The sequence below is a fragment of the Euprymna scolopes genome, chromosome 21 (assembly GCF_053919585.1).
Source record: "Euprymna scolopes isolate OS-2025 chromosome 21, ASM5391958v1, whole genome shotgun sequence".
NCBI classification, from domain to species: domain Eukaryota; kingdom Metazoa; phylum Mollusca; class Cephalopoda; order Sepiida; family Sepiolidae; genus Euprymna; species Euprymna scolopes.
The window spans coordinates 70,725,932-70,798,020 of NC_136502.1; the positions used below are offsets into that span (position 1 = coordinate 70,725,932).

General features: G+C 35.3%; 3 protein-coding genes across 3 annotated transcripts in view; 2 read left to right on the forward strand and 1 right to left on the reverse strand.

Annotated features, from left to right (window-relative positions):
* Nucleotides 1-3,365: 3,365 nt before the first annotated feature.
* LOC145242843 (uncharacterized) lies at nt 3,366-3,773 on the reverse strand. Its single transcript, XM_080105961.1, has one exon. The coding sequence runs from the start codon at nt 3,771-3,773 to the stop codon at nt 3,366-3,368; it is 408 nt and encodes a 135-aa protein (XP_079962087.1).
* Nucleotides 3,774-37,608: 33,835 nt separating this feature from the next.
* LOC145242461 (large ribosomal subunit protein eL22-like) lies at nt 37,609-59,146 on the forward strand. Its single transcript, XM_080105519.1, has 4 exons — nt 37,609-37,739; nt 45,697-45,837; nt 50,908-51,029; nt 58,927-59,146. The coding sequence occupies exons 1-4, from the start codon at nt 37,722-37,724 to the stop codon at nt 59,069-59,071; spliced, it is 426 nt and encodes a 141-aa protein (XP_079961645.1). The 5' UTR covers nt 37,609-37,721; the 3' UTR covers nt 59,072-59,146.
* A 12,570-nt stretch (nt 59,147-71,716) lies between these two features.
* Nucleotides 71,717-72,089, forward strand: part of LOC145242460 (uncharacterized) — an 11,641-nt gene continuing 11,268 nt past the window's right edge. Inside the window, exon 1 of the mRNA XM_080105518.1 lies at nt 71,717-71,902. The gene's annotated coding sequence lies outside the window, so the exon portion shown is untranslated. The remainder of the gene's footprint in view (nt 71,903-72,089) is intronic.

The following is a 72,089-nucleotide window of genomic DNA, read 5'->3' on the forward strand; positions in this document are numbered from 1 at the left end:
TCCCCCAAAATATGATATGAATGAAAGAATGGAAGAGTTAATGATTGTTCAGCATCAGAAACATCATTTTACATATAATTTGTTTTTTTTATTGGTTTTTTTTTGTTTTTTTTTTGTTTTCTTTTGCATTTTCCTGGCATATAACGCATGAAAAATGGCCAACGACTCTTTATCTGAGAGTACATCTTTCAAACTCCTTGGCCTAATGTTCACAGGAAACATGAGTTGGAACAATTACATTGAAGGCATTGCCAGGGCCGCTGCAAGAAAGGTGGGCTCTCTCTACCGTGCTAGATAACTACTAACACCCGAAAGTATCCTGTACCTCTATAAGGCCACCATTCGCCCATGTATGGAGTATTGCTGTCACATCTGGGTTGGTGCATCTGCTACTAGTCTCTCGCTCCTTGACAAGTTTCAAAAGAGAGTCGCAAACCTGATAGGCCCTGAACTGGCATCTAAGCTTCAGCCTCTGTCCCATCGACAAAATGTTGCATCCCTCTTCCTTTTCTACAAGTATTTTAGTGGTGAATGCTCTGACGAACTGCAATCACTTGTGCCCCCACGACGTGAGCACCCTCGACAAACCCGACAGGCTGCTAAATCCCACCCCCACACTGTAGAGATCCCTAGATGTAAAAGATCTTTTTACTCCAATAGTTTCTTCCCCAGAACCGCTAGACTCTGGAATTCCATTCCAGGTCCCTGCTTCCCCAACAGTACTGACATGCAGAAGTTCAAGTGTAACGTGAACTGATATCTTGCTGCTCAAATCCCTACATAGTACCCCAGTAGTTGTTGCCCCTGATAGTAGCCCCCTACACCAAAGTGGCAATTTGCCCTGTTTGGCGTGAAAATGTAATAAAAAAAAAAAAATGCCCTTTTTCAGGAAGTTTTAAAATTTTTCCTGGGTGATAAATAATGTGTGGTCTAAATTTGGATAAAAATAAAAAAATTGTCTCCTACATATTTTCAACATCATTAAAAAACTTTTCCATGAAACAGATTTTTTATTTGGACCTTTTTAGAGGCTGTAAATTAGTTTTTCAGAAAAAATATTTTTGGGTTCAGAAGCCAAGTTTCTTTACAAAATGAGGTGTATCTTTACATGTATGGATCAGATTTTGTTGAATGTGGCATTTTCAGATCAGTTAATGGTATACTGTATTGGAATAATTGAGTTTCCACATTTCATTATTACATTGGCGACTCTATGGACCTCTAAGTTAAAAATTCTCAAATTTTTGTAAAAATGAAAAAAAGATTGTCACAGACATAAATCTGCAATTTAGCTAAAAAAAAAAAAGAAATGTAAAAGCGTTTTGGCCATTGTTTTTTGCAGACGTCTATCTACACATGGTACTTCCTTGCCTGGATCCCTCATTTTTTGTAATGGATAATATTTGAAATATGGCCTTTCTTTTGAGTGCCTTGAAATTTTTGCCACGATTTTAAGGCCATTTTAAGCTAATTTTTCCTGTAAATGCTGCCGTAGCTCCAAAATGATAGGCTTGAACTTGATAAACCCTTTATGATTTTGAAAGTTTAACTTATTGGCTATAGATATGACCACATGCCGAAGTCTGAACTTGTGAGGGCTGGCTGAAAATAATTTTGGCGTCACGTGGGAAAAAACTCTTCATGGAGGCTTGAATAGTGTCCTCACAATCTATATATATATAAAAATGTATTTCTTGGTTTGTTAGTTTTTGAAAAACTAAAAAACCACTGAACCGATTGCTTCAACATTTTGATATAGTTTGTAAGTGTACTTATGTGTCTTTTTATATATTTCTTTTTAATTATAACATTATACTTAATTTTTATTTAATAAAGTAGTTAGTTTTATTTTAACGATCTGGCCATTTTTTTATTTGAGGAAGTATCAGCATCACCTCCCGCCGTCACGTGACATCACTAAAAGAAACTTTTCGTCTTGCTTCATAATGTGTTTACAGTATGGGTAAATTTTAAATGGAGAACATTTAATCATGTGATTATTGAAAATGTAATCATGTGATTGAAATTTAATTTAAATTAACCACATGTGGTCGCTTTCCTGTCAAATATTTATAAAAAATGTTGACGTTTCCAACATGAACGGTGAGTTGGATTTATGTAAAAAAAAAAAAAAAAATACCAGAAAGGTATACCAAATTGACTTTTCCGTTTAAAATTAAATTATTTCATTTTTATTAATACAATTTTATTTTTAGAAATAAAGATAAATAAAGTACGATTGTTGAATGTTATTTTTTAATCACATTCGTTTTGTAAGGGTACAATAAAAAAAAAAGATCAAAACGGAACGAAATTTAAATTTCCATTCCATTTTTACAACAACCCTAAAACATTTATTGAGATTGTTGGACTGACTTCCTCATCTTGGTTGTTATAGTCACAACGTTTCGCCCGTTTTGTCCTCTGGCCTTCATCAGGTGTTTTTTTGTATCAAACTGATGAACTGTTTGTTAGAAGTCTCGAACCCAACCCTTTATTATTATTACGGGGGTACCCTGTTTGGACTCCAGCTAGGCTCTGGGACATAGTTGCTGATTCTGTTTTGAATGTTACTTTTCACTACCTTCGTTCAGGATTGGACTCAGCGCCTTTGGGTAACTGTAAACTTTAATACAACGTCTAGGACCACTCGGCCATATGTCCGAGTGACCTGTTTAGCATCTAAACAGTCAAAGTTTCCCCCCCCACACTTCCAAGCGACCTGCTTTATATTACATCCATCCACATGAATCTCGTGAGATTACACGAGAACGTTTCTGTTAAATATCACAGACGCCATCTTGCTTTTTCTTTTCCCTGTCCAACGTGCATGATAAGCAGACACGTGGGCGCTTAACAGGTAGGTCATGTGTATGTCCGTTTCTATTTTTCCCACATCCCCCCCTGATCTCATGATCACAGAGATGGCAGGGAGGTGGCGCTCTCTTCCGTCTGGTGCTTCTTCAAAGGGGGACTGTGCATGCCTCTTGTTCACTTGCACTTTCATCTGCAGTTTGAGGGGTGAAGAACACTGCCTCCCCTGAGAGGCTACTAATATCGGATTCGCTGCTTGATGAGGATGGTGCAAACCAGAGTGATGGCCCACTGGCCTCAGACCCAGAGTCGCTCCTGTCATCCAGTGGTGGTTGCAACTGTGTCGCCGGCCTCAAGTCCCTAATATGACAGGGTACACCGTCAACCATGACTGACTGCTGACTCACCACATCAGTCACTCGGCCGCGTGTATAGCTGTCAGTGCACCAGCTTCCCGGCAGCTTCACCCAAACAGGATCCCCTGGTGCATACAACCCCTGTACTTCCTTATTGGCAACTTCTCTGTTGGGGCAGTTTCTCTTTTCTCGGACTCAGTATTGGTATATTGCGTTTGCAGGCGCTGTTCCTGGAGAGACGGCATCTTTCGGTGTGATGTTGTACCAATATATGGCTTCTGAGACGGTGCATTGCTTCGTGGTCGCGATTCTTTTGATACTGCGATGGCTCCTCTCAGCAATACTGTTGCCAGATGCCATATAAGCACACCGCAGTCGCAGCCACACTCCACACTCCTTCAGGAACTGCCTGCAGAAGGCTGGGTCATTGTCTGTCAGCACCTCTTCGGGCGCGCTTCTTTCAAAGAACACAGATGACAGCTGGCAAATAATGGAGGAGGAGTCCTGGCACCCAAGTGGTCTCCAGACTGCAAAGCGCGTAGGTCCACAATCAATGATGGTGAGGAAGTGATTGCCACCGTAATGTGTGATATCCATGCCCATTTTCTGCCATGTGCTACTCACTCCCAATTGTCCTTTTTTCTACTGTATCAGAGCCGGGTTGATTGATTGACGTGCTTCGCAACTTTCCACTGCTCTCTTGACATCTGCTCTTCTTACTTCTGGGTCAACCATTTTGGCAAAATATAGTGTCTGCTTAACCCCTGAGTGTCCGCATTGCTGATGAATCTCACTGATATGATCCGCATGCATATTACTCGTGACGGCTGCATACGGCTGTTGCAGTGTCTCAGAACCTTCCCGGGTATCAATTTAAATAAAAATAATTTTGTAGATAATTAAATGCATGGAAATTTTAAAAAATTTTGTAGATAATTAAATGCATGGAAATTTAACAAATAATTTTGTAGATAATTAAATGTATGGAAATTTAACAAATAATTTTGTAGATAATTAAATGCATGGAAATTTAACAAATAATTTTGTAGATAATTAAATGCATGGAAATTAAAAAAAAAAATAATTTTGTAGATAATTAAATGCATGGAAATTAAAAAATAATAATTTTATAGATAACTAGCTGTACCCGGCCACGCGTTGCTGTGGTTCAGTTTGTTAAAATGGAATACATGTGAAAGTAGAGAAAAGTTTGATTCTGAATGTACAAATTATTTTTTTTTTAACAGATGTAAAGAAAATAAACAGAAAAATACTTCCATCATTAATTATGCAAAAAAATAAATAAAATGTGATTTAGTGTTTCAATATTATGCTTATAAATTACGATAAAACTTGCTGAGTATGCGCTGTTTTACGGTTGTTGTAAAAATGGAACGGAAACTTAAATTTTGCTTCGTTTAAATCTTTCTTAATTTTTTAATTGTGCCCCCCCCCAAACGAATATAATCAAAACAGTAGCATTCAACAATTGTATTTTATGTATATAAAACACAAAATATTTATTAAAAAAAGAAATTTTTTAAAAATAACGAAAGGGAAATAATTCCATTTTTAAACGAAAAAGTCAGTTTGGTATATCTTTTTGTTATTTTTTACAAAAGTCCAGCTTACCATTCACATTGGAAATGTCGACATTTATAGGTTGTCGGGTACGTTTACAACGAATAAACACTCCAATCTAGTAGATGTATCAGAATTTTTGTAGGAATTTTTTACACACCTATCACGAAACTGCGAATAAAATATAAAAATCTCGTAATTTCTCTTTTAAAAGTGGGTTGTTTATTTTCTTTATGGATTATACTTCCAAAATAAACTATTAAAGTTGTTTTAAAAGTAATAGAAATATTTTTTTTTATTTTTTAAAAAACAGTAATGAATTTTACGAACTCAATATTTTTCAATTTTTAAATTTTAAAAATCTATCAAAATTTTTCTATTGATTCTATTTTTACGATATTTTCAGGGTCAATGTGAAATTTTATGCTCTTTTCAATAAACCGAATATAATATTTTAGACAAACGTTTTTTTTTATTCACGCCCCCCCCCCCATTTTCAAGTGTCTAGTAAAAAGTAAATAATTAATTTACTCACCAAAGTTTTATATATCACAAATTGAAGAGAAAAGGTCAATAAGTAATATATTCAAATTTAAAACAAAAAAAGTAGTGTTTTTTAGAAATTTACCTGTAAAGTTCGAAGTTTAAAACCTTTTTTTTTAAACCATGTTTTTTGTTTTTTCTTTTGTTTTTTTTTTTATGAAACCTTGGTCCTTGCTCCTTTAATTGAAAAAAAAATTAGGGCTTCAATTACATTTTTCGAGTAGTTATAAGCTTGGAAAGACAGGGGGTAGAATAATTCATGCCTCCCATTTTGAAATGTCTATTAAAAAGTAAGGGTTTCTATTACTGTACACATAGATTCGAAAAAGTTGTCAAAAAACAAATATAACAAATAAATGTTATCAAAGGCAAGATAAGTTACTTTTCTACCAAACTGGATATATTTTTTGTGTTTTTATTCAATGTAACATGTTTATTCAGCTCGAAAAACATACAATGTTTACCGATGTATTGGAAAATTCAAGATGGCGTCTGATTCTCTCTTTAACATGGTAAGTTTGGGAAAAGGTGTTATAAATAAAAAACTATACACAATACTATTAAAAATCCGCCGAATATATGTCAACCTATGTCACGGTAACATATTGAGCGAGTTTTTAGCAATATTTTATCCGGTTTTTTATTTATAACACCTTTTCCCAAACTTTCCGTGTTAAAGAGAGAATCAGACGCCATCTTGAATTTTCCAATACATCGGTAAACACTGTATAGTTTTCGAGCTGAATAAACACGTTACATTGAATAAAAACACAAAAAATATATCCAGTTTGGTAGAAAAGTAATTTATCTTGCCTTTGATAACATTTATTTGTTATATATTTGTTTTTTTACAACTTTTTCGAATCTGTGTGTACAGTAATACAAACCCAAAAGTAAATAATTTATTCACCAAAGTGTTATATATCACAAATTGAAGAGAAAAGGTCAATAAATAATATATTCAAATTTAAAACGAAAAAAGTAGTGTTTTTTACAAATTTACCTGTAAAGTCCGAAGTTAAAACCTTTTTTTTTTTAAAAACATGTTGTTTATTTTTTTTTTTGTTTTTATTTTTTAATGAAACCTTGGTCCTTGCTCCTTTAATTGGAAAAAAAAATTTGGGCTTGAGTTACATTTTTCGAGGAGTTATAAGCTTGGAAAGACGGGGTGGAATTATTCACTATTTTTCACGAAATTTCTGACACACCTACCAATCTACCCATGTTAAGAGCGGCTTTCGGAATAGACACCCCTAACCTTGCCAGAATACCCGAAAAGCTATAAAAGTTGACGTGTCGAATGTGAACGATGAGTTGGACGTAATGTAAAAATGTACCGAATTTAAAAGGGAACGAAATTCAAATTTCCATTCCATTTTTACAACCGTAAAGCAGAGCATTCTATGCAAATTTTACCTAACTTACTGTATTAATGCTATTTTTTTAAGCAAAAAAAAAAAAATATTTAGGTTTGGCTATAAATTCCTAAACTCATTTCACCCTTAATAATTTAGGTGACTGAAATAGGAATCTAATTGAATCTTTAATTTCCTGAATAGTATGCGAGAATTCATTTTTCTTTGAGTTATATCGAATTCATTAATACTGACTTTAGGGGCTTTTTTCGTAATGTTACTGTAAAAATTATTTTTTATTGTTACAAATTACGATGCTTTATTTATATAAAAAAAAGCAAAAATAAATTCTTGCATTTTTTATTTACTACTGAAAACCATAACTTTAGTAAAGGTATTTTTTGTTTAAACAAAATAAAAGATTTTCACTAAGAGTTAAGTAAAAATAATTCGTTCATTATATTCTGCAATCATTATTTGAAAAATACTGCAATTTTCATTAAAATTGGTTAATTTCCTGATTTTTGGTGCATTTTTAAGTAAAGGGAGGGGTCAAAATGTTTATACACTTTGAGCGTCAGCATTCATTTTGTGTGTACCTACCATTTTTCGATGAGTATTTGATAGGAAAGCGACCACGTGTGATTAATTTAAATTAAATTTCAATCACATGGTTACATTATCAATAATCATGTGATTAAACCCATTGAATATTTACCGATATTGTAAACACATTCTGTTTACATTGAGCCTGTAGTGTTTTTTTAGTGATGCAATGTTGGCAACTGAGATTTAAAAAAAACCCGCGAGATCAGGAGAAAGAAATGTCCAGAAAATCGCTAGATTTTTAACTTTTATCGTCTGAAATTTTCAAAAATCGCTAATTCCCCCCCCCCCCCCCCCCCGCAAACTCCATATTGTAACTTCCTACCATAAAAAATTATAAATATAGTATATTCAATATATAAAATGTTCCGTGTTTTCTCACTATATGTTTCTGGAATTATATTGAAGCGGTTAGCTCCCCAGAAGGCTTACATATTTTATCAGCTAGTTTTGCCTGTTTTTTTCAGAGAGGGTATTTTTTTTTTTGCAGGAAACAAATCATATACTCAAACTTTTTATAATAAAGGTTAAATTGAAATATACTGCAAATTAAACATCACAATAATGGTGCAACATATTTTGAAATTAGAAAAATAAAAAACAAAAAACTTTGTTTTAGCATATTAAAAGTATTTAGGTTGGTAGATAATTAAATTCTACTGTATTTGTATAAGTTTTTTTTTTTTTGCTGTTTCTTGCTTTTTACAATTTTCGACTAAATACTTCTAAATAAAGCAGGGTTGCTTAGATCGTATTTTAAACTAAACTTCGGAAGTTGGAATGCCCCCCCCCCTAAAATGTACTTGGAAAAATCGATTTTATAGCAAGATTTAAGACTGGTTAGCCGAAAAAAGGTGAAAAACAAAACAAATGTGTTTATTTTATGTTTTAAGGTATTTTCAAGCGCTTTTCTTTATTTTTTAATCTAAAATTGCAGGTGTGTGGGTGCGAAATATCTCCAGATTTTCTAGAATTCCCCGCTAGATTGCAAACGAAATTTCCAGATCTAGCAGGAAAACCGCTAAATTGTAACACTGGTCACGTGACAGGAAGCGGTAATAAATAATTGTCCCTAAATAAAAAATGGCCTATCGGTACAAAGAAAAACACCTATTTATCATAAAAAAATTAAGTATAATGTTATAATTAAAAAGAAATATATAAAAACACATGGATATAGTAAACATATTATACCAAAACGTGGAAGCCATCCGTCCAGTGGTTTTTTAGACTATTAATTGCGAACGAACCAAGAGTTACATTTTTATATATATAGATTAAGAAATTATTTTCTAAAATATTTTGTTTATATATGTTTACATTTTGTTTGTAAAATTAAGAAATTAATTTTAAAAATATTGTTTATATCCATCTTCATTCAAAAGGGTTACTTTTTGGTAGTTTCACCGGTTGTTAACCTAAATTTTCTGAATGTCTTTTTTTTTTTTCTTTTTTTTTACACAGTGGTCACCACTTATCAAGGCCCGGAAGCCACTCAGGGATAAGGGTTATTGCAAGTACATTACGTTAGTGTGGAGATTTGATGAAGTGTTTACTTAAGGGGGTGGTTCATTAAGAATTTGTTAACATTGGACTTGAAGACATCCAAGTTGTAGTCAGGTGGGAAGCAGGCAGACGGAACAGAGTTCCACAGGCATGCAGTTCTAAGAAAGAAGCTTTGTTCATGGAATCCACGTTTTGATTTAGGCACAAATTAATGTCAGAACGAACCTCGTCTGCAGGACCTACTTCTTTAAGCTGCATCTATAAATTTAATGTAAAATGATTCTTCACTTCCAGGCTATTGTCAAACCGGATAGCGTTTTAGGCAGAGTTGCAGAGTCGGATGGTGAAAGTCCGACTTCGACTCCTTGAATTCTTAGAATACCGACTCCGACTTCGACTCCTTGAATTCCTAGAATACCGACTCCGACTCTGACTTCTTTGATATCTTAGACTCCAACTCTGACTCCCGACTCCGACTCCCAACTCCTTGACCTCTATGTGGAAATCTATTCTGCAGATCCATATATCAGCCTCCCACACCTATTCAGCATTTTATAACTACTTTTCATGCATATTATTTTTTATGTATAACATTCACTTGTATGATAAATATACTCACATATGCATTCAACCAGCTCTGTTTTTTTATTTATTTATTTTACTCACGTTAACTCTTAACAAGGCATGTCAATTTTTAGGACCATGTCTAGGAAAGATTAGCAAGATGTCGGTTTATGTTACATTTAAACTTCTGCATATTAGTACGACCAGGAAAGCAGGTAGCAGGAAGGGAAGTCCAAAGTCTAGCTGTTCAAGGGAAGAGACTATTAGAATAGAAAGCTTTTTGGCATCTAGGGACCTCAACAGTGAAGGGGTGAGATCTTATTGCTAAACAGGTTTGTCGAGATGTTTATGGAGAGGGGGTACAAGTACAACGAGTTCATCAGAACACATTCCATTAAAACAGGCACAGAGATGCAACATTGTGGTGATGGGACAAGAGCTGGAGCTTAGTTGATAAAGTGGGACCAATTAGATTGACAACTCTTTTTTGAACCTATCCAAGATGGTGAGGCTAGTGGTAGAGGCACCAGCCCAGATGTGCCAACAATACTCCATGCATGAGCGAATGGTGGCCTCGTAGAGGTACGAGGTACTCTCAGGTGTGAGTAGTCTTCTAGCTCGATAAAGGTAATCCACCATCTTTGCAGCAGTTTTTGCAATGTCCTCTATGTATTTGTAGCATTCGACGCTCGGCAAACAGGCAGAAGCTATTTCTCACAACTTCAAGATTTGAAATCCATTTCCTCCTAGCTTGTCCAATCACAAGCCAGCTCTCAGTCACGTGACCAAGTATATAAAAGGCGAAATCATGAACCTTTAATCCTCTTTGATCCTGACCCTGCTTGGGAGCATACTTTGCCTGGGGCTGCAGCCCCAGGCAGGATGTGAGTACAATGAGCTAGCTATGGCTCCTTTCAAACTACTATTTATTTCCACGTGCGGTACCCTCACAATCTTTATTTATCATTCTACACATACTCACGCATGCCAACATATTAGTACACTGAAGACTTTGTCCTTTCTTTCTCTTTTGCTCCGGCGACTGCTAGCTATAGACATGTGTACACGAACGCTGAACTGTCTTCTTCAACCGGCCAGCATGATATTAAATCTAACATCTTCACGCAAGAACACTTCAACCTGCTAATGCGTTTCTCTCTTGTACTCTCTCTTCTACCAAAGCTACTAACAAAAATGACAAATAAAGTTGTTTATTGAATGTTAAAATGAGATTTCCTTTTGTTGTCTTCATTATTAACTAAAATGGTGACCTTGGAATTTGTAACCTTCAACGACGGCCTTATTTAGTTATTTTCATTATGTTTAAGATCAACAAACTCTCAGTATTGTTACAATTTACATTGCCGAAGAATTTTTTTTCCTTTCAAAAACTCATTTTGCCCGTATACTCGCTTGTTACCAACAAAACAAAGGGGCATTAAAAAACAAAAACTGCCACTTTACACTGACGAGCGAAAACAATCTTCAAGTGTCGCTCACTCATCACTTGAGAATTCTCTAGAACACTGTTCTAACACCGGACATTGTTTTCACCGAAAATAAAGACAAAACATTCGATAAACTAAAAAAACTGAAACATGTTCAAAAACACGTGTCACATAAACAAAGCTAAAAGCATCTTATCGGAAACACATTTCACTTCCAATACATTTCACTTCAAATACATCCCACATTTTCACAGAAAATAAATAAAACGTTTCAACCGGATACGTTTCCCCTGAAATGAACAAAACAAAGAAAAAACACCTTTTCTTTCACAAGGGCTACATAAAGAAAAACAAAAAATACGCCAGCTTACAAAAAGAGTTAACACTTTCTTACTGTACGAAAAATTCTAATACCTGGCTTGGACTTTCGCTGTTTTCATGCTACCTTTTTTTTCTACTACCAACTCTCTGCCTTAAACGTGCACCTTGGATATTTAAACAACAAAAACATGGGTCAACTTGACTCCATTTACACATTTAGCACAAACATTCTCTGCTACAAAAAAAAACATTCCCCTCTTAAAATTATCTTACAAAAAAAATCCTTTTCACAGAAAAGCAACATTTTTCCACAGAAAAAATAAATATCTGTTTACTCAACAGTCAAGTCCAACTAAAACGCGTTACTGGCGATTAGCCAAACAAAACACTCTTCACAGAAGAACACACTCGACACATTTATTTTTTCACAACCTCCACCAAAGTAAACTCATCAACAAATCAATTCATCACCGACGTTTAGCAATGAGCAACTTAATGACTTCCAATTCCACTAGAATCGTTCAAATTTAAAGAAATTATATTCAATTCTATGAAACAAATTTGAACACCGTCACAAGCAACAAGCCTCGTACTGACACACAAAAAAACGGATTTTACAAGCAACTGTTACAGACGGACATATTATAAAATCCTCACTACTTCAAATTTTCTAAATTACAACTGACACACATAAAAGAACCTTTCTTTTATTTCGATAAACATTTTTTGGTTTTCTTCCGAAAACGATTCCAACAAGGGGGTATCTGTAGCAGCCAATGTTTGCCAAACAGGCATAAGCTACTTCTCACAATTTCGAGATTTGAAATCCATTTCCTCCTAGTTTGTCCAATCACAAGCCAGTTCTCAATCACGTGACCGAGTATATAAAAGGCGAAATCACGAACCTTTAATCCTCTTTGATCCTGACCCTGCCTGGAAGCATACTTTGCCTGGCTATGGCTCCTTTCAAACTACCATTTATTTCCACGTGCGGTACCCACACAAACTTTCTTTACCATTCTACAGAACTACTCTCATCGATACAACTCACACGCCAATACATACTCACAACATACACAAATGGGACATACACGCCAACTCATACTCACACACGCCAATACATTAGTACACTAAAGACTTTCTTTCTCTTTGCTACTAGCTATAAACACGCGCGCACACGACCACTGAACTATTCTCTTCTTCAACCAGCTGGCATGATATCAATTCTATCTCTACACAAGAACACTTCAACCTACTCCCCCTTTTTTATCTTGTACACTCTGCTAACGAAGATAACAAATAAAGTTTGTTTATTAATGTAGAATGAAACTCCATTGCGTTGTTTTTCTTTTCTTTTTTTTTATATTTGTTCTCGTTCATATTGGCCACAAAGTAAAATATGGTAAAATAGTCCAAAAAAAGGAATTTGAAGGTAGAATTCTCAGGTAGGGTGTTATTTTTCATCAATATAGGCGGTTCAAGAGGCGTAATTGTTAAAGGAGAGCAGCTTAGTTTTACTAGCATTAAATGTTACCATCCATTTGTATCCCCATTCCATAATGGTCTGAAGATCATTTTCTAATGATTCTGCCATTGTCTTAGATTTATGTACATCTGTTCTTCCCTAATGCATGTTATAGAGCATTTTATCACTAGCAAATATACACCTCAGATACAATATTATCAGGGAGGTCGTTTTTGAATATCAGGAATAATAATGGACCAAAGATAGACCTTTGAGACACTCCTGCATTAATGTTACACTGCTTGGATGTATGTCCATCAATGACAATCTGTATGCTTCTATTGTCTAAGATGGATCCAATTATATTTAGTATACATCCAGTTATAACATACGATTTAATTTTCATTAGCAGCCCTTTGTGCCAGACTTTTTCAAAGGCCTTGGATGTATCAAGGGCTACAGCTGTGGCTTCACCCGCTTTATCCAGTACATGGTAAATGCATTCATAGATAAATGTTAAGATATATGTGTTGTAATATGAAACATTATACGTGCGGGACTACCGGACGTCCAGCTTCTGTACCTTAGAAAATAAACACGCTACTCCAGCCTTCCTCAATCAGGCTTCGTCTTCATTCCTTATTACAAATATTACTTCATGGTGGCAAGCGGTAAAACAGAAACACAAACAAGGAGGACTCCTTACATGTTCAAAAGCCCGGACAATCCTTTGTACAGAAAAAAACAAGAACAAACCGACATAGAAATCTACAACAACATCAGCCATATTGTCCCTCTCGGCTGAACGTTTCTCGTGAGTAAAAAAATTGAAAAAAAAAACTTTTTGTGTATCATACCAAGTGTAACTTTTCATTTCATCTAATACAGGGTGTACTACGAGAAAGTTACGTCCGGGAAAAGGCCAAATGACCTTGACAACCTGCTGGAACAAAAGCTTAATAAAATGGCAGCCCGTCTACCAGACATGCAATGGTCTGACCCTGACCTTAGCGAAGCAATATCATTGTTTAAACAAAAAATGACACTGTATTTAGAGGATGAAGACATAACGGACACAGTGAAATAAGCCAGAAAAATCTGCCGTGGCATAAATGATGAAAGTTTAAAACCGCTTATCGCCAGTGGTCTGACAGGAGAAGAAAAATGGTCACCACAAAAATTATGGAAGTTCTATGAAGCACAAATTAACACTAATGTGCACTTCCGAATCCACAGGCTACATTTAATGCAGTATAGGCAAAAAAACTGATGAAAGTTTAGACGACTTCATCATTAGGGCTCAGACACTTGCACTAAAGTGCGATTTTTCCGAAAAAGAACTGCATGAGAGGATCATATAACTAATTATTGCCTCCACACCATATGACGCCTTCAGGAATGAACTTTATGGCAAACCCAAAGGACACAAGATTGGTGATGTTCTTGCCGAAGGCAGAAAATTTGAAGCCGGAAATAATCATCTGCAACAAATCTGTAGATCACAAAGTGAAAAAATTCACAGCAAATTCACGGCAGGAAATGCAAGAACTGTGACACCTACCACAAGCCGCGACAATGTCTCACATACCACAATGAATGTTCCGCATGTGGGAACAAGGGGCACTGAGCCAGATGCTGTAGGTCCTCAAAACAACATAGAGAAAATAGAACTCATAGCAGAGGCCATAGAAAGCGACACCACTACAACCGGCAACATAGTCAGAGAAGAAAACCGGAATGTGAAGGTAAGCACCAAAATGTTGACAGTATAGACATTGATAGACATTTCTATTCGATCACAATAAGTGACAAATGCATGGACAGCATAGATAAACAATCCAGGGATGAGGCATATACGACCCTAACTATAAGACCTCCTCACATCCCTAACTCACCACGTACACTCCGCTTGAAAATTGACTCTGGGGCATCAGGTAACACTCTCCCAATGAGAACGTTTCGACAAATGTATGGAACAAACAAAGCTGCTCTCAACATCCTAAAACCAACACCACATATAAGACTCACGTCATATAGCAGTGACACAATCACCTGCACAGGAACCATTAATATCCCATGCCGTTACAAAGATTCTAAATGGATAGATGCCATTTATTATCTTGTAAATGTTCCAGGACCAGCCATTGTAGGTTTGCCAACAAGCAAACAACTCAACCTCATTACGATAAACATCGATGCTATAAAGGATACAACACCAAGACCACCTCCTACACTCATCTGCGATGTCGAACAACGTAAGGATGCATACCCAGAACAGTTCAACAGAATCGGAAACTTTAGTGGAACTGAAAAACTCTTGCTAAAAAAAAGATGCAGAGCCATTCATTGACCCTCCTCGCAAATGCAGCATCCACCTTAAGGATAAGATCAAACAAGAAATCGAAAGATTAATACAAGAGGATGTGCTAAGGAAGGTAGAAGAGCACACAGACTGGTGATCCAGTTTGGCTTTCAACACAAAAAGGGATCGATCTCTCAGGATATGCATTGACCCTTAGAAACTAAACTCTAGTTTGAAGAGATGTCCCTACAAAATACGCACAGTAGAAGAATTGAACCCGAAGTTTGCAAAGGCAAAAGTAATCAGTAAGTTTGATGCCAAAGTGGGATATTGGTCAATTCACCTGAATGAACAATTCCAGATACTGACAACCTGTAGAACACCTTTTGGAAGGGTTTACTGGAAACAATTGCCATTTGGCCTAAGTGTCTCATAAGACATATTCCAGGCAAAGATGGATCAGATCCTTGAAGGTCTAGATGGTGTTGCTAGCATAGCTAATGATGTGGCAGTATACGGAGAGGATGAAGAAGAACATGACAGAAACTTGTTAAAACTAATGAACTGAGCAGCTAAAACTGGTCTTGTTTTTAACAGTAAGAAATGTGTCATCAGGAAACGTGATATTACATTTTTCGGCAATATATACACACCTACCGGCATCAAGCCAGACCCTGCCAAAGTATGTGACATTCAACAGATGCCACAACCGCAAAACAAAGACGAATTACAGCTCTTCTTAGGGATGTTAAACTATCTTTCCCAATACATACCAAACTTTGCTGAAAAAGCTCACCCATTGCGCTGCCTCCTAAGATCACAAATACTCTAGATATTAACGGAATTTTGGGCGGTCGTCTCCAAAATCTGCTTTTTAAGTAACAAATTAAAGAAAAAAAAAGGAAAAAATAAACAAGCAAAGTAAAGAATGAGCAAATGAAATATAGACCCAAAATGAATTTAAAATGATTCGAATTTATTTAAAGAAATTAGTCATGGTTGCTTATATTTTCCTAAGCTCAGGTTTTAAAAACCTGTAACATGGAATAAAAACAAATACAAAAAACCAATCTTACTTGACAGAAAGGCTGAAATAAAAGCTCATACTATAAAATATTCTTTTTTCAATAAAAAGTTTTTTTCTATTTTTTTTTTAAAAGAAAAACATGCAGATAGCAAAGTTCTTTCAAAGTTCTTTCTTTTCTGTCTTCTTTGTCTCTTTTCTTTTTTTTTTAACAAACAAAACCTTCAAAAGGTTTAAAAGAAAGTTCTCTGAAAAAAGGAGGGGTCTTATTCTCTCTTTTCCTGGCTCTCTGAAAAAGGGGTTATCTTTTCTTCAGAATCCCCAGAAATAATTCTTCCTATCTCTGATAGGTTTCTTTTCCGAAATAATTTTCCTTTCCTGATAGTGAAGGTCATGTTATTTCTTCTTTGTGACAGGCTCTATCACACTCCTTCCATTGGTCTCCTTTCTCTGAAAGGGGTTACCGTCTTCAATAAATGGTGTTTTCTGAAACACCAATTTTTACCTCTTAATATGAGCCTTCCACCCTTAATGAAGAAGTTGAGTATCTTATGTCGCTCGCTGGGCCCGACAGAATTAAAAAAAAAAACAGGACTTCACTGTCTGATGTTTTCTATGGAACTAATTTAAAAATGTAGGAAGAAAGATTTCTGGAATTGTCCAGCCAATCAGCGTTAAGCAATGCTGATGGCTACCAAGAAAAAGGGAAAACATCAAGAGAGAGAGAGAGTGTGACAGATGTACACATCTTCACCCGCTGAAAGGTCCCTCAGTTCACTGCCAGATGCGGTCAAGATGAGGAGGAGGGTAGAGGTTAGGTGAAGTTTGCAAGTTGGCGAAAATGCTGACACCTCCACCCTTTCCCTTTGCACTGATAATGACAAGGTCCTAAAAAAAATAAAATTCCGACAATATGGGATCCAGACTACCAACGATGCTATAACGACCTAAAAGAAATTATCACTGCCAATGCCCTCTTATCATACTACGACGAAACAAAACCATTATCACTGGAAGTAGATGCATCACAGAAGAGTTTAGGAGTAGCCCTGACACAGGAAGGCAAGTCAATTGCATTTGGTTCCAAAACGCTGACCGAATGCCAATCTAGATACAGTAACATTGAGCACGAAATGCTAGCAATTGTGCACGGTATCCAGCGTTACGATATGTACCTATACGCAAGCACGTTCACAGTAGTGACCGACCACAAACCACTCGTCACTATATGTGCAAAGCCACTACACTCAGCACCACCATGTTTGCAACGTATGCTTTTAAAGATACAACTTCAGAGTAGTCATCTGTCCGGGCAAAGATATGATCCTTGCAAACACACTTAGCCGATTGCCCAACCCAGAAAACAACAATGTCGTTGAACTGGATGAAAGAATCGATGGCATAGACGCAGAAGTTGATGATGGACATCATACCATCGTAACCATCAATTTCTCAATGGAGAAAAGAACTTTTCTATGCAAAGAAACAACAAGAGACAGAACACAGAATCTCCTGAAAGAAATTGTATTTCAAGGATGGCCAGAAACTGTTCGAGATCTACCAACCAACATCCGAGTATGCTGATCATTCCGTGACGAACTGGCTGTTGAGGCAGGAATACCTTTCAAAGGATGACAAGTTCTTAATCCAGAAACTATGAGAGATGACGTTCTACATCAATTTCATGAAGCCCATCAAGGCATTGAGAAAACCCGCTGCCTGGCCAAACATCAACAAGGATATCAAAAAAATGTACCAATCATGTTTGCTCTGCCAGGAACACCAGGATGCAAACAAACGTGAACCACTCGAACCACACAACATTCCATCACAACCGTGGCAACACATTGCATCGGACCTTTTCAAAATAAATGGACGGCAGTACCTCCTTACTGTTGACAGATACTTGAAATACCCAGTGATTGATGAAATGCCTACACCTGTAACAAGCAGAGCAGTAGCTAAAAAAATCAAAAGCTACGCATCCCTATTTGGGCAACCAGACCAAATCATGATGGACAATGGCCCACAATTCACCGAACAAGTTTTCCAGAACTTTACCACATCATGGAGTATTAAACATATCACCAGCTCACCACACTTTGCTAGAAGGAAGGATTTATTGATTTGACATGTACGATATGTCAAATCAGTAATTACAAAATGCCTTAAAGGCAAAGGTGACGTACAACTAGCACTACTGCAGATCAGAGCAACCCCAATAGACAGCAAGTTGCCATCACCCGCTTAACTACTATTCAGGCAAGCTATACCCACGACACTACCCAGCCGAGTAGAGCCAGGAAAAGAAGATTAGAGGAAAGGTCAAAAGAAATGAAGAGAAACTATGACAGTAGTATGCAATCTGTAGACTTTACACCACTATATCCATGACAACATGCGACGATAATAAACAAAGCCGACAGGGTGTGGTACCCTGGGACCATAGTCCGGAAGAATGATGACAACCCAAGGAGCTACATTGCACAAACTCCAAATGGGACAAGACTCCGCCACAACAGAACCCACCTCCATGCTGTACCAATACCGACCACAAAAAGAAAGTTCACTTTGCCAACCCAATACCAACAGCAGCACAGGATGTGGAACAGCCCTATGTACATAACAGCCAAAAACAAACTATCACACTCTACAACAATACAAAAAACACATAACACTGGCCAACATAACAGACTAACCACTTTACACCCATACACCCTATCTAGCACCCTTTCAGTAGAACTTTAATTAACTTAGAACTGAGTCTTACACGCACAAATACATAACTAAACAGGGGGGATGTTGTAATATGAAACATCATATGCTGCGGGTGCACTTATACATGTGGGACTACCAGACGTTCCGGCTTCTGTACCTTAGAAAATAAACACGCTGCTCTGGCCCTTCCTCAATCAGGCTTTGTCTTCATTCCTTATTACAAATATTACTTCAATATGCAGTAGAACGACATTGCCTGAATCCATACTGTTTGTCAGAGAGAAGACTTGCTTTTGCGAGTGCTTGATTAATTAAGATCTCAAAGATTTTAGTGAAGAGGGGGAAGAGATTAATAGAGCGATAATTGAGAGGGTCTGTTCTTTCATCAGAATTCCTGTATATTGGTACCACAGAGGCCATCTTCCAGCTATTAGAAAAGCAAGATTCAGCAAGGCATTTATTGTAGAGCTTTGAAAGTATAGGGACTAGCTCAGTTAAACATTTAATTAGTATAGCAGAGATGACATCAGGCCCACACGCTTTTGAGGTGTCTAAGTTTTTTATGATATTGCAGACATGAGAAGGGACGATTTTACATCATCTAATGTGGCTTCAGTCCACATAGGGAAATTTGGGAGGGAGTTGTTTGTTGGCTCTAAGGTGAAGTTAGAAGCAATTGCCAGGACAACAGTTCCACCTTCTCCATTACCATGCATGAAACCTTCTGGTTGTTGCTCAGTGGAGGAATTACTGATTGTCCTTTATTCACTACACTAGTATAGATTTTTCAGAAATCACGAGTTCCTATCTTTGGCGATTCTATGCGTTCCCTGATTATTTCAGCATGCTTTCTTTTGACTGACACTATTTCTCTCTATTTCTTTCTAGCATTTACGATTTTTGCCTATTTGTATTTGACTTATGACGTACAAACTGGCGGAATGCATGCTGTCTTTGTGCCATAGCAGCTGAACAATTTGTAGTGAACCATGGGGGTGAGTGGGGCTTGCATGTGGGAACATGTGCTTCAATTCCCGCTTTGCACTATTTATTTGTCTCATTGGCACACTGTTCAGCAGGAAGAGAGAAGATATTGGTTCATGGAGCATCTCGGACGTGTTCTCTAATGTTTTCCCAGTCAGCCCTGTTGTAGTACCTTTTGGTTTTGAACAATGATTCCTCACCTTGAGGTTGGGGTTTAAATGTGATGTCAACTGATACCACGAGGTGGTCTGCGTTTCCAAGTGGACTGTGGGAATTAGTCACACAATCCTCAGGTACTGTGGTGAGGAATAGGTCTAGAAGTGAAGCCTGCTGAGGTTCATGATCTGGTAGGTCAGTTGGAAACATTTCTGTCTGTGTGAAGGAATGGGCTAAAAAGAGAAGCTATAAGTGGAGCATCCAGCTGCATCTGTGTAACCTGAGAAACCAAGTCACCCAACGCGTATATTTGGGCATTACTATCCAAGGAGAGTGATGCATCTATACTATCGGAGACATGATCGATTGGGGTACAATCCTGACTTGAGGAAAAACGTCAGAGAAAATATAAGTAACTTACCCAGTCATAAAATGGTAATTGAAAGCACATAAAAGCCTGGCCATCTGATTCAAGATTTTCCTCTCTAGTTTAATGAAGCGTGCTACGAATATAGACTCTAAGCCCATGCATACATCTACCCGAGTCCTTACAGCAAAGAGGGAGGTATCCTGTCATGTTAAAGTAGTTAGAGGGGATTGAAGAGTGTAAGTTTGTTTTACTTAATGCTAAGATATCCGGGGAGTTTACTAAAAGGTAAGACTCTACATCATTTATATTACCTCTAAGCCCACAGATATTTGTGCCTAAACCTAAACGTAGATTCCATGAACAAAGCTTTTTTCTTAAAACTGCACGCCTGTGGAACTCTCTTCCATTTGCCTGCTTTCCAGCTGACTACAATTTGATCATATTCAAGTCCAACATAAACAAATTCTTGATAGCCGTCCCTTTTAGTAATCCAATTTATCAAATTTCCACTACTAACGATTACTACAATATTCTCCCATTGACTTCCGTACGCTCATTAACCATTATCCTTGAGTGACCTTTGGATCTTGATAAGTGGTGACTCCTATGTAAAAAAAAAAAAGGAAAAAAGCTATAAAGGGCTATAGTGCCATGGGTTGCTTCTTATTGATTTATGCCCATTATTTTTTTTAGGGGGGGAGGGAGTAAGATTGTAATTCCAGATCAATCCCGGACTAATCCAATTGCCAAATTACATTTGATTCAGTAACTGGATAACTTTCAGATTACAATCTAAATGTAATCCACAGTGATCTCACTCAAGGACAGAACTTTCATTGATCTTGTGTGACGTCTCAAACAACTGTCCAGACTGTAATGATATCGCCTTTCGTTTCAGCTATTTTTATATGGACCTGATCCAACTTTTGTATGCACTCACACATGCGCATAGCAATTGATCAATAAAGCGGGCGCCATTATTCAGTTCCTTTCTTACAACCAAACACACGTGTTCCTGTCTTATTATTACACATACATGCTTAACACGGCATGACATGGTGGCAAGCGGTATTATCAAACAACACACAATCTTATAACGTCACAGACAGTAGAAAAAAAAAAACCGATTATTTTTAATTTCTTGTATGCTGAACGAATTGTTTTTCTTCTAATTTCTAACCTCCCACGCTACACAAATTGTCTGTACCTTTTTTTCATCACACTTTCTTATCATCATGGCCACAATTTCATTACAAGTCCCTAGTTTTGATTGGGGCTCGACATATATCGCTAAATCATTCAAACTATTCCGACAACGAATGGAACTTTACTTCACCGTCAAAGCGATAAAACATGAGGATAAAGTCCCTCTAATACTTCTCGTGACCGGCAAAGAAGGTTTACGCCGGTACAATAGTTGGTTGATGTCGGATGACGATCGCAAGGATCCACAAATAATATTTGCTGCATTTTTGGAGCAGCTAGAACCGGCAACAAATCACCACGTTTGTAGACTGGAACTCGGAAAATACCAGCAGAGACCAAATGAAACAACAGATATCTTCATCAACAGAAGTCGACTGTTGGCAAAGAAATGTGATTTCAGTGCCGGCGAATTAAACGAATGCCTCGTCGAGTTACTAATTGCCAGCACACCTATACCCGAACTGCAAAAGGAACTGTTAAACAAACCGAAGGGTTACAGAATCGAGGAAGCCGTTAGATTAGCCCGTTCACACGAGGCTTCAGCAGTTTATGTCAACCAGCTCCACCAGTTACAGGAATCACCACAGATAGCCGCAATAAGCCATGGTACACACCAGTGGCAAGGGATTGACCGAAAACGCGGCCAAACCTGCAAAAATTGTGGACGCAGTCACCGTTTTGGCAAAGAACATTGCCCTGCCAAAAATGATATATGCCACACATGTGGCAAAACAGGTCACTGGGCTACAGTTTGCATCTCAGGGAAGCACAAAACCAAGAGACAACAAGGAAGGCCCTGGCATAACAGTCATAGCCAACAGCGGGAGTTTAGCAAGAAAATAAACAGCGTTGCCAAACACGACGACCAAGCCATGACTGACACAGGCACGGCAATGGAGAACCTCACCTTTAGCTCCATCACAACCAACAGCGGAAAGCCAGCAAACATGGAAGATCCACGAAATGAGGCATTTGTTGATCTAAACATCAAGATAAAGGACCACCCAGGCACTCATACCTTCAAGCTGAAAGTAGATACAGGGGCACAAGCAAATACATTGCCTATCTGCATATTCCGCAACATGTACCCCAGCAGTATAGACGAAGCTGGAAACCCAATGCCTGGATCACTCACCTCAACACAATGTATGTTAACAGCCTACAACAATACTAGGATAAACTGTTATGGCACCACAACTTTTAGGTGCAAGTATAAAAACTCCCCATGGCTGGATACCCAATTCTATGCGGTTGATGTACCAGGAGCAGCCATATTGGGCATGCCAACATCTGTGGCTCTTAGGGTAGTGACAATGAACTGTGCCATCTCAGCCCAACACCAACCCATCAATAGTGTAGCTGACCTAATGCACATATACCCTAAGAGATTTGACCGTATTGGTGAATTTCAGAACACCCACAAGCTTGTTGTCAACCCCAATGTACCATGCCACATAGACCCACCGAGAAGGACACTTATAGCCATGCGCGAAAAAATCAAATCGGAACTCGACAAGATGGAATCGCAAGGAGTCATTCGCCACATCAACGAACCTACAAACTGGGTAAGCTCTCTCACTTATGTCACCAAACGTGACAACACAATTAGGGTTTGCTTAGACCCACGAGCGCTAAACAAAGCTCTCATATGGCCATACCACCAAATTCCAACAGTCGAGGAGCTCAACCACCGATTTGCAGGAGCAAAATTCTTCTCAAAGTTGGACGCTAAGTCTGGGTACTGGTCTATAAAGCTCGACCCTGAAAGTCAGCCACTAACAACTTTCCAAACACCATTTGGAAGATATTGTTTTGAACGACTGCCATTCGGTTTGTGTGTCAGTCAGGACATCTACCAACTCGAGATGGACAGAATACTCGAGAAGTGCACTGGTGCTTGTGGTATAGCTGACGATATCACCATATATGGCTCGACAGAGCAGGAACATGACGAAAACCTAAGACGTTTCATGGAGGTCGCTACCGAAGAAGGCTTTACCTTGAACTCGGAGAAGTGCAAGATCAAATGCCGTGAAATATCTTTTTTTGGAAACCTGTACACACACACCGGACTAAAACCAGACCCAGCGAAGGTACGTGATCTACAGAAAATATCTGAACCACATAACAAGACGGAACTACAACAATTCTTGGGTATGATGACATACCTGTCTCGTTTTGTCAAGGACTTCAGTTCCAAGACTGCAATGTTGCGTGGCCTATTACGCAAGGACTCTGTTTTCCAATGGGAACCACACCATCAAGAAGCTTTCAAAAAGATAAAAAGTGAAGTATCTGAAACGTCCCTGCTCCATTATTTTGACCCTAGAAAACCGATATACATGCACTGTGATGCGAGTTTACATGGAATCGGTGCAGCTCTGCTACAACCAGATGAGGATGGCAATATATCGCCGGTCACCTATACAAGCAAGAGCCTCACACAGACAGAACAGAGATATGTATCAAACGTGAGCTACTGGCCATCGTATTTGGTACACAAAGGTTCCACACATACCTCTATGGCCACCATTTCCAAGTCGTCACTGACCACAAACCCCTCACTATGATCATCGACAAACCGCTCACCTCAGCCCCGGCACGTCTGCAAAGAATGCTAATAAAACTCCAAGAATACAACTTCAGGCTCACATATAACAAGGGATCTGACAACCTCTTGGCTGATGGATTATCGCACCTACCACCACCTTGTAATGCGGACCCTATCGAACTTGATGTCCGGGTTGATACAGTTCGTTTTTCCACTAATTACATCGAACAGCTAAGACAGTGTACGACAGCGGATCCTCTTCTTAACCAGCTGAGAGAGACCATCATCACGGGATGGCCAGAGACAATCAAGCAGCTGCCCACTGACATTAGAGTGTTCTGGGGCCTAAGAGATCAGCTCTCAATTGATGATGGTCTTATCCTCAAAGGACAATAAATCGTCATCCCCCAGACACTTCAAAAAGACATATTAGAACAACTACATGCTGCTCATTTAGGACAAGAGAAAACAAAACTCCTTGCCAAGGACACTGTTCATTGGGTAAACATAAACAAAGACATTGAACAGTTCACAAAGTCATGCAGTATCTGTCAACAGCATCAGTCCTCCCAAATGCAAGAGCCGCTAATGCAACATGACATCCCAACAAAGCCATGGGACGTAGTTGGCACAGACCTGTTTGATCTCCACGGAAGTCAATGGTTGATCATAGCTGACTATTACTCAAAGTATCCTATAGTCAAACGCCTACCTGATCATTCACCAAGCAGTGTCATAGTGAACATCACATGCCAAATCTTCTCAGAGTTTGGCATACCATAAAAGATAGTCAGCGATAACAGACCACACTTTTCAAGTCATCTCTACCGCGAATTCACCAAAGAATGGGGCTTCCATCATGAGACCACATCACCTCGGAGACCACAAGGAAATGGCTTCATAGAACGTCAAATAAGGACTATCAAGAATATTCTCAAGAAAGCCAAACAATCGGGAACAACTCCTGAGATCGCACTGCTACACTGGCGCTGCACCCCAATTTCAAGTGTCATACCAAGCCCTGCACAACTACTCATGGGTAGACGAATCCAATCTCTACTGATCACCAAAATCAGAAACGACAACCATGATCAGGATCAGATATACAGTGCATTCCAACAACGCCAGCAGAACCAAAAGAGGTATTTTGACCGACATGCACTTAGGGAGGATCTACCACCCCTATACCATGGTCAACGGGTAAGGGTACAGAATCCTGTGTCTGGAAGCTGGGACCCAGCGACTGTAGTATCCCAGGTAGATGGTCACCACTCCTATCTCCTGGAGAATGTCAATGGGCATGTGCTGCGAAGAAACTGACAACACATAAGAGGTATTCCAGTGACGCCTACCCCACAAATGTCGCAAGACCTCCCCAACACAGCTCCACAAAAATGTGCGACGTCTGTGGATCCACTTATGTGTGCATCCCCAAACATATCAAATGACACTCAAAAATGTACCCATAGTGGTAGGGTGGTACGACCACCATCAAAAATGAACTTGTGATGAACAAACACTCATAACCTCCCAGCAAGCATCTCATGGGACAGAATAATCCCCTGCTTCGCTGCAGCTGTTCAGGCAGTCTACCCTGAACCAGTCTCTCCATTTTCTTTGGTTTATTTTTACATGCATAAGTCATCTTTGTCTTCAGAGAAAGGGAGATGTAATGATATCGCCTTTCGTTTCAGCTATTTTTATATCGACTCTTTCATCTCGGTTTCCTGATCCAACTTTTGTATGCACTCACGCATGCGCATAGCAATCGATCAATAAAGCGGGCGCCATTATTCAGTTCCTTTCTTACAACCAAACACACATGTTCCTGTCTTATTATTACACATACATGCTTAACACGGCATGACACAGACAGGATTTGCAGTGATCTGACGGACCAAAATATCTTGATGAAGTGGAAGCATTACAGTACAGTACAAAATATGAGATATCTCCCAAAATACAAGCAAAACCATACAAAAACTGCTAAATTGTGCAAACCACTGCTTAGGAAGCAATTAAGTTATTGCTTATTCACCAAACCTATTTTCCTGCTCTTATTTACTTATACTGCTTCCCTCTTTTTGGAGATCATAATTTATCATTCTATGACTAAGTGTAATGTTTAAATATAAGGCCTATACTGGCCAGATGTATATTGTTACTGATGTTACTAAAATAACTGCCACAAATGTTATTTCTAAATGCCTGCTTTAAAGGGATAATGCTTTGCCTCCAAGATGCCTTCCTGTCTGTTTTGCATGATAAACATTAAAAATCCTTATACTCTTAAATCCTCCCCAAATACCTGTATATCTATTTTGTATATTAATGCTGTATTCTTGTAAATTATATCGTCTCTCTTGTTTCAACTGGACAAAAAAAAAAATCAATTGCTCTTCTCCCTAAACACATACACACATCATATACTTTGCACATACATTGGGAAGAGGGTTTAGCTTCCGGTCCTAAACTTTAATAGGCTGACTTTTTCAAAATCGATAAATACTAAACATCTATAGATTTCTATTGCTAAGGCATGCATTAGTTTAACCTATATTTGTACTCTATAGAATATCTATGAAATAGATAACTAATTGCCACAGTTTGTGCCCAGATTATAAGTGATCTATATTAACTAGAAACTATATCTTCCTTTCATTAGATGGGGTTGTAATGAAAAGTAAAGACCTTTTAAGATATTAGAAAGGTTTTATTCAACATAAAATTCAGCAGGTACAACAACATGGTCGGTAACGAATGACTAAGCTGGGAAAAGGCACCAATTTCGTTCTATTTGTAAACATCTGGTGCGCATGCGCACTAGCGCCCTAAACTCACAACACTCTCCGCCACATTTTATTTATATTTCGGGTTACAGGTGATCTTCCATCCCCTTTTTGTTGCTTCTGGAAGAAATTTGAAAACGCCCTTCTTCGAGTCAGACTGTTGCTGATGCTCTTCTATTTCTAAACACTTTGTTTTGTCGACTGAAGAGAAAGATTCTCCATTTGGTGAGGTATTATTCTTTGGGGTCTCCTGTTGATCAATCAACTCTGGTTCGCGGATGTTTGATGGAGTAGTAGAATCTGGTGATGTACCATGATCAGGGGAGACAGGAGATTCCAAGTTTGTAGAGGAGGGGTCAGTGACAGAAGTGTGAGCTAGGTCTTCTGTTGAGACTGTTGACTGACGGCCGTCAGGGAAACGAATTCTGGCAAAATTGGGAGTTGCAGATTTATATCTACTGGTTCCACTAGGGGATCTGACTTGTGTTGGCGGACAAACTTCCTAAGGAGGGCTGGTCCTCCTTGCAGCCACTCGGGTAAGGTATATCCGGTGCCCGACCTTCTGGAAAAGTTAAACATTCTCTCGTGTGGGGTTGAGTTAGTTGCTGTACAAAGTAGCGATCGAATAGAGTGCAAAGCTATATCAAGTACTTCATGCCAGTGACGTTTGTCCAATTGCCTGGTTTTGAGTTCAAGTTTGATCGTTTTCCAAATTGTGCCATTTACTCTCTCGCATTGTCCATTGCCGATTGGATGGTATGGAGTTGAGTGGGTAATCACAACTCCATGTTGCCAGAGAAACTCTTTTAGTTCACATGAAATAAACTGACTTCCTCGATCACTATGGATGGAATCTGGGCAGCCAAAAAAGGTAAATAAATTCTGGAGACAATTTATAACAGTTTTTGTTGATATGTCCTGACATGGATAGACAAAAGGATAGCGTGAATATTTATCTACAATCACGAGTAGGTATTTGAGATTATTCGTAGATGGTTTCGGTCCCATGAAATCTATTGAAAGACGTTCAAAGGGGGATCGAGAATGGATTAATCGACCTGATGGAGGTTTGAAGAACCTTGGTTTTAGTTCAGCACATATTTGACATTCAGCGCAGGTGCGCTTAGCATCTTCCATGGGGAATGGTAGATTCTTCTGCCTCACAAAGTGATAGAGTCTTGCTACTCCAGGATGACAAAGTGCTGCGTGCAGGTCCTTTAGTGATAATGAGCGCGAAGCAGAGCATGATCGAGAAAGGGTATCTGCAGAGTTATTTAGAGAACCTGGTCTATATACTATCTCATAAGAATAGTTTGAAAGTTCAAGTCTCCACCGAAGCAGCTTATCGTTTTTAATACGATTTGGTGTCTGCGTGTTGAACATAAATGATGCAGCCTGTTGGTCAGTAATAATGGTAAAGTGTCGACCGAGTAAGAGGTCACGCCATTTACGCACAGATTCTACAATGGCTGCCGATTCACGCTCCACTGTTGAATGTCGACGCTCTGACTGCGTTAGGGTTCTAGAAAAATATGCTACTGGACGTCCATTCTGGGAAAGGCAGGCTGCTAATGCTGTCGCAGATGCATCAGTTTCTATCGTAAAAGGAACTTCATCCTCAATGGCTGCAACCGAAGCCTTGCAAATTTCATCTTTCATGGCTTGAAATTGATTTTTGAGTTTCTTAGTGATAGGAAAGGACGTAATGTTTAATAAAGGTGAAATCCGATCTGAGAAATTCTCTATCCATGGTGAATAGTATGAGAAGAGATCTAGAGCCCGCCTGAGTGACTTACTGCAGTTCGGAATCGGTAATTCTTTTAGTGGTGTAAGTCTGTCTGGATCAGGACTGATTGTTCCATTTTCCAATAAGTGCCCTAGAAACTTTAGTTTGGTTATACCATATTCACATTTTACAGGGTTTAGTTGCAAGTTAAGACGGTTGATAACCTTTCTAAAAGCTTCCATATTTTCGTTTAATTCTTTATTAGTTTTTCCTCCGATGACAATGTCATCAATGTAGGCAAATGTACCTTGGAGTTCATGTTCTTGAATCAGATTATGCATAATACGTTGAAACACAGCTACTGAGTTCGTTAGCCCAAAAGGTAACCTAGAAAACTCGTATAGTCCTCCGTCAGCTTCAAATGCTGTGTAAATTCTCTCGTCTCTACGTATAGGGCATTGATAATATGCAGACTTCAGGTCCAACTTATTGAAAATTTTGTACTGTGATAGTTAGCGTATGATATCCGAAATTTTGGGAAGTGGAAAAGCATCCAAAAGTGTAAACCGATTTATAGTTGCAGAATAGTCAACGACCATGCGACGCTTATGTCTTTCATTTCTAGTTACTAGTACTTGGGCTCTCCATGGGGAATTCGATTTGATTATGATACCTTCTTTTAATAATTTTTGTATCTCATTCCGGATAAATTCGCAGTCCGATGCTGAGTAGTTTCTGCTTTTTGTTGCGATGGGTTTACAATTCTTTGCTAAATTAGCAAAAAGAGATGGTGGCTCGATTTTCATCTGAGTGACGTTACAAATCTGTAAAGATGGTATCTTTCCGTTATAACGGAATTCCACCCGGTTATGCAATTGCATGAACTCTTGTCCTAGTATAATTGGAGCACACAAGTTGGGAAGGATAGATAGACGCATATTAGTGTAAATTTGTCCATTAACAGCGATGGATGCAACACAGTGTCCTAAGGTTTTGCTCGTGAGATTCGAGGAAGCCATGCTTACCGTATCATTAGAAGGTAATATACTAAGGCCGAGTGATCTCACGATGTTCATTCGTATAAAGTTATGAGTGCTTCCACTGTCTACCATAGCTTTCAAACAGGTACTATTAATTGTTGCATTTACTACAGAATATTGTGTGCATGGAGTGCATTGGGATGACACAGTGAGGGCAATATATGCAGAACTAGTCCTGGTATTATAAGTTGTTTGTTTTATTTTAGATCGGCAGACTTTAGAGAAGTGGCCCCTCTTTCCACATTTAAGGCAGTCAGCATTCCGAGCTGGGCAAATATTTCGAGAATGATTTTCTCGTCCACAGAATTGGCATCTGGCGAAGTGAGTCGCCTGATTATTTCTGGAAACAGCAGCACATTCATTAGTTAGTTCCAAACTAGAGTTATTTTCAGATTCATCTGCATGAATAGATGCCTTTGCTACAGTTGATGTGTCATAAGCTGCTGCATTATGTTGGGCCATTTCTAGACTTCGTGCAGTTGCTACGGCATGATCTAGGTTAATTTCAAAACTTTCAAGTAATCTCTGCCTAATAGTTGAGGAAGTGAGACCTGTGATAAATGCGTCTTGTATCGCTAGCTCCGCATGTTGAGAGGCAGTAACATCTTCAAATTTACAATCCTTAGAAAGATTCTTTAGTTTTAGGAGAAACTGATCAATAGATTCACCTTGATTTTGTTTCCTAGTGGCGAGAAGGTGACGAGCAAACACAGAATTTACCGGTTTTACATAGGTTGCTTGAAGGATGCTAATAGCCCTCTCGAATGTTGAACAGTGAGATATAAGAGAATAGACCTTCGGTGAGATGAAATTAATCAGAATACTTAACTTATTCGGAGGATTTTGAGGATGAGCGGCTGTGAGAGAGTCGATGCAGTTGATGAGGGTACGATACCAATGATTCCATTCGTCAGCGGTTGTATCTGACGATCCTTCGAATTTACCAGGTCTCAGTATAGCATCCATTGTTGCTGTTAATTTTTAATTTTATGTTGAATAAATTGTAATGAAAAGTAAAGACCTTTTAAGATATTAGAAAGGTTTTATTCAACATAAAATCCAGCAGGTACAACAACATGGTCGGTAACGAACGACTAAGCTGGGAAAAGGCGCCAATTTCGTTCTATTTGTAAACATCTGGTGCGCATGCGCACTAGCGCTCTAAACTCACAACAGGGATAAAGTACTGGTGATTGTCTTTACTTGATAACTAACACCTAAAGCACATTTTGAAACGTACCCTAATACTATAATTTTGCAATTAGTCACTAATCCACAAACCATATTTTTACCTTTCTTAACCCTAGTAGATATTCACCTTTAATCTACACCCCATACTCATACATGACTCCTTTAAAAACATAAGCAATCTTAATCCTATTCTGAGGAGTGTAACTTCAAAGCAGATACTAATTCTTTGATACTAACTCTATCAATCCTAACTATCCATGTGACAGCATAGAAATACCTGGCTTTGAAACCAGATGCAGGGAAAACCCTCTCAGTGCTGATGGACCAGTCGATCTGTTTAAGTCATCCATCTAGGATAAGGAAAACTCTGATTTGTAAACCTGTGCCACTGACCTCATACGTCTTAGCACAAAACAGGGGAGGGAGGCCTCCTCATTCCTGGACGACAATCTCCCTAGAGCTGATGACTTGATCAAATCACTGATTTGCAAACCTAAACTGCTTAAAGAGTAGATAGGCTCTGCCTATCTATACTCCATACTCCTTCTTTGCCTATTAGCCAGGAGCAGAAGTGCGGCCACACGGACTCATTAGAGACGCCCAGTGCTTAGCCTTGTTTCCTGACTAAGACAATGAATGCCATCCCCCACATTTGCCTTATTCCCTTCCCCTATACCTGGGCATCTTGGGGGTGCTTATTTAATATATATGCTAACATGATTGGACTGGGCTACTCTTGTCAGACAGATTTACGGGTAATGGTCTGACAGTTGCTGGTTGCTGTTTTCAACTGACATTACAGGAGCCTTTGCTTAGAGCGGCTGTTCTATCATAAGTTGAGTAATATCGGAATATTTGTAATGTCATGTCGTGCATGGAAAGGCACTCTGCACTCATCTCTGGTGGGGATTCCCGAGGCCACATTCCTATGGATGAGGAGCTGACTGATGGTTTACTCGTGTTGCATGATGGTGGCTATACACATCCGTTTTTCCTAACACCTCAATCTAGATCTGAAACTACGAAATAGAATGAAATGACAGCTCAATCCAAAAAAATGTTCAAACCAGACACACACGCTTCCTCCCTTGAGGCTTGCATTTACACATATCTGAGGACTTAGAACTAACTTAGATGATGTAGAATCATTTCTTCTAGCAAACTCCTCGGATATCTTAGCACTAAGTGAAACTAACTTGCACTCCTCGATTCCCTCTAACATCTTTAACATGTCTGGTTATCTTCCACTTTGTCATAAGGAACGGATTTAGAGTCTATATTTGTAACGCCCTCCCCATGTCTAGGGAATCTAAACTAGAATCAGGTGACCACGCCTTCATGTGCTTTAAACTAAATTTACAACATAGCGTTAGCTACCTGTATTTTTTTAATTGCTCTCCTTCAACCCAGGACTGTACTATAATCAATCATGTCTCTGATAGCATAGATGTAGCACACTCCCTTGACACTAACGCCCAAATACATGTATTTAGTGACTAACGCTCACCACAGAAATTTGCTTGGCTTCTCTAACTACACTGACACAGCTAGTAGCATCATACATAACTTTGCTATATCCCATTCCTTGACACAGTAACATTCCAGACTTATCTCTCAGATCACCAGGCCCAGCAAGCCTCACTTCTGGATCTATTTCTGACAAGAGATCCTGAGGATTGTGTAACAAATGCTGATTGCCCACTTAGGAATGCTGATCATGCTGTGATGATGATAGAATCACTTTAAACTCTTGACCCCAAGTTGAAGAGCCATTGCTCAAAACGACAAAAAATAAGGCTGACTGGGATGCCATTAGAGATCACATCAGAGATACCCCATGGGGAAATATCTTTTCTCTTCCTGCAAAATAGTGCACAAATGAGACTACTGAACGGTTCCAAGTAGCAATTGAAGCACATTTTCCTACATGGAAGTTCTATAGCAAACCCCAGCCTACCCAATGGTTTACTTCTACTTGCGCAGCTGCCATTGCTCAGAGGCAACATGCATACCATAGATTTATCCAGCATAAGTCCTGTACAAACAGACAAAGTATATAGAAGCTAGAAGTAATTGTAAGAAAGAAGTAGCGACAGCTAAGAGTGAATATACTGAAACCACCAGGAAATGCATTAAAGCGCAGAAATTAAGAACTCATGATTTATGGAAAATTTACAATAGTGTAGTAAATAATAGGCAATCACTAATTCTCCCACTATCCAACAATCATGATGTTTGCACAGCAACTGAGAAAGCTAACATGTTTGCCCATTATTTTCCCTCAAACTCTACCTTGAACCCAGCAAACCATTCCCTCCCTGATATTCCTCTGTGGACAGAAACCACACTAGATGATCTGAAAATCACCCCATCTCAAGTACATGATATCATAAAAAACCTAGACATCTCAAAAGCATGTGGACCTGATCTCATCCCGGCTGTGCTATTAAAAAAATGCTCTGCTGTGGTTACTCCAGTTCTCTCTAAACTCTTTAACAAATGTCTTAACGAATCTTGCTTTCCTGACAGCTGGAATACTGCTTCTGTGGTACCAGTTTAACCAACAATCACGAGGTTCTTTGCTCAGCAACCGAGAAGGCTAACATGCTTGCCAGTTGGTTTGCCTCAAACTCCACACTGGACCCTCTAAACCACCCCCTACCTCAATTTCCTATGCGGACAGACGCCACGCTAGACGATCTGATAATCACCCCTGCTCAGGTGCATGCTATCATAAAAAACCTTGACACTTCAAAAGCATGTGGACCCGACCTCATCCCAGCTGTGCTATTAAAAAAGTGCTCAGCCGAAGTAGCTATGCCTTAATGAATCTTGCTTTCCGGGCTGTTGGAAAACTGCTTCTGTGGTACCAGTATTCAAGAATTCTGGCGAAAGAACTGACCCATTAAATTATCACCCTATTAGCCTCCTCCCACTTTTTGCCAAAATATTTGAGACCTTAATTAACCATGCTCTAGTCCAGCACCTTACAGATGCTAAACTTCTGACCGACCAACAATATGGATTTAGACAAGCCCGTTCCATGGCAGACACCTCACTGTAATCTCTGAATGCATATACCATTCACTGGACAAAGCGGGAGAGGGCAGAGCGGCAGCTCTAGATATATCTAAGTCTTTTGACAGGGTATGGCATGAGGGTCTCCTCAGGAAGATTAGATCTTACGGTATCACTGATAGAATACTTAACATAATTAAATCCTTCTTAGATAAGAGAAAAATCCAGGTTGTCCTCGACGGTCGTACATCTAAACAATATGATATAAATGCGGGAGTGCCCCAAGGATCTATCCTTGGACCTCTACTGTTCCTGATATTCATAAATGACCTCCCCGACAAAATTGCCTCTGAGATGGGTATATATGCTGATGCACCACACTCTATAACAGACACAACAGGAAAACAAATGAACATATATCTAAAGTAATGGCAGAAACACTAGAGGATGACCTCCAATCAGTAGTGGAATCGGGACAAAAATGGATGGTCACGTTCAATGCCGCCAAGACAAAACTGGTTTCATTCAATGATTACAAGAAACCTTCTCTACCACCTATAGCAATGGCCAACGACTCTTTATCTGAGAGTACGTCTCTCAAGCTCCTTGGCCTAACGTTCACAAGAAACATGAGTTGGAACAATTACATCAAGTGTATTGCCAGGGCCGCTGCGAGGAAGGTGGGCTCTCTCTACCGTGCTAGAAAACTTCTAACACCCGAAAGTATCCTGTACCTCTATAAGGCCACTATTCGCCCATGTATGGAGTATTGCTGTCATATTTGGACTGGTGCTTCGGCTACTAGTCTCTCGCTCCTTGACAGGGTTCAAAAGAGAGTCGCAAATCTGATAGGCCCTAAACTGGCATCTAAGCTTCCCTCTGCCTGTTCTACAAGTATTATAATGGTGAATGCTCTGAAGAACTGCAAGCACTTGTGCCCCCACGACGTGAACACCCTCGACAGACCCGACAAGCTTCAAAATCCCACCCCCACACTGTAGAGATCCCTAGATGTAAAAGATCTTTCTACTCCAGTAGTTTCTTCCCCAGAACTGCTAGACTTTGGAATTCCATTCCAGGTCACTGCTTCCCCAACTGTACTGACATGCATAAGTTCAAGTGCAACGTGAACCAACATCTCGCTGCCCTAATCCCTACATAGTACCCCAGTAGATGTTTCCCCTGATAGTAGCAGTAGCCCCCTACACCAAAGTGGCAATGTGCCTTGTTTGGGGTGAAAATGTAATAAAAAAAAAAAAAAAAAAAAATATCTGGCAAACGAACTAACCCATTAAATTATTGCCCAATTAACCTCCTCCCGCTTTTCACCAAAACATTTGAGTCTTTAATTAATCAGCTTCTGTTTGACCATCAATATGGATTTAGGCAAGCCTGTTCTACTGCAGATATTCTAATTGTAATCTCTGAACGTATATACCGAGGCAGGGGAGGGCAGGGCAGAAGCCGTATATATATCCAAGGCTTTTAACAGGGTATGGCATGATGGTCTTCTCATGAAAATAAAATCTATGGTATCACTGGACGAATGCTTAACATAATTAAATCCTTCTTAAATAAGAGAAGAATCCAGGTTGTCCTGAATGAGTGTACGTCCAAACAATATAATATAAATGCAGATGAACCTCAGGGATCGATCCTTACCTGATAAAATTATTTCTGACATGGGTATATTTGTCGAAGACACCACGCTCTATTGCAGGCACGTAGGGAAAACTAATGAGAACATATCTAAGGCAATGGCGAAAACCCTAGAGGAAAAACTTCAGTCTGGGTCAGAAATGGATGGTAACGTTCAAAGCTGCCAAGACAAAACTTGTTTCCTTTAATAATTACATGAAACCTTACCAACCACCACTAGCTATGGCTAAAGATACATTACCTGAAAGTACTTCTTTCAAACTCCTCGGCTTAACATTCACAGGGAACATGAGTTGGAATAAATACATTGAGATCATTGCCAAGGCTGCTGTGAAGAAGGTGGGCTCTCTCTGCCGTGCCAGGAAGTTACTTACACCTGAAAGTATCCTGTACCTCTACAAAGCCACCATTCGCCATGTATCGAGTACTGCTGTCACATTTTAGCTGGTGCATCTGCTACTAGTCACTCGCTCCTGGACAGGGTTCAAAAGAGAGTCACCAACCTGATAGGTTCTGAACTGTTATCTAAACTTCAGCCTCTGTCCCATCGACGAAATGTTGCATTCCTCTGTTTTACAAGTATTTTAATGGTGGATGCTCTGACGAACTACAAGCTCTTGTACCCCCTCAATCAAAGCAGCGAAGTCCCACCCCTACACTGTAGAGATCCCCAGATGTAAGAAAGCCTTCTACTCCAATAGCTTCTTCCCTCAAACTGCTAGACTTTGGAATTCTCTTCCGGTTGCCTGCTTCCCCAACTGTACTGACATGCAGAAGTTCAAGTTTAATGTAAACAGACATCTTGCTGCTAAACTCCCTACATAGTACCCTTGAAAATTAGGTCCCTGATAGTAGCCCTCTACATCAAAGTAACAATGTGCCTTGGGCAACGACTCCAGCTAAAACCTTTGACTCCTTCTGACTCCGCAACCCTGGTTTTAGGGCAGTTAACAGCTTTTTTTGCTAAGTGAAATAAATTCGTTGACTTTTCAGAATGAGGCAGAGGCAATTAAAAGTTAGTAAAAAAAATCACTTTTCATGTAAAAAAATTTAGATAATATTAGAAAAAACTTAGAAAAACAAACATTTAATAAGAAACTATCCACAAACTCTCACTAACCCTAAGTCCGAGTAACACCGCCAACAACAACAACAACAACAACAACAAAATATCGTATAATTTTACCAAATCTAATATGAAGAATCTAAAATGATTAACTTTTTAGCATAACACCTTCTTACTGCCCTATCAGTATATGGTACTTGTATAGTTTAATCAATACATTAAAAAAATGAAAATATCGAAAAAGGTTATATTGTACGTATCCGTTTTGGACTGAAGAGCTCCGAAAAAAAAAATTCATTTAATTTGATCGAGTAGTTTTGTTTTATCGAAAAAGGTTATATTGTACGTATCCGTTTTTGGACTGAAGAGCTCCGAAAAAAAAAAAAAAAAAATCATTTAATTTGATCGAGTAGTTTTTTTTTTTTTTTTTTTTTGCAGCGAAACGTTTTTATGAGAGATCGTTGAAGTCAGCCATTATGGAAATTTTTACTACGCCACGGGGAGATAACTCCATGTAACGCGCAGATACTCCCTCCCCATCTTTAATACTAGCTTTTCTTCCTAAAAATCGAACCTTTTGCTCGGTATCATAACAAATTTGTTTTTTTTCGCTGTAAAAAAAAAAAAAAAAAAAAAAATTCTTGATAAAATTAAGTGAAAATTTTTTAGAATTTTGTTCCATAACGGATACGTACAATATGAACTTTTTTTCGATATTTTCATTATTTTTTAATGTCTTGATTAAACTGTACAAGTACCCAATATTTGTGTGTGTGTGTGTGTGTGTGTGTGTGTGTGTGTGAGAAACTGACTTCTCGACTAAATTAATTGTCGCTTTCTTTTTTTTTTTCACTAAATTTTTTTTAGAATATTCATGCGTAATCGCCCTCAAAAATAGAATCTCATTTGATGGTGGATGGGTGATTTAACTGAGGGTGCTCATCTATAATATTACCAAAAAGAAAATATCAATGCAATATTGATGCCAATTATCATCGCACGAGATGTTTATTTTTTAACCAGTTGTGTTTTTTAAAGTGCTCGTTCGTTTTATGCTTCCTAAAGTTGAGTAAGATACTCTCTAACACCAGGGATTTCTTTCCTCAGTATTTCCTTATTCTGTTAAATATATTTCAATTGGAAAATCTATTTCTTTTTTAAGCAATAAATATTTATTTATAATAGAAAATAATAGATAGTAACATATTTGATTAAAAAAACAAAAAACACTAACACTGTATTATTACCTTTTTTTTTTTTTTTTAAGATTACGCGATCACGAGATTTGAACTCTCGTTGAACGTTAACTTCCCGAAACGAGACTTTCTCTCTTTCTTAGATTTGTTTTTTGCGACAGCCATCATGCCCGTGGCCGCCAAGGTAATATAAGTTTTTTTCGACTTTTTGTAATTAATTTTTGGCAGAAATTCTTAATTTTTTCTTATCATGACATAAAAAGGCATAATAAATCTGTTGATCTGAAAATAAACCCACATCCGTCTAAATTAGCCAACATGCGATCGTATCCGTTTCTCGTGTTGCCACCATGTGCTTCGTTGATTTTTTTTTTCCGGACATTCTGACGACGTGGTTAAAATTTGATCTGATTAAAAAAAAATTGAATTTCACCTATTATGTATTTTTTTTCTATTTAGATACTAAGTATACGTTGTTGCTTATTTTTCAGAAAGTCAACTGAAAAAATGCTAAATTATATTTCGTTTTGATGGCCACATTTTTTAAAAATTACAATGGTGTTACAGTGTGTGTGTGTACAATCTTATTAGTTGTAACAAAAAAAAAATTCTGATAAAATTTCAAATTTCACAGTTAACCTTTCGAATTCTTATGGTATATTTTCATGTAGCTTACTTGCTGTAATGAGAAAATAAAAAATGACAAATTTCTCAGCATTTTTGGTGCTAATGCAGAAAGTGATCCGCGCTATTTTTTTAAATCGTATTTCCACGTTTAATTAAAGTTTGATATGTTTTTTTTTTTATTATTATTATTATTATTATTCAATTGTAAGGTTAAAGTACAAAATAGGTACAAAACACCCTCCCTTCTCCATGTTAAGAATGGCTTTTTAAATAATAACGTTATTATTTCAGCACGGATCACTCTCTGTATGAGTACCGCATTTATTTATTTTAGAGCACATGAAAATTTTTGGTTTATATTTTTGTAAATTTAATTTTTGCACACTATTTTCTTTTTAAATGTAAAATTCTGAATTCTAATTTATAAAAAATGAATAAATGCACTAATCGGAATATTAATCTTACCTAGTTTCGTTTTAGTAGATCTTATATAAAATCTCGGAAATAGACAAAATACTTTAACATTTGCAAGCCGAAAAATGTATAAAGGCAGATAACACTAAGCATACGAATAGTTAGGTCAACATTGTAAACGTTAGCCCCTCTAAAACTGTTTTTGACTATTTCCTAAACTGACTAAATTGTTAATATCCGAAATTTGCTACGTAAGTATTATAATCCTGGCTTCATTACAAGACCCATAAAGCCTGTCAACTCGAAATTCGCAGTAAACGTTAAGTTTATTAAACGTCGTCCGTAATATAACTTTTGGTAAGATTTTCAGATTCTGTATTCCGTAGTTTCATTTTCATAGTTGACTGGTATGGGTTCTTATGAACTTATGTTACCATACTATTTTTAAAAAATCCTATTTTCAAGTTGAATTCGAGTTTTATGGGGTTTGTATTACTGTACACATAGATTCGAAAAAGTTGTCAAAAAACAAATATATAACAAATAAATGTTATCAAAGGCAAGATAAGTTACTTTTCTACCTAACTGAATATTTTTTTAGTTTTTATTTAATGTAACATGTTTATTCAGCTCGAAAACCATACAGTGTTTACCGATTTATTGGAACATTCAAGATGGCGTCTGATTCTCTCTTTAACACGGTAAGTTTGGGAAGAGGTGTTATAAATAAAAAACCGGTTAAAATACTGTTAAAAACTCGCTCAATATATGTTACCGTGACATAGATTGACATATATTCGGCGGGTTTTTAATAGTATTTTGTATAGTTTTTTATTTATAACACCTTTTCCCAAACTTACCGTGTTAAAGAGGGTGTGAGACGGAGACGCCATCTTGAATTTTCCAATACATCGGTAAAGTAAACACTGTATGTTTTTCCAGCTGAATAAATATGTTACATTGAATAAAAACACAAAAAATATATCCAGTTAGGTAGAAAAGTAACTTATCTTGCCTTTGATAACATTTATTTGTTTTTTGACAACTTTTTCGAATCTGTGTACAGTAATACAAACCCCAAAAACAATAACATTTTATTACATTTCCATGAGAAAATACTACTACTTGTCTCCCCCCCCTCCCCAATGTTACTATCGGGAACTAACTTTAGGCGTGGGGAGCAATGAAGGATAAATAGCACATTTAGTTTAATAATTGGGTACTAGTGCATTTATTGATCCGTGCTGAAATAATGTTATTTAAAAAGCCATTCTTAACATGGGGAGGGGAAGATGTTTTGTATCTATTCTATACTTTAACTTTACAATTGAATAAAAAAAACATAAAACTTTAATTAAACTTGGAAATACGATTTAAAAAAAAAACAGCGCGGATCAGTAAGTGTACTAGCACCAATAATTGCTATAGAATTTCGAAAAATGACTTTGAACACTTGCCGAATAAAATGGACGGATAGTCTACCTCACGTTTTTGCTTATTACCAGTTTTATAAGTGTTAGATACAACAGATCGTCTGAAGTACCCCTATATTTTGCCTGTTATACTCCCAGCAAGACTAATATGAATTTTACGCTATTTTTACCCCCTTTGTTTTGTGGGCTCTTGTTAAAAATGACCCTACATTGTGATTCTATTCTCATCATGTCTATTTACTTGCCTCCTCACAAGGGCAGTTAAACACAATGTCAGTTTTTAATGTGGGGAAAATCCAACTAGTGTTTATATGCTTTTAGGTGGATCAGGCACAAGGATATGGACAAACTGGTGCACTGTCTGCGAATATGTAATATATCATTCAAGCTTGTCACCTGATGCTCGAACAAACGCCTGTGTGTCTACTCTTTGTAGCTTTTAGAAATTAAGCCATCTTATTTATGGCCAGGTTTTATTTAACCCTCTTCACTCCTTCCCATGTTTTCCTTTGTGAGCTGACTGCTACTTCAATTGTTTTACATCTACTAACCCTCATTCTTTCAACGTGATCATACTCTTAACGACTCCTGTTCTGCATACATCCCCCCCATGCTGTCCAGAGTCAATCTTCCTCTGAGCCTGTCTTGCATTACATATCTATCATATTCTTGCACAACGCATGCCCTCCAACCCTCACTGGCTAGACTTCCACAACCCCCATGTACCATGACACACGTCTTCCCCCAACTGCCAACAGCAATGGCAAAAGAATCCACTCCATCCACACCCAATTCTAGTTATCACATTAGCACCTGCTGCACTGTGCCTCAAAGCAACAAAACTTTTGAACATCCTTAATAACTTCGCCATGCACACAGATTTTCTCATCTGAGTTTACATTCGTCTTGCATACAAACTGGTGGTCCTCTTACAGCACGTTTGTAATTTCATTGCACTTGTTGCGCATCCAATGCTTACAAGTACTACAGTACCGGTCAGCACTTGGTGACATTCACTCTCAAGCCTCCGTAGAATTCCTCTAAGTAAACCTTCCATTGTTTGACAGAACTAAGTCATCAACATACAGCATGCGGAACTTTCCAAACTTCCAAGACATGAAAAGCAACAAAGTACAAAATTCTAATACACACTCTCACTTTTAACAAAACTTTCGCTAAATTTGTTTATTTCTAACATGATTGTGCATTTCTATACACTGCACCGACTATTGTTTATGCAGTGTGCACTATGTAACATTTTTTTTTGCTGTCCAAAACTTTTTCCACCTCCTCAAAAGCAAAATACAGGTAAAGAAACTTCCCTCTGTCTCCGTACAAATAAAGCACCAATGGTACTATACTTAGACATAAAACCAAACTATTTCATCTTTGCTTCTCTAATTTCTTATTTGCTGCTTAGTTATTCTCAGAACTTTATCCATGTATTTTATATATTTTGCACAAAATATTTGGATGGACCTGTACAATGAATGCATACACATTTTTCTTCACCACCTTTTTTTTTTTTTTTTTTATTCATTGGATTATAATTGATTGGTACTAATCTACCAGATTTCTAAAAAAAAAAAAAAATTCAATATTTAAAGAATTTGGAGGGGGTGCTCATTTTCTATTACAATGTTGTAGTAAATTTATCCCCATATTGGAATCGGACGAGAACACAAAACTGGTACAGTTTTGGGATGTTTTTTTTTTTAAATTTAGTGAATAATTATTTTATTTAAAACTGTATGAAATGTATGAAAATTCATTTAAAACTGTATGAAATGTATGAAAATTCATTAAATTCAAAACTTCGAAAAAAAAACACCCAAAACTTCTCCTTGTGCGTTCTTGTTGACTGGTTCCAATATGGGGGATTGATTTACTATTTAATATGTTGTATTAGAAAGTGAGTGCTCCTAAAAAAAATCTTCCTTTTTTTTTTTTTTATCATCTGATAGATAACTGTCCAATTGATAATAATCTGGAAAAATTTTTAAAAGAACAGGTGGGGGGGGTTATTGTATATAAGTCAACCAATATTTGATTACTGTCTATCTCAAAAATAAATGTCATTTTGGAGATTTTATTCATCAAATTTGGATTTCATGATTTGTTCTGTTGATAAAGTTGCTTTAATGACATTCTTGCAACCTATCTTCATTTTCCAGATTCAGGTTCCAATCCTGGTCTTTAGCTTAATGTGCCAACTGGATTTCTTGGTCCCTCATTTTAGCGCACCAAATACATTGAGAGTTTTGATCAACAGTTCTGACAACTATATCTTCATATTTCAGCTGGTATGGCAGTGTGTGGAGTTTTACTGCCATAGCTACTTATCAAAGCAAATTTATTAGCAAAAAATAGCAAGCCATGTAAAAAACAGTATGTGTAGAAGATGTGTATGCCTACAATCTGAATGTTTGTTCAAGGTAATTTTAAATGTGGATATAGTAGGCATCATTACTATTCGTCCTGCTAGTCTGTTCCAGAGAGCATAAACACAAACGGAGAATAATGTGATTATCTTTTTACAGTGATCACCACTTATCAAGGCCCGGAAGCCACTCGGGGATAAGGGTTATTGCAAGTACATTACGTTAGTGTGGAGATTTGATGAAGTGTTTACTTAAGGGGGGGCGGTTCATTAGGAATTTGTTAACGTTGAAGCAGGCAGACGGAACAGTTCCACAGGCGTGCAGTTCTAAGAAAGAAGCTTTGTTCATGGAATCCACGTTTTGATTTAGGCACAGATATAGATGTTTTTTGTGAAAGATTGGCGAGGGGGGGACCAGAGATTGGAGTTCAGACGAGCACCTGCCATGGAAATAACGATAAAACAAGGATAGGCTCGCAACGTCTCTTCTGTGGGAGAGAGGTTGCAGGGTAGAGAAAAGGGCATCCCCCCACTAAGCCACGAAGTCTATTTTGTACTCTGTCAAGGCAGGATAGGCTGTTTTTAGCAGCTCCTGCCCAGATATGGCAACAGTATTCCATCTTTGGGCATACTTTTATACAGATAGAGAATTGCATGAGTAGTGAGATATCTTCTGGAGCGGTAGAAGGATCCCACCATCTTTCCAGCGACCTTGGCAACAGACTTGATGTACATGTTCCATTTCAGATCAGGAGTAAAGGTCAAACCCAGAAGCTTGTCAAAACACGGGGCTTCACCCAGACGAGAGCCATCCATCCCAATTGATGCCAGATGGGGATCAGAGCGTTGATGATGTAAGGATAGGAGTTTGGTTTTGGATGCATTAAAGGTAACCAGCCACATCTTCCTCCACTGAACCACGCGCTCGAGATCAGAGGAGAGAGAATCAGAGAGAACTTTGTCATTTACAGCCTTTGATGTGTTGCCGTAGATGGTCGTGTCATCAGCATAGATGTCAACGAATGATTTAAGTATGTGTTTAGGGAGGTCATTGATGTAGATCAGGAAGAGAGTTGGGCCCAGGATTGACCCCTGAGGGACTCCAGCATTTATATTGCAGGCCTCCGATTTTTGTCCATTTACCACTACTCTTATGAGTCTATCGGAGAGAAATGATTTAATGATTGCGAAAACATTTCCAGTTATACCGTAGCTGGAAATTTTGTGAAGTAGACCCTTATGCCATACCTTGTCAAAGGCCTTTGATATGTCAAGAGCAATTGCCCTAGAAAGGAAACCTTTGTCAAGAGATTCACTAATCCTGTGGGATATAACCATCAGCACATCTGCGGTAGATCTTGCAGAACGGAAACCATATTGTGTGTCACTAAGAAGGTTGTTCCTGCTGAGGTGGTTGACTATTTCTCTATTTAATATGGATTCCAGCAACTTACTCATAACACACAGGAGACTTATTGGTCTGTACTGAGAGGGAGATGACTTATCACCTGAATTCTTATTGCAAATAGTTTGGCCTTGTCTGACGCTGACGAGATGACCTCTGGTCCATTGATAATGATTGGGATAGAACGCACACTTCTGTTCAGGATCCTATTTGTTATTTGCCAAAACTGGTGGGAACCAAGCCGCTGATCAGCTACCTTGGATTTAACAGACTGGGCATATAGCTCTCTTGCATTTTTTATTACTCTTTTACAGTGGTTGCTGGCAGTCCTGAAAGCAGCTTTAGTCTCAGTGCATCTATTACGTTGGTAGCCATGGAAAAAGTGATTTCTGTGCACGATAGCAGCAGCACATTCTGGGGAGAACCATGGCTGGCTGTTAGGTTTTTGTTGGAATTTTTTAGATGGTATGAATTGATCTATGCCTACAATTAACCATTCTTGCTCAGAACATGAATGTAGCCATCAGTGTTTAGCCATAGTTTTCCGGGGGAAGAAATGCGGTGGTATAATGTCCCCTTCAGCAACAAACTCCCATTTTGATGGTATCAGATTGATCATATGCTTTTCTCTCTAGTGCCACCATCTTGAATCTTTCTGACTTTTTCTATTTCCCTCTTGCTGGAAGTTTGAAATTTTTTTGTTTTCTCCTGATGCAGATTCGATGGAGAACAGTATATTTTTTTACAAATATTCAGGTTTAACATTTTCCACCATCATTATTCTGTAAAAAAAAAAAAAAAAAAAAAAAAATTGCAATTAAAACTTACAAGTGTGTGCATGTGTATATATGATGATGGCTACTTCTTGACAGAAGTTTCCCATCTCTTCAGTTAAACGTTGTGCGTCTGTGTGCACATAGGTGACTTTTTAACCCAGCTTTAGTCCTACATGAGAGTACACATGTGATATAAAAACTTTCCTTCTTGTAAATGTGATTGCACGATAATATTGTGTCAGCCCACTTTTAGATTTGCAGATTAGATTACAAATATGACAACTTAGGTTTGCCGGATGTGCTGTAAAAAGCCCCCCCCCCCTCCATAAGACTGTCATTCCTGTCTTTGATTGTGCGATTTCAGATGATTTACGAAACCAGATTCTGACAAAAGGTATCTGCCACATATAGTTCACTTCAGTTCCTGTTGTAATTTTTCTGACATATTTTTGTCCTGTTTTATAAAAATGCGTTTTAAGACAGCAAGATCTACACAATGGTTTTTCTTCACTGTGACCGATCATTTGGTTGGGCTTCTCAGTTATGTACATCTATCTCAAGTATTTTCAAGCTTTTCAGATAAATTTTTTTCTTAGTTTATGTTGTGGTCTTTTACCCTTATCTATCTCGCCATAAAATAGTTGTTTATGAAGTCTTTTGTCCTCCATCCTAACCAAGTGTCCAATCCAACACATTTGACTTTTAATGATTTTCATTTCGATACTAGTACTATTTGATCGTTCAAGAACTACCGTGTCAGGCATTAGAGTCCTTCAGTTAATATTAAATATTCTCCTAATACAACTTTGGTGAAACCTTTCCAATGATTTGAGATGCCTTCTATGTTGTCCAAATCTCTGACCCATATAGCAACATAGTGATAATGCATGTTTCGTAAACACTTAGTTTGTTTCATATATATATATATATATATAATATACGCACACACACCTGCCAACTCGCGTCCAAACATAGGTGCATTCTATTTCTCTGTACTGAACATGACTCCACAAGTTATTAAAAGAGAAACAATTGTGCTAGATTTGTTATTCCTTGCTTTTTTCTTTTTCCCTCAGTTTCATTATTTTTTTTTTTTTCTCCTGCAGAAAGTTACCAGCGCCAAACCAAGTGCCAAAAAACCTGCAATTTCTGCAGTGAAAGGCCGGAAGAAGAAAAAGGAGATAATTAAATACACAATTGACTGTACTCATCCAGTTGAAGATGGCATCATGGACATTGCGGCTTTTGTAAGTATTATCTTTTTGCAGCTTGTGTTGTCACCACACACGCACATGCTGAACAGAAGATACATACAAATAAATAAAATCATGTAACAAGTTAACAATGGTGCCAGTTTTCAGAAACGGAAACCAAAAAACACTTTATTTATATTGTTGTATTTTATTAGTAGGTATTAATATCAGTCTTTAGGAATTTTAATTGGAAACGGTATTCAAAAAAAAAAAAAAAGCAATGTTAATTAAAAATTGCAAAGTTATTAAAGAAAATATTGCTTTCTCAATTTTTTTTTTTGTTTCCTTTCAGCAATTGTCATAAATTGTTACCAGATTTTACAGCATCAATTTCATCTGACATTTTTTATTTTATTTGGTAAAAGTGGCATTTAGAAAACTTATTTTATTCTTTTAAATGATAAAATAGTTTTAAATATTTACAAAAGTGAGTTGAACAATTTGTCGCAAGACTTGAAATTCCAACTGATGCTGACATAGAATTAAAGTTATATGATGCAATATTACAATATAATTTTTTTTTTTTTTTAATCAATGTTGTGAATACTTTTCGCTTTGAAAATCAATAGCTGAGGGGTAAGGGTCTTAACTTTCTTAATATGAATGTTTTTTTTTTTTCATGAGCTCTGTTAAGTTATTAGTGTGTTTAACTTTATTAAATAAGACTGCATTCAAATAAAATTAGTAAAAGCAATTTTACATATTTTTCAATATTTAAAAACAATTCCAATTTTTCATATTTCAACTTTAGAAAAGTTTTATATTCTTGTAATTTTTAAACCAATTGAGATATGCACTAGGTGTATCAGAATTTTTGACACCTAACATGAAACTGCGAATAAAATATAAAAAATTCATTTCTCTTTTAAAAGTGGGTTGTTTATTTTCTTTATGGATTATACTTCCAAAATAAACTATTAAAGTTGTATAAAAAGTAATAGAAATATAATTTTTTTTATTTTCTAAAAAAACAGTAATGAAATTAATTGAATTTTACAAGTTCAGTATTTTTCAATTTTTAAACTATCAATCAAAATTTTTCTATTCTATTTTTACAATATTTTCAGGGTCAATGTGAAATTTTATGCTATTTCTAATAAACCGAATATAATATTTTAGACAAACGTTTTTTTTTTTTTTTTAATTCATGCCCCCCCCACTCACCCCATTTTGAAATGTCTATTAAAAAGTAAATAATTAATTTACTCACCAAAGTTTTATATATCACAAATTGAAGATAAAATATCAATAAATAATATATCAAAATTTAAAACAAAAAAGAGTAGTGTTTTTTAGAAATTTACCTGTAAAGTCCGAAGTTTAAAAGCCTTTTTTTTTTCTTTTTTTTTTTTTCCTAAACATTTTTTGTAATGAAACCTTGGTCCTTGCTCCTTTTAATTGAAAAAAAAATTAGGGTTTGAATTACATTTTTTGAAGTGTTATAAGCTTGGAAAGACAGGGGGTGGAATTATTTAATATTTTTCACGAGGTTTATGAAACACCTAGCACATAATTTAGTGTAGTTAGATCCATGTCCAAGGAACCTATATATAAAATTTCAAGTGTTTAGACCCAAAATTGGCGGAGGAGTTTGGTAGGGTTCTCAAAGGTCAAATCGTTGAACTTTGACTCCTTAACAGCCAAATTTCTGGCCAAAAACCGATCACAGATTTTCCCAAATCTCAATACCCTGTATATCAAATTTCGAGTCTGTAGACAGAAAATTGACAGTTATTGCGTAAGGAAATGTACACACACACTCAATTGTGGACCCTGTTAAAGCAGTCGAACAGACAATTTGGTAAAAAGGTTTTAAAAAAAATGAGTCAAAAGTATATTACTGAAATTGCTATAAAAATGTAACCATTGGCGGTAGAAGTTTAAAACTTTGCAACTTTATTAATTTTTAGGTGAGGAACTCAAAAAAATGTTTGTCTTAGCTTCTGCTATGGTAGATATATCAAGAACACTTTAAATCCTACCATCGCTTCCTCAAAACCCCATCTGTAAATAAATGCTGACTCTACTCTACCTGTGCAATGTCATCTGACAAAAGCCATGTGGAGGTGGAAATGAATTAACTGGATTTTTTCTCAAGTAGTCAGAGAGAGCAGCTTCCAGTTGAACTTCATTTTCACTGGTGTTGATTTTGACACCTAACACAACCTTGAGATATCTCAGTTTAAGTTTATCAAAAACACCTGATAGAACATATAGGTCTCGGGGGTACTTTTACAGTTTATTGCCGAAAATAGAGACACCATTTTTTTCGTGCACCTGTCATTAAAATCCAAGAGAGAAATCAGTATTTTAGACTATGACCGAAGCATGAAATAAATAACAAAAAAATGAAACTAGATAATGATTTTTCAGTTTCATTTAAATTAATTTTCTATCAAAATTTTTCTATTGATTCTATTTTTACGATATTGTCAGGGTCAAGGTGAAATTTTATGCTCTTTCCAATAAACGGAATATAATCTTTTAGACCAAACGTTTTTTTTTTGTTTTTTTTTTACCCCCCCCTCCTCCCATTTTGAAATGTCTATTAAAAAGTAAATAATTAATTTACTCACCAAAGTTTTATATATCACAAATTGAAGATAAAAGATCAATAAATAATATATTCAAATTTAAAACAAAAAAAAGTAGTTTTTTAGAAATTTACCTGTAAAGTCCGAAGTTTTTTTTTTTTTTTTTTTTTTTTTTTTTTAATGAAACCTTGGTCTTTGCTTCTTTAATTGAAAAAAATTAGGGTTTGAATTACATTTTTCGAGTAGTTATAAGCTTGGAAAGGCGGGGGTGGAATTATTCAATATTTTTCACAAAGTTTCTGACACCCCTAGCACTAGGTGTTTTACTTTTTAATAGACACTTGAAAATGGGGGGAAAATAAAAAGTTTGTCTAAAATATTATATTCGGTTTATTGGAAAAAGCATAAAATTTCACATCGACCCTGAAAATATCGTAAAAATAGAATCAATAGAAAAATTTTGATAGATTTTTCAAGTTTAAAAATTGAAAAATATTGAGTTTGTAAAATTCATTACTGTTTTTTTTTTTTTTTTTTTTTTTAAATAAAAAAAGATATTTCTATTACTTTTTAAACAACTTTAATAGTTTATTTTTGAAGTATAATCCATAAAGAAAATAAACAACCCACTTTTAAAAGAGAAATTACGAGTTTTTTATATTTTATTTGCAGTTTCGTGTTAGGGGTGTCAAAAATTCTGATACACCTAAATACACAATTAACTTAATTGTATTTTCAGTTATTTATTATTTATTTTTTTTAAGTGTAATAAAAAAATATAGTTTAAAAAAATCTTCAAAACTATCAAATAGAACATATGCACATTTTTACATGAAATTTTTTTATTTACACATGACTTGTTGCATGTAACTTAAAACTTAGCTATATTTTAATTTTTTTTTTTTTTTTTTTTTTAAGTAATATAACTGTACAGTCTAATAAAAAAAAAAATAATAATTTAACAAAATGTTAGATATATCAAAATCGCCCGACAGAACATGAGAGAAATAAGTAAACAAAAAAAAATGAGGCACGTTTTTTAAAATGAAAAAAAAAAATTTTCGTCAATCACATGCAACTAAAAATGTTGTTTTTTGGTTTAAAATGTACATAGTTTAATTTTTAAAAGATAATTTAGCAATGCTGAAGTTTATCCAACCGAAAGAAAATAAAGCAAAGAACATATGAAAGTTTGAAAGAAGATAAAGAAAATCAACAACTGACATTTTTTAAATTGTCAATTTTCATTTCTTTTATTTACGTGCTTGTCACATTAACATTATTTTAAACAATAACTTTTAAATAAATAAAAACAAATCCGTAGTGAAACAAGTTGTTTGTTTTCGTTGGGTTGTGCGGCTCGTTCATGCTGACGGTTGATTTTCGTGATGATACTTCATACTAGGCATTAAGTTTGTAAATCTCGATGTGTAGGTACATTCACTTTAATTAGTGGCGCTCTTTTATTTATGAGCGTAGTAATGACATCAACAGATTATTAAAGAAGAGATATTTCTCTACAAAACTGCGATTTTTGGAATTTTTTCAATTGAATTTTTTACACTAAAGTTTTCAAGTTAGATTTTTTTTTTTTTGTGAAAAACAACTTAAAACCCTTTTTTAAGCTCACCATATTAATAAGTGACCTTTTTCTTTAAAATGGTGCTATTTTTTTTTATACTTAGAGACAATATCGAACCCACCAAATTTGAAAAACAGCAACATGTTTTTTATGTAAAAAAAAAAAAAAATAAATAAAAAAAAAAATAAAGCCGCGTTCACAAAAATTAGTGACATAACTTGAAGTAACCTGGAAAAAAACTATTAAAGACACAAGAAAAAGAATTATATATCTATAAAGCAAAAAGATTAAATTTTATTTAAATCAAAACTTTATCAAAATAACCGAGATATCACAAGTTGAAATTGAAGGAAATTTAACTTTATTTACCAGTTTTTGCATCCTAAACTAGGCTAGTTTGGGATACCTAATCCAAGTGGCGATATGCCTTGTTGGAGGTGAACGTTGGTTAAAAAAAATAAAGAGTGCTAGGATGAAAACTTAAAAAATAGTAAACTACTGTAAAGTTGTCTTTCAGCATTCTTAAAATAATCGATTTAATTAAACTAACATGAAATAATTTGTGGTTGAAGCTAAACGAACAATTCTATATTATGTTTTAGGAAAAGTTGTCCATATACAGTTTGTAATTCATCCGGATTATTTCAAAATGTCAAATCTTTGAAAAGAAAAACAAATTAAGTTGGTCCTTTTGTTAGCAATCACTAAATTGGTTTATCATTTAAAGATGGTCAGTGCTTTTTATTTGTTTTCCTTTTTATTAGATTATCTTTTCAGGAGCTTTGTCATGCTTCAGTTTGAACAAAGCTTGCATACGTCTTTTTATTTATTTTTTTTAATCTACCTTCCCAATTCCTAGAAAAATTTTCTTTTCAGTGTGTTTGTAACTATTTGTCATTATTCTCCTGGTCTTTTGTTTCTAATTTTTTTTTTTTTTTTTTAATTCAGGAGGAATTTCTTCGGAACCGCATCAAAGTCGGTGGCAAAACCAACAATTTTGGCACTCATGTTGGTCTGGAACGAGCAAAGTCAAAAATCACCCTCACTTCAGACATTAGTTTCTCCAAACGGTCGGTGCCTTTTAACATTTTTTGTATATAACTTTTCCTTGTACAGATAAAAGAAAACCTCAAAATATCTCCCAATAAACAGGGAGACATTATTTGAATGTGGGTTTATCTATAAACAGTTTATAAGTGATTTTGTGTATAAAAAATATTTGTTTAGTTTAATGCGGATTGTTATCCTTATTTTCATAGTTGTTGTTTCACCACATTTCTGACAACTCATCTTCTGGCCTTCTTCAGGTAGTTACTTGCGACAGGATAGAGATGCTGAGTAATTACTACCTTCCATAGTTGTCTCGCATTTTGGACAACTAATCTCCTCTGGCCTACTTTGTGTAGGATTGAAACGTGGCGAAACAGCAATGAAGATGAGCATAACTGTTTCTCAAAGGATTTTAAAAAATAAAATCATAAAAAATATTTTTTTAAGCATTAAATTTTCTGATTATGAAAGATGTATTATTCAGTCTTTTTTTTTTTTTTTTGGTTATGGTACTGCTTTAGATCCGGTCTTTAGCCTCAAAAGGTCTGTTAAGGTGTTAAGGGTTTGAGAGGTAATGGCACACTGTCCCCTCCCTCATCGTAGAAAATAAATAGATGACTCATGTACATCTGATAGTTTTCCAATAGAACAAAACGCATGAAATTTTATCAAGTGTTTTTTTCTCAAAGAGGTGAAAGTAATGGACATCACATGGCACAAATTGTGATAATGGCGTCTTTCGATGCATTTTGGGTTGCACCTGCTGTTCTCCAGCACTTAAACATCTCCAATGGTTTTGGTATGCAAAGAGAATTCATTTTTTACTTTCTGCCTGGAAGGTGCAGGTGTAGTGGTGGACAGCTCTTTTTCTAGGGTCTCATCTATGAATGAAATACTAGTCTTGGAACTACATCTGATAGGTATACACATAAATTTACGCTATGAATAAATATTTGAAGATAAAGCATGGAAGCTTTTAAACAAATAATTCCAAAAGGGTTGATATGCTGTAAAACAAAACTTGAGGGAAACAAGTCAAACTCTGTAAATTCATATTTTACAAGTCAAACTCTGTAAATTCATATTTTACAAGTCAAACTCTGTAAATTCATATTTTACAAGTCAAACTCTGTAAATTCATATTTTACAAGTCAAACTCTGTAAATTCATATTTTACAAGTCAAACTCTGTAAATTCATATTTTACAAGTCAAACTCTGTAAATTCATATTTTACAAGTCAAACTCTGTAAATTCATATTTTACAAGTCAAACTCTGTAAATTCATATTTTACAAGTCAAACTCTGTAAATTCATATTTTACAAGTCAAACTCTGTAAATTCATATTTTACAAGTCAAACTCTGTAAATTCATATTTTACAAGTCAAACTCTGTAAATTCATATTTTACAAGTCAAACTCTGTAAATTCATATTTTCTGTGTATCTGCTTTTTTTTTTTTTTTAACAAATCTTGGCCTACCATGAACCTGCTTATATTTTATGCAAATCTTTCTTTTTTTTTTTTTTTCTTTTCTTTTCTTTTCCAATAATTAAAAATCTTTTAGAACGATTATCAAATTTGAAAACTTCAGGGGTATCAAGGTATAAATTATCTTTTGTGTCTGGATGAATTCTGATTTCAAACTTTAGTACCAATGTGACTCTTCAAAAGTAAACTTTTGTGTTAATAATTTCTCATGTATTGAAAAAAACTTAAGAGAAGAAAAAAAAACTATGTGCCTATGATGAAAAGGAAATATTTAAAAACTGATCAAGTATTTTTTATGTTAGGCAATTAATAGGCATTGCAACATTTTTTTGGAAGAAACAAAGGTATATTTATGTCAATTTATAAAGAAATTTCCATTAATTCTGAACGATTTAAAACAAAACTTAATTTAGGCTGTAACTATAATTTAAGGAACTTTGATTAGAACTGGCATGTTAAGTCATACTGACAACTCAAAAAAAGAAATAGTACTTGAGGCTTTCTTGCTAAACATTCAACATTGTCTATATTTGAATTATTTGGACTAAAGTACTTTATCCACTACACCATAGGTCCTTGTGACAAGAATACAAGGTCAGAGGTTACATCAACCAAAACATGAAGACAACACCGAAGATGAGAACAGTGGTCTGAATAATACAAATTATCCATCTTCATCTAACAAATTACAACCATTGTGATGTGGAGCAATCCTGTCTATAAAGTAGTGATAGCAATGGAGGCTTTCAGTTTCCCTTAACTACAATCAATCCATTATTTTAATTACTACATTCAAAACATCTTTGTAAAGATAAATACAATTCTATATTACTATGTAGATACAGTCAACTGTAACATGACATTTGTTAGGACTTTGGTCTAAAAAGATTTGGAATTGTTGCATGCTTTCAGTTAATCTGCTCAATCTTTATTGTAATGTCATTACAAATCTCCATATATAATAATTTGATAGCCACTATATCACGTAACTTTTGAACACCATCTAACACACATTTATTTGTTATATTAAAATCCTACATTACATCCTAGGAGCAACATATCACAACCATCTATAGTGGAAGTAGTTGCTATTTTTCCCTCTAAATACAAAGTACTCCTACCATTCCAAGTCACCACTGGGAGTTATTCTGTATTTTGGTCAGATATGGGGTTGCACCTTTATTTGGCTCATATGCATAACATAATCTTTTCTTTTTCCAATTCCCAAAATAATTTCTCCCTTCTAAGGTTCCATCAAATCTCATTGGCTGAAAACTGACTATTAATTCATTCCAGAACAAAAAAACGAATGCTCCAGAGATTTACAAACATGGCTTCCCTCTGTACAAGAGGCAGTCGTTTTAAATAAAATACCCCAATTACAAACATTAACACATCGAAACATGTTCATAATGCAAGACTGCTTACATTTTTACATTAAATATACCGTACATGTTAACTTTTCTTTACAGCTATGTTAGTGTGCTACATCTTTTGTGTTTACATACACTATACATACTGTTTTCCGACACATTGTCACATGCTGATAGCCATTATTTCTTCTTCCTTTTCTAAAAAGATAAATGCTAAGTTAGATAAACCTTTTTCTTTTTTTAAATTCGATTGCCTAACATTCTTTCTTTATACACTAATAAAAAAATTTAAAACAACTGATGACGCAATTATTAAAGTTGAGACGTGTCTTTTGTGTGATTTGGAAGCCTTTAAACTGTCTAAAACATTTGGTTTCTTCCTTTTCTAACATCTAGATAACCTTTCTTTTTTCCTTAAAAGTACAACTGACTAAACTTCTTTATATGCTAAATAAAAGTAAAACGATTACGTGCATAACTAATATGAAATGCTTTATTTGTATTATTCATTAGACTACAGTTCTCATCTTGAGTGTGATTTTCACGTTTCAATCGATATAACCTTTGACGTTCTTCAGGTGTATCTTGTCGAACTCAGGAATTTCGAGGGGAACTCTTTATTTCATGGGGTAGCGTGCTCTTGTTCCGTCAGCTATGACTGGATAGAGGTCCTAAGTAATTCGCAAATGTATATTTCGGTCATCCACACAGAGGATTGAACCTTCAACCTTCAGGAGGATATCACTTTTACAATTGACTTGCGTCCAAATTCCCGAGTTTGACAAGATACACCTGAAGAAGGTTGGAGGTTATATCGACTGAAACGTGAAAATCACACGCAAGATGAGAACAGTAGTCCGATGAATAATAATACAAATAATCAATCCTCATCTCAAAAATTCAGAAACGTCATGAAATGTTTTGTTTTTATTTTCCTACAAAAATAGGTCACAAAACAGAATAAATTGTTTTTGCCTAATTTCCGCCAATTTTATTTCCTTTTAGGTGTATGTGTTTATATATATATATATATATATATATATATATATATATATATTGAAAAATGTTTGCAAAGAATATTTCTTTCAAATTTATAAAAACATTCTATCTAACACTTAAAATTTAATAAAGTTTACATTTTTTCAAATTATAAAGTGTTTTTATATTTAGTAGCAGTACCCGCTAACCGGCATTGCCCGTTACTCTTCTACCTATGTGGATAAGTTTTGTGTATCTTAATGCTTTTATTCGGTCCAACAATGGCCACCACTTAGAACATTTAACAGTTACATTGCTTAATGTTCGGGAGACTACTTATTTGTGGAAAATTTCAATGTTATAATCAGTTTCAGTGTAGCCAAAAAGCAGTAAATATCGTAAGTAAGATTTTACAAATGTCAATAACTATTTCTGCCGGTTGGTCTGTTTTGTTTTGGTCTACCATAATTACCAAGTAACACACCCCCTATGCAAATTACCAGCCCTTCGCCCCCAAAGAAATGTGGCCATAAAGTGGGTGCTCACTTTATGTTAAATTATAAAAGTGATTCTTCATTTGTTAAAACTATATTTTCATAGCGTAGAAACTATTTGATTCCTGTAATTTTCAACTTTATTGTTGTAATCAGTGGCCCTGTAAGTGTAGAATAGTAGATGACTGCACCGTTACCCCCCAAAAATAAAACAAAAATACTCTGTCTCTCTCTCTGTTTACTATATCGTTTGTTTTAGTAGTGTTCGAATCTAAACAAAATAAATATAGGGTCCTGGATATGACCTTAAACTATATCCGGTGGTGAGGCCCCAGCTTGCGGGCTTTGGGGAGTGTGGAGCCACCCTTTAATTGCCATTGCTCCCAGGTTCACTCTGACCTGGAGTGGTAGTACATGTTAGGGTCCCAACTATGTGTTAAATAGAAACCGACTTAAAAACAACAAATATATTCTATTAAAAATTTTTTCTTCAAAATCTTTGGATTTGGCATTAAATAACATGAAAAGAGTTGATATGCCGTAAAACAAAAACAACCAAAACATAACTTTCGCTTTGTCTCCGTCCCTCTCTCTCCTCGTTTTGGTACCATGTTCTAATGTAAACAAAACAAATATAACTCTAACTCCCTCCCTCCCTCTAAATGTGTTTAGAGAGAGAGAAGCAATTAACTCCAAGCGGCTCAGTCATCGCTTTATATAATGATGGCCTTTTGTAATGGCAAACGCTATATAGGGTCCGGTCCTGCGCATTCGTTTACGTTTATAAAATTGTAATTTGGAATAAGGGATCACTGATCTAGGTGTATCAGAATTTTGGGGGAATTTTTGACACCCCCAACATGAAACTGAATAACATAAAAAAAACTCGTAATTTCTCATTTAAAAGTGGTTTGTTTATTTTCTTGATGGATTATACTTCCAAAATAAACTATTAAAGTTGTATAAAAAGTAATAGAAATATTATTTTTTTATCTTTCAAAAACCAGTGTTTACAAAGTGCCGGCACGCTTCTAGACAGCCATTTTTTTTATGTAATGAAATCAATTGATTTTTACGAGTTAAATATTTTTCAATTTTTTAACTTCAAAAATCTATCAAAATTTATCTATTGATTCAATTTTTATGATATTTTCAGGGTCAATGGGAAATTTTATGCTCTTTCCAATAAACAGAATATAATATTTTAGACCAACGTTTTTTTTTGTTTTTTTTTGTTTTTTTAATCCCCCCCCCCCATTTAGATTTACATGATTAATGTAACAAAGTTTTATATATTACAAATTGAACATAAAAGGTTAATAAATAAAATATTCAAATTTCAAACAAAAAAAGAAAAGTTTTTTGCCAATTTACGTGTAAAAGTTTAAAGTGTAAAATTTTTTCGAAAACCAGGTGGATTTTTTCTTTTGTTTTTGTTTTTAAGTTGGAGTTTATTTTATGCTTATAATTTTCCATTCAATATTGGACGTTGAGGATATTTTAGGCATTGTTTTTTTTTTTTTGTTTTGTTTTTTCGATGTTTAAAAAAAAAAAAAAAATTCTCTCAGTAATTAAGACTGACAATATATTAAAAAGAAAGTTCTGGTATTTCTCTAAGATAGTAAAAAAAAAAAAAAAAAAAATCGAAAATAAGTTGTTCGTTCAATGTGTAACTGGTCAAAATCCATAAATGAAAAATATACACTTTGCAAGTATGGTAGCACAATAATGACTTCTACTGAAATATGTGAAAAGTACACAAGGGAGATAAGGCTTCATTGAAACATTGTTTTTTTTCCCCCCTTCCGTACATAAGTGAGAATTCTTTTTACATACGGGTATTTTAATGGCTGATAAACAAACGTCGGAGACACAGTACTTGGTTGAAAAATCCTTTCATTTAAAAAATACATGGAATATAATATATAAATATAATTAAATTCTCATACCGGAACATTAGAAGCAATCAAATATTAATAATTTGAAACAAGTGATTTTTTTCACAGTTAGATATATATATATATTACATCCACACGAGTTACGTTTTTTGTGAACTTTTTTTTTTTAATAAAACCGATGGAAAAAAAAAAAAAAAATTGTATATTTTTTTCGATGAAACCTTTTATGATATTAAATTTTGGTCTTTCCTCATTTTATTGAAATAAAAATTTATGGTTTGAAATTACATTTTCATATTGTTAGAAGTTTGTATGCATGGAGAGTCTATTTAATGAAAAGTTTACAATGGCGACTTGTCCAAAAATTCTGATACATCTATAGCTGATCTAAGCAAATGAGAAAAGCAGGATCGGTTTAAGGGAGAATATATTAATTTTTTTAATCGATGAACGAGAATTTAACGCTTGTGCTATGAGTTTATGAATCCATTACGAAGGGTGTAAGCACAATATCCATACCATGTGTATAATATCCATACCGTGTATATAATTCCCTGCGGTGTTTACTGGGATCAGTAGGAGGACTTTAGTAATAAGGGGAAAAATCGAGACTACTTCCTCTGTAGGTTAATGCGATAGTGATGGTGTAGCTCCTCGGATGTAATCTAGGATTTTACTAAAATACCTGGATGTGTCAGAAAAATCTTTATAAAGTTACATAAGATAGTGGCTAATAGGCTAAACATAATAAATTTGTATGTGGCATATGTTGCAAACCCACAGTATTTTAGTTCAGAGGGGAATTTCTGTAACATTTTTATTATTGAGAGGAAATTCTGTATATATTGTTTAGAATAAACAATTGTTTATTATTTAAAGAAAACGTTCTGTTTATCTTGTTTCTTTTTGTTCAGCTTATTTAAAACTGTCACTTTCTGAAATGCTGTTTACATGTTAACATGCAGGTGACTGCAGGAATTTAGTTCCTTGTAAGTGATAGAGGGTTCAACAATATTTTGCCACCTAAACTCCAGTCTTGCCAACAAAAATACCATACCATGAGTATGCATGAGCCAAACGACACTGCAACAACCAATGTGCATGGGAATGCAGGACAAGATTATCAAGGCTACATTTTGGGCAAATTTTGTGACAAGTTAATGCCAGTTAATGGGTCCTGCTAGTTTTTTAATATTAAGAAAACTTTGGGGTTAGATATTTGAATCAAGAGGAAAACATGAATTTACAAAACCAGTTAAATATCTCTCTACCCTCCATCTAGTATTAATATTTTTGGTGATATTTTCTTTTGTTTATAATCTTAATAAACAGTGACAAAGACTATAAAATAAAAGCAGATGGGTCAAACAATCTGACTGTTCAGTGCTTAAGAAACTTAATCGAGTTGGATCACTTGTAAATTATTGCTAATTAGAACAATTAGGTATCGATTTTATTTTACTACAATCAATTTCTTTGGGAATTTCTCTAAAATATAATTTACTTTTATTCCTTATAAGTGCATCTTAATGTCGGTAAACGAGATTTCAAATGACATTGTTATTTTATCAAATCATGAGGGAATCTTCTTGTTCTTACCTGTTCTTACCTGTTTTGCTTTCCAGTAAATAATTTCCTTTCTGCCACTTTTTGTGCTTATTTAATAAACGTTTCTTTTTTTACAGATACCTGAAATATTTGGCGAAAAAATATTTAAAAAAGAACAATCTTCGGGATTGGTTGCGGGTAATTGCCACATCAAAGGATTCATACGAGTTGAGATACTTCCAGATCAACAATGAAGATGAGGAAGAAGATAGCGATGAATAACTTGTTTGCCGTTAGATTCTGACCGTTATGTATGTTTCTATACCATCTGTGACATTAAAAGGAAAAAAATGGCAATTTGTTTTGTTGTTATTGCAACCAATCAAGTAAAGAAAATTGTTTTACACTTTTTTTTTTATATTTTCAATAAAACTCAACATATATACAAGTTACTATCTTCTGTGGCAGATTTCTGTTTACATATATGTAAGTATTTAGTTATAACCGAAAAATAGTGAGTGTGTGTGTGTGTGAGGATAAAATACATTGTATATTATTATGAAATGTTGGGAAAAATAATTAAACCCATGGAGAAAGAAAAAAATATATATATATATATATATTTTTAGGGAATTAAATTCCCAAATTATATATATATATATATATATAACTTTTTTTTTTTTTTTTTTTTTTTCTGCAATATATTCCTTCTAAATATATCTAATATTCCAAACTGGCTAATCATCTTGTACTAACCGGGCTCAATATTGCTTAACTTTGGTCATATAATGAGAATCCATGTATGCTTGTAATTATCCCATATTTCAGCTGATGTAACTTCTGAACTTCAGCTGTTTTTTTAATTCTGGAATCTTCAACCTCTTGAAGTGATACTTAACACAAAAAACATGTAAAGTATCAATCACTACTAAATGGTATGATGGTTCAGTCCTCACTCCTGGTGATAACTAATTTTGATCTTATTTTTAGTTAACATTCCTACTTAATCATGGCTGGCAGAACAAAAACAATCTGTTCATGTGGATTAAATAAAAGGTTCCATTTGAAATTCTGGCCAGATTCCAGTCTGACAAGCAAGAAACACCTGAAGAATGTCAGAGGTTGTATAAACTGAAATATGACAATAACACTCGATGAGAATAGTAGTCCAAATATTACAAACACCTTTCTTTTGACCGTAGATAATGGCGTCCACGTTACATGCATGCAAGCAACCTTTTATTTATAAAATATGCAGAACCGTTGCACCTTGTCTCTAATCCTAATCTTTTGCAAAGAAAAGTCTGTTTACTTGTGGCCCACAAGAATAGTCATATATAAATCGTTTTTTAATATGGAGAAAATCCAATTCCCTTAAAAAAGAGCACTTTTCCTTCAGATAAAAATTGCCTCCTTTCAGAAGGATTTTCTTTTTTAATTAACTAAAAACAGACCGATCAAAGTGCCAATGTGTACCATCCTTTCAAAAGTTTTTTAAGGGGTATTCAAGTCTGTTTTGAATGAATTTCACATTTAAAATTGTCACCGACAAGTTATGATATTTAAGATTTTTATTATCCAATCTATTCTATAATGGTTTTCAGTGACCACCATTTTATTCTTGTGTGAAGATGATACAAACCTAAATAATGAGCATGCACAATTTGTATTTTGCTGCAAACGATTCTTTTGTTGTTACTTTCTGAATAGTAGGTTAGGTAACCCTAACTTAATTCCTTCTCATTAACTTAACCTAATTCCTTTTCATTAAACTCTTCAATTTTCTTTTGAGTATGTGCATTATTTGTCTATTGTTTTAAGTGGGAACGGGGAGACCATTAGATAAAACATAATGGTCTTCATATAAAAACTACTTGTCAGCAACAATTTTAAATATGATATTCGCCAACACGCCTAAAAATCAAGTTTTGAAAGGTGAATGCTTAGTTGGTACACATGGACACTTTTACTGACAGAACAAATACCACATTTTGAAGGACAAAAAAAATTTTTGAGAATTCAGTTATGCACAACATCAGTTTGTTTCAGTCTTTTTCTTTTAAAGAAACCTTTGGAACAAACATAACTTTTTTTTCTAAGTGAACTTGATCATCTATTAAGGAAAGAAGCCCCCTCCCCTTCCCAATGTAAATGTGTTGTGATAAACTGACTTTAAACATTGACATAATATCAGCCAATATTTATCCTAAATCAAACATTGCCATTTGGACATAAGGGCCTACTATTTGGGGCCATACTTACAGGGGCACTATATAGGGAATTGGGAAGGAGGAAAGTATGTCCTTTTAGCATCTAGGCACCTCTACAGTGAGTTCTTCAGGACACATTCCATCAAAGTACTTGTAAAACAGGTTGGAACTTGCTTGATAGTGCAGGACCTATTAGATTGGAGATTTTTTTTTTTTTTTTAACTTATTTAATAGCAAGAGAGACTAGTGGTAGCTGCACAAGCCCACATGTGGCAACCATACTCCATATATGGATGAATGGTGGCTTTATAGAGATACTGAATACTTTCAGATAGTAATTTTCTAGTATGGTACTTTTAGATATAACCAATTTTTGTATTCATGATACAAACTTAACAAAAAGGGTTTATAAATTTATGTCAATAACAATTTTCTTGCATGGGGAAAAATTCTGAATCGAATGTTTAGTTATAAATAGTATCTTCTTAAACTTGTATGAGCAGCTTAAGAGAAACTGCTGGTTGATGTGCACCAGACCATATGATCTTGTAAATATTTATTCTCGATAGAAACAATTATCAAAGAATAAAATTGACAAAAAAAGAGCTACATTTATGTAAGAATAAGATTTTTGTTGAATAATGGTGGAAAAAATTCACAATCAAATCTTCATTCAATTCTTTTAAATATTTAACTTATCAGACAAGATAACACCAAGGCTATCATTGCTTACTTCACACAGCCTAGGGTGCCTTCCTCCCAGGTATTACTACCCCTGAAAGGTGGAGATAAGATTTAAGCAACATCAAATCTTGCCCTCAAACAAATGATCATTGGATTCCATGTAGCCATCCTAAATTTAATTTACGGAAGTTAGTTTAGAAAAACGTATATGCACATTAATTCTTTGATTCTGCCAGTGATGTTCAGGTTTTAACGTTTGGGAGATATTAGATTGACAAGAAAGTTCTTGCAGAATTTTGTATTTTGATTTTTAAATGATGTATTTTCAAATATATTTTCGTTATAATACCTTTACGTTATGTCATTTTAAAGAAGGTTTTTTACTATCTATCCATTAAATTAGAATTGTTTTAAAACAATTGTCTTCTTTTCAGAATGTTGACTACAAGGTGGAAAAAAGCAAATTGCACAATTTTCAATTCAAGCTAGGCTGAAAAGCTGCTGAAACAGCTGGCAATATCAACAAAGCTTTTGGCCTAGGAGCCACTACTGAACGCACACCACAATGGTGGTTTGAGAAATTTTGTGGCAGTCTTGAAGATGATGAGTGTAGTGGTTGGATATTCACGATAAATTAAGAGCCTTAATTCATGCACAACTGTTCAAAAAATTGCTTCTGAATTAAATGTAACTTATGCAATTTCCAACCACTTGAGAGATTGGAAAGACAAAAATCTTGATGAATGGCAGTGTTAATTTTGATGGTGCTTATTTCGATCAATAAATTTTGTTTGAGTCAATATACGTTCATCTGAATTTAAAAGCTAAAAACAGCAAAAACTTTCTTGTCAACCCGATATATTTGAAGGTTTCAAATTGAAAGAAAAGAGTTTCATATCGAAGATCAACAAAAACTTTCATAAAATCAAAATAATTCACCAACTAGTACAAATGATGAAAAAGCAATCAAAATTAGTTTTTGTGGGGGTGGAAAACTTAAATGTCTAGTGTGATCGAAGATTGCATCTTTTCCAAAAATGCAATTAAATAAATGGTTCTTTTTAAGTATTTTACTTTATTTTTATTATTTTTATTTTTTTCAGTTATTTTGTTTTAATGTTTTTCCTTTGTTAGACATGTACTGATTTCACAAGAAGTTTTATTACTAAAGAAAATTGTGCTTTTGAACGAACGAATCGAAATATTGAATTTCAAGTAAAACAAAAACCTTCATGATTGTTATGGTGTAAATAGTAACGTATCAAAATTATGAAAAACGATAAGGTACAAAAATAATTATTGTGCAAAAAATGGTAAGGTACAAAAATAATTATTACTCAAAAAATAAGGTACAAAAATAATTATTACTCAAAAAATGGTAAAGTACAAAAATAATTATTACGCAAAAAATGATAAGGTACAAAAATAATTATTACGCAAAAAATGATAAGGTACAAAAATAATTATTACTCAAAAAACGATAAGGTACAAAAATAATTATTACTCAAAAAATGGTAAGGTACAAAAATAATTATTACTCAAAAAATGGTTAAACGAAGCGAAATCACTATATTACACTTATTAGAACGGAGATAATTAAGTTCTGTTGCTTACATCACACGACAAACATAATTCAAAATGTCGGACATTTTATTCCTTATTTAAACTTCATCGAAAACTATTTTTCATAATTAAATACTGCTTTCTGTACTCTGGATATGTTATTATTTGCGACATGACAATTACAGTGGTACTATTTATTTTATTTGAAATTCAATATATATAATAGAAGCACCAAAATTTCTTTTCCTAATTGAAATTTATGGAACATTTGAAGGTCAAATATCGTCAAAACACGTCACAGCCTTTGTTTTTTTATGTCCCCAGAGCACCCTAGTAAGTTCCCATATAATCACCATCAATATAAAATATTTGTAGTTTTTGGTTTCCCCCCAACCCCCTTTCATCTATGATTCTGCACACCAATTGTTCCCCCAGCTAGTGATTAGTTATATAAATTCCTATAACTTTTTATTTTCAGTCAATCCTGGCGTCAAAATTCTGCAGATGAATTGGACTCTATTTTCAAATATCTTTTCTCTCCAAACATAATCATGTTCGACCAATCAGATCTGTAGGATTCCCCCCCCCCTTCATCAGATACAATTACACAAAAGTGGATTCTTGTTTTCTAAAAATATACTTTGAATATTTTTTGCATATCTATATATTTATACATTATGGTGTATGGGATGAAAATTGCTGACTACTGTACAAGCAGTTGGTTTTTCAGACTTCAATTTGTGTTGGCAAATGAGGAAGGAAATGTAAAGCAGATGGCCTGTGAACGTGAATCCGTGAGTGCTGTTTATGTGACCAGCCATGAGTTGAGTGTGTGATGGAATTATTTTAAAAAGATAAGGACACAATTGTCAGGTAGAAAGGAGTGACCAATGAAATTTGGACATCATTTTGAGAATCAAATTATTTAGGGTCTTGTCGCTGATCATGGTCGGTTCATAATTTGGGTTTTTGGATAACAGTTAAAGAACAAATCAGCTACTTAATCTTTCTGAGATATCAAATGCAACTCTCCCCATCTGAAAGGACTTGCCATCATTTTGAGTCTGATTAATGGCAGCCCACCTCGATTCTGGTCAGTTATAATTTGGTAGTAAAACAAACAGCCACTTCAGGACATATCAATGCTTGAGAGGCTCAACACTGAGAATTTTGCAAATAATGAACTCGGTCCTATTTGTTTTCTTTTTTGTCCAAATTCTTATAGACAATATAACCTTTTTTTTCTTTCCTTCTCTTTTTCTTTTGTTCTGCCAATATCATTCCATAAATAATGAACGATAAAATCTTCTCTTTATATAGTGAAAAACTCTGCTGATGACATAAGCACACTCTTCCTCTTCTATCTTATCATTCTCATCAGCAGCAGCAGTCATTTAACATGTTGGCATGCATTCGATGGATTTAAGAAACTGATTTTCAAACTATCTCTGGCCAGGTCTTTCTCTCAAATTAAAAAGTAAAGGGTTTCATTTAATGTCACTAAGACAAAGTTCCTTTGCTTTAACAATTATAAGAAACCTTTTCAACTATCAATCATTATGATTGATAGCACCCTTTCGTAGAGTCCAATATTCAAACTCCTCGGCCTAACATTCACAGATTCTATGAATTGGAACAAAAACCTAGAAGATATTGTCAAATCAATTTCAAAGAAGGTGGTCTCCCTCTACCAGGCGCCAAAAAATGTTCACACCTGGTACTACCCCATATCTCTACAAGGCCACCATTCGCATACCATGCATGTATTGTTGCACCAGCCACTAGCTCCTCCCTTTTAGACAGGACACAAAAAATATCCCTAACTTAATAGGCTAACCTCCAACCTCTGTTCCATCACTGCAGTGTTGCATCTCTGCGTTTGTTTTACAAATATTTCAACAGAATGTACTCTGACAAATTTGCTGCATTTGTACTCCCTCAATGTAAATCCCACAGCCAACCTAACAAGCAGCAATATCCCACTCTTTCACTATAGAAGTTCCCTTTGTCAGAAAACTTTCTTTTCTAATAGCTTCTTTCCTCGAACCGTTTGCTTTTAGCATTTTCTCCCTGCTCTCTGTTTCCTTAATCATACCAACATGCAAAAATTTAAATGTAATGTGAACAAACATCTCAATGCACAACTTTCCAATTAGGATGCTTCCTATAAATCTGGCCACTAATTCACAGTAGCTTCTTATGTTACAGTGGCAATCTGTGCCTTGGTTTGGGCGAATAAAAAATTTTTTAAATTGGTTTTCAAGTTCATTTTTATCATTTTCTCTTATGTTTACCTCGGTCTTTTCCTGTCAACTGGACTTACTATGTCAACTGTTCTACATCTAACTCAAGAACTTTCATTTATTCCTTCAACAAGACGATACCATCAAAGTCTTTTATTTGGCACATGTCTCTATACTCTCCAGATTTAATCTTTCTCTGAGGTCATCAGAACTAAATCTGTCTTTAAAACTCACATTATAACACATCCATCATATTCTCATATCGTTTTTCTCCATGCAACGCATGTCCTCAAACCTTACTGGCCAGGTTTCACTTCCATACATCATCACAGTGCATATATAACGTAAACAAGTTTTTTATGAGCCGTTCCATATAAGTTAACAAATTTACCAAATCTCCATTACTAACGGTTACTATATTGTCCAATTTCTACTGTACACTTTTTAACTATTAACCTCGTGTGGCCTCTTGACCTTGATAAGTGGTGATGCCTATGTAAAATATATATATATATGCCTTCTATTTATTATGTGACAGTCACACTCTCCTTAGTTGACAGTGGTGATGCTCTGTTGGTTAGCAATAATTAGCTGACAACTAGTACATATTTTTTAATATTGGAATATGTATATGATGGTATCATATTATGCTGCTTTTTTTTGGTAGATGTTTTTGAGGGTAATATCGTCATTATCATTAGTTTAACGTCCATTTTACATGCTGTTGTGTTAGATGGCTTTTATAAATTGACTTTTAAAGTAACCTATCTCTGGCTAGGTTTTTATTTATCCCTCTTTCTCTCCAATCCATTCTTATTACTTCCTCCTATGTTTTCATGTGAATTGAACCTGCTATTTCAACTTTTACATCTGCTGAGTTAAGAACTCATTCATTCTTTCAATGTAGTCATACCATGAAAGTCACCTGTTCTGCACATACCTCCCTACACTAGACTCTAATTACAGATATCCAGTCTTCAAGCTAGGATCAAACAGTATAGTTACCAGTTGAGGAATCCTGAACAAAAAAGTTGAAATAAAATAAAATAATTGAATAAATAAAATAATGTATATCAAATACAGTAGAATTTAATAACACTAAGCAACAATTTTTAACTTTTTCAATGTTTAGATTTCTACAACTGATTTAGGTTATTTTTGCACTGCTGAATCAGGAAATGGCATCCGTTTGCCTTCCATTAGGTTAGAATTTTGTGCTAAGTTGATTTGAAAAAACATTCAGATCTTTTGACAAAATTGATTACATATTTTTTTTTTTTTGGCATTATCAGCTGATTTTTGTCAAACATATATCATCCTAAATATGTTTTTAAGAGAAAAAATGTTTTGCCAACAACATATATTGATTACTTGATAGAAAGATTGATTAGTGTAAACTGAATGGTGGACATTGATAAAGGTAAATTGCATGTTCCTTTAGTTTTTTTCAAACTTCGGGGCTTGAACTTTCGTTTCTTCAAACTTCTTGAATGCTCAGTGCTAGGGAGGTGCTCCAACACTAGTCAAACATCATGACTACATCCCAGCGACCCTGATACTTGATCTCCATCTCTTTCATGTCCTGATGGAATCTCTCTTCGTGCTCGTCACTTATTGAACCCAGATTCTCAGGAAACCAGTCCATATGTGAAAATAGTGCATCTTGACGCTCATGTTGCAGGTCAGGTTTCTGAAAGCAATCAGCATGTTGTTGACAAGTCCTGCATAGTTTCTGGCCTTTTTGTTGCCAAGAGAGTTCTTCACTACCAGAACAAATGTGTTCCACGTTTCCAGTTCCACTTCATTCATTCAGTTTTTTTGGATCTCTGAAGACTGTCAAATATACCAGCTTTCAATTTTTCCATGGTCAATCCTGGAAAAGCCTGAGACCAGTAAGTGAAGCAGTCACATTGCTTGTCCAGAATCTTGGTAAACTGCTTGATTAAGCTGAGCTTGATGTGCAGCAGTGGGAAGAGTATTCTGCCTCTGTCTATCAGAGGGTTGTTAATGACATTCCTTTCTTTGCAAAGCACCAATTCCTCACACATAGGCCAGTTCTTATTCATGAATGCTGAGCACCAATTTTTTTTTAAAAGATTTCGAGGTTTTATGACTTAAAACTGATCCCGTTTCGACATAATCGCCCAGAACTATTGGACCTGAAGTTATTTATGTACTTTTGTTACCATGCTGAAATAATAACCTTATTTAGAAAGCCATTCTTAACATGGGGAGGGAAGAGTGTTTTGTAATTATTCTGTACTTTTACCTAACAATTTAATGAAAACATAAAATTTAACTTGAAAATACTATTAAAAAAATAGCACGGTAACAAAAGTGCATAAGCACCCCAACTTCTTCTAAAATGCTCCACACATGCATACATGCAAACAACAACAAAAAAAAACGTAAAAAATCATCTTTTTCTTTTTTTTTTTTTTTTTTTTACACAGTGATCACCACTTATCAAGGCCCGGAAGCCACTCAGGGATAAGGGTTATCGCAAGTACATTATGTTAGTGTGGAGATTTGATGAAGTGTTTGCTTAAGGGGGCGGTTCATTAGGAATTTGTTAATGCTGGACTTGAAGACATCCAAGTTGTAGTCCGGTGCGAAGCAGGCAGACGGAACAGAGTTCCTCAGGCGTGCAGTTCTAAGAAAGAAGCTTTGTTCATGGAATCCGCGTTTTGATTTAGGCACAGATATAGAGTGGGGGAAATTTTTCACAGTGGATTCAGCTAGACGGGTGTTTTTCGTGAAAGATTGGCGAGGGGGGACCAGAGATTGGAGTTCAGACGAGCACCTGCCATGGAAATAACGATAAAACAAGGACAGGCTCGCAACGTCTCTTCTGTGGGAGAGAGGTTGCAGGGTAGAGAAAAGGGCATCCCCACTAAGCCACGAAGTCTATTTTGTACTCTGTCAAGGCAGGATAGGCTGTTTTTAGCAGCTCCTGCCCAGATATGGCAACAGTATTCCATCCTTGGACGTACTTGGCTTTTATATAGATAGAGAATTGCATCAGTAGTGAGATATCTTCTGTGGCTATAGTTTAAAAACTTGACCTTATTGAGCAAAACAAATGTGATTTTTGGATTCAGCGCATCAGATTCGTCCTAAATCAGTTGAAAACATGCAGACAATAAATTTGTTGGGTAATCGTGAAGAAAGAGAGAGTCTGTTTCCTCCGTTTGACTATAGGTTACGGAAGCACAAAATGTATATAATGGCACCCTTGAAATAAAAATAAATGTTTTTGTTATATTTTAATTTTAAACATGTTTTTTGTTGTTTATTTTTTTTCAAACATATTTACGTTTTGGTTTTTTTTTTTTTGTTGTTTTAGCAAACATATTTAAGTTTTATTTTTCCAAACATTTACGATTTGTTGCTGGTTTATTTTCAAACATTTACGTTTTTTTTGTTTTTGGTTTTGTTTTGCGGGCATAAACTAAATATTTTTGAAATATTTTTCTTTTTGAAAGGTTTGCTTATGCACTTATTGTACCGCGCTATTTTTTAATAGTAGTTTCAAGTAAGATTCAGGTTTTACAATATCCTTTTTCAAATATATATATAAATACTCGCGGAAAAGGTAAAATAAGTGCAGAAAAATTAAGAAAAAAGGGGGAGGTCCATAAAAAGAAAAAACGTTGATTTTTTTTTTATTATAAGAGCGTAAAAAATACTCGCGGAAAAACGGTTGTACCCATAAATATGTTGAAAAGAAAAATATAGCAAAAACATTTAGTTTATGCTTGCAAAAAAAAAAAAAAAAAAAAAGTAAAAACAAAAAAATAAACGTAAATGTTTGAAAATAAACCAGCAACAAAACGTAAATGTTTGGAAAAATAAAACTTAAATATATTTGTAAAAAAAAAAAAAAAAAAAAAAAAAAACGTAAATATGTTTGAAAAACAACAAAAAAAAAACAACTTAAATATGTTTGCAAAAACAAAAAAAAAACATGTTTAAAATTAAAATATAACAAAAACATTTATTTTTATTTCAAGGGTGCCATTATATACATTTTGTGCTTCCGTAACTGGATGGACAGACAGTAACGCCACCTATAGTCAAACGGAGTAAACAGGCTCTCTCTTTCTTCATGATTACCATTTGTTGTTGATCAGTGTTATCTACCGACCTGTACAATTTTAATGTATTGAAACTAGTTTTTTTTTTTTTTTTTTAATCAAGTAAAGATTAGATACCCCGTAGCAGAAGACGAATAATGGCGAACATTTCAAGTGACACCGGTTGTTTAACTTTGACATTGCCGTTGGTTGTTTGTAAACACGTCAAATAGCAGACATGGTCGAATGTTCGAGACCAAGATTTTTTCACAAAATATATTTACAAAACTTTGGGTTTGTATTACTGTACACATAGATTCGAAAAAGTTGTCAAAAAACAAATATATAACAAATAAATATTATCAAAGGCAAGATAAGTTACTTTTCTACCAAACTGGATACATTTTTTTTTGTTTTTATTCAATGTAACATGTTTATTCAGCTCGAAAAACATGCAGTGTTTACCGATGTATTGGAAAATTCAAAATGGCGCCCGACACTCTCTTTAACATGCTAAGTTTGGGAAAAGGTGTTATAAATAATAAACTAGACAAAATACTATTAAAAAACACCGAATATATGTCAACTTAAGTCACGGTAACATATAATGAGCGAATTTCTAACAGTATTTTGTCTAGTTTATTATTTATAACACCTTTTCCTGAACTTACCGTGTTAAAGAGAGTGTCGGGCGCCATTTTGAATTTTCCAATACATCGGTAAACACTGTATGCTTTTCGAGCTGAATAAACATGTTAAAAACACGAAAAATATATCCAGTTAGGTAGAAAAGTAACTTATCTTGCCTTTGATAACATTTATTTGTTATATATTTGTTTTTTTGACAACAAACCCAAAACTTTTTAAGATTAAAAAGAAAAAATATATATTTACAAAACATTTTCTTTAATATTAAATATTTATAAAACTTTTAAGGATTAAAAAAACTTTTTTTTATTTACACAAAACTTTTTAGCGCAAGTAACAAACAAGTAAATTTAAACAAAATATATAAATGGGTGTCTTTCTGAGTGCGTTTTTTATATATATATTTACAGAACCTTTTTATTTATTTATTTACTTTATTTATTTATTTATTTATTTTATTATTATTATTATTATTATTATTATTATTATTATTATTATTATTATTATTATTATTATTATTATTATTATTATTATTAATAATAATAATAATAATAATAATAAAAATAATAAAAAATAAAAAAAATATTAAAAAAAAATTTCAAAAAAATAAAAAAAAACATAAAAACAATGAACTATATTACTTACAAAACATTAGGAACTGAGAATTTGGGACGCTAAATAACTTGTATTTAATTTGCCCTTGTGGAGAAGTAAGCAAATAGCAAGTTTATTGCAAGTACAGTACGTTAGTGTGGAGATTTAATGAAGTGTTTACTTAAGGGGGCGGTTCATTAGGAATTTGTTAACGTTGGACTTGAAGACAGCCAAGTTGTAGTCCGGTGGGAAGCAGGCAGACGGAACAGAGTTATAATTATTCGAAATTTGTTCAAAAAATGAGTGAGTAGTGAAGCTAAGCTTCACTGCTCACTGTGAAGCTGCTTTAAAGCTGTTCTAAATGATTAAAACTACCACTTAACCATGTTTGAATTATATTTTTGGTGCTTATGTATTTTTGGTACCGCGCTATTTTTAAATAGTTTTTTTTTTTTTAGGTTAAATTCAAATTTCACGATATCTTTGTTTATTAATAACTTGTTAGGTGGAAGCACAGAATAGTTAGAAAACACCCTCCTTTCCCCATGCTAAGAATGGCTTTCGAAATAATAACGTTATTATTTCAGCGTAGTACCAAAAATACACAAGTACCATAGTTTTTGTTGATTTGTGTGGATATTTAATTTTCTTACTATTGACAAAATTTTATTTTGAAAAAAAAAAAAAAATGTTTCAAAACATTACTCCCGTCCAGTCCGCATTTCTCACATTTTCTCAGGCGACTGTCGATAAACAAAACCCTCTCTCAAAGGATGGGGGTGATTGCCTGTAAGGACTGCTTACTCCGCTTCAGGGATAAATCTAACAGCTAAATATCATCTTGAACTCCTTCGGCCGTCACAATCTGCAAAGAAAAAAGCCCCCCCCCCCAAAAAAAAGAAAGAAAGAAAAAGAAAAGAAATATGTCCTTTTTTTTACACGTGGACTAATTCTTGTTTGACACCGCCTATTTCCTCCTTGGCGAACAAATTCCGTTTGACCAAGATTAATTTTCTTAATTTTGACCGGACGTCGTCTTTATTATTAAAATAAAACTGTGAATTTCAAATTTTCCTCAGCAAAGATGAAAGGAAGGCAAGTTAATTTTCGAAGCTTCGTTTTTTAAAATATTTTATTTGCGATTAAAAAGCACTGATTATCCAACTATTGTTGCTATTTCAATTAATACTCGACACCGATTCTGAAGTTTCAATAATTTTGTGCTATAAAAACTAAATTAAATATTACAATAGTTGATCATTATTGTATTTATTTGCTTCCC

Coding starts and splice junctions, on each gene's coding strand:
- LOC145242461 (XM_080105519.1), top strand. Junction 45,838..50,907: donor TCATGGACATTGCGGCTTTT/GTAAGTATTATC, acceptor TTTTTAATTCAG/GAGGAATTTCTTCGGAACCG. Junction 51,030..58,926: donor GACATTAGTTTCTCCAAACG/GTCGGTGCCTTT, acceptor CTTTTTTTACAG/ATACCTGAAATATTTGGCGA.
- LOC145242843 (XM_080105961.1), bottom strand. CDS start 3,773: ATGGGCATGGATATCACACATTACGGTGGCAATCACTTCCTCACCATC.